This window comes from Thermobia domestica, unplaced genomic scaffold, assembly GCF_964235325.1.
Source record: "Thermobia domestica unplaced genomic scaffold, izTheDome1.hap1.1 HAP1_SCAFFOLD_808, whole genome shotgun sequence".
Taxonomy (NCBI): domain Eukaryota; kingdom Metazoa; phylum Arthropoda; class Insecta; order Zygentoma; family Lepismatidae; genus Thermobia; species Thermobia domestica.
In genome coordinates, this window is record NW_027656518.1 from 6,068 (window position 1) to 78,156 (window position 72,089).

A 72,089-nucleotide genomic window follows, 5' to 3' on the forward strand; every position below is an offset into this window, starting at 1 on the left:
TATCACGATATTTTAATGATGTATTGTAAATATGTCGGGGTCCTAGAGTTTGATATTTTTGCGTCGTTTGGTGTTGTTGGCCGTTCTAGTTTCCGTGGTGGCCAAGTTTTTATCATATTTTTAATAGTTTTTCGTGATAAAGATATATTAAATATCACGATATTTTAATGATTTTTTGTAAATATGTCGGGGTTCTGGAGGTTGATATTTGTGTGGAGTTTGGTGTCGGTGGCCATTATAGTTTCCGTGGTGGCCAAATTTATATCATATTTTTAATAGTTTTTCGTGATAAAGATATATTAAATATCACGATATTTTAATGATTTTTTGTAAATGTATCGGGGTCCTGGACCTTGATATTTGTGTTGAGTTTGGTGTCGGTGGCCATTATAGTTTCTGTGGTGGCCAAGTTTTTATCATATTTTTAATAGTTTTTCGTGATAAAGATATATTAAATATAACGATATTTTAATGATTTTTTGCAAATATGTCGGGGTCCTGGAGCTTGATATTTGTGTGGAGTTTGGTGTCGGTGGCCATTATAGTTTCCGTGGTGGCCAAGTTTATATCATATTTTTAATAGTTTTTCGTGATAAAGATATATTAAATATCACGATATTTTAATGATTTTTTGTAAATATGTCGGGGTCCTGGAGTTTGATATTTGTGCGTCGTTTGGTGTTGTTGGCCGTTCTAGTTTCCGTGGTGGCCAAGTTTTTATCATATTTTTAATAGTTTTTCGTGATAAAGATATATTAAATATCACGATATTTTAATGATTTTTTGTAAATATGTCGGGGTTCTGGAGCTTGATATTTGTGTGGAGTTTGGTGTCGGTGGCCATTATAGTTTCCGTGGTGGCCAAATTTATATCATATTTTTAATAGTTTTTCGTGATAAAGATATATTAAATATCACGATATTTTAATGATTTTTTGTAAATATATCGGGGTCCTGGACCTTGATATTTGTGTTGAGTTTTGTGTCGGTGGCCATTATAGTTTCTGTGGTGGCCAAGTTTTTGTCATATTTTTAATAGTTTTTCGTGATAAAGATATATTAAATATCACGATATTTTAATGATTTTTTGTAAATATGTCGGGGTCCTGGAGCTTGATATTTGTGTGGAGTTTGGTGTCGGTGGCCATTATAGTTTCCGTGGTGGCCAAGTTTATATCATATTTTTAATAGTTTTTCGTGATAAAGATATATTAAATATCACGATATTTTATTGATTTTTTGCAAATGTTTCGGGGTCCTGGAGCTTGACATTTGTGTGGAGTTTGGTGTCGGTGGCCGGTATAGTTTCCGTGATGGCCAAGTTTTTATCAAATTTTTAATAGTTTTTCGTGATAAAGATATATTAAATATCACGATATTTTAATGATTTTTTGTAAATATGTCGGGGTCCTGGAGGTTGATGTTTGTGTGGAGTTTGGTGTCGGTGGCCATTACAGTTTCCGTGGTGGCCAAGTTTTTATCATATTTTTAATAGTTTTTCGTGATAAAGATATATTAAATATCACGATATTTTAATTATTCTTTGTAAATATGTCGGGGTCCTAAAGTTTAATATTTGTGTGGAGTTTGGTGTCGGTGGCCATTATAGTTTCCGTGGTGGCCAAGTTTTTATCATATTTTTAATAGTTTTTCGTGATAAAGATATATTAAATATCATGATATTTTAATGATGTTTTGTAAATATGTCGGGGTCCTGGAGTTTGATATTTGTGCGTCGTTTGTTGTTGTTGGCCGTTATAGTTTCCGTGGTGGCCAAGTTTTTATCATATTTTTAATAGTTTTTCGTGATAAAGATATATTAAATATCACGATATTTTAATGATTTTTTGTAAATATGTCGGGGTCCTGGAGCTTGATATTTGTGTGGAGTTTGGTGTCGGTGGCCATTATAGTTTCCGTGGTGGCCAATTTTTTATCATATTTTTAATAGTTTTTCGTGATAAAGATATATTAAATATCACGATATTTTAATGATTTTTTGTAAATATGTCGGCGTCCTGGAGGTTGATATTTGTGTGGAGTTTGGTGTCTGTGGTCATTATAGTTTCCGTGGTGGCCAAGTTTTTATCATATTTTCAATAGTTTTTCGTGATAAAGATATATTAAATATCACGATATTTTAATGATTTTTTGTAATTATGTCGGGGTGCTGGAGGTTGATATTTGTGTGGAGTTTGGTGTCGTTGGCCATTATAGGTTCCGTGGTGGCCAAGTTTTTATCATATTTTTAATAGTTTTTCGTGATAAAGATATATTAAATATCACGATATTTTAATGATTTTTTGTAAATATGTCGGCGTCCTGGAGGTTGATATTTGTGTGGAGTTTGGTGTCGGTGGTCATTATAGTTTCCGTGGTGGCCAAGTTTTTATCATATTTTCAATAGTTTTTCGTGATAAAGATATATTAAATATCACGATATTTTAATGATTTTTTGTAATTGTGTCGGGGTGCTGGAGGTTGATATTTGTGTGGAGTTTGGTGTCGATAGCTGTTGTAGTTTTGCCGGTGGCCTGAGAAATGTGTTGGTCAGTAAATTAGACACACCCAAAAACTTCTGTTGACTTTTAGGATGCTACTCCTTTCTTAACACCTAGCGGGAACTCATGTAGTTCGGATTCCACGTTAAGCAGTAGGTCGACGTCTCGCTGTTGAACGTGATGCTAACTAAACCCCAACAACTCGACTGAATTAATTCTTTTTTAACTGTTATTCCATCTACAAGATAAGCTGCCGATGTGGATCTGATTGAAAGAGTGGATTTGATTTTCGTGGATTCGACGGTTCTAGTGTGAGGGATCCGTCATTCGGCTCCAGGTCAAGTGAATTTATGATAGACAATATGGTGTCCGGTGAAGATTTTCTCGGGATTCTCCCTTTCCTTCCACATTCTCATTCTACTTTTTTTTCACAATCACTCACTTTCATTAATTATCCGCCTCTTTCAGCTTACACGGTATTATAAGACCTTAAAATGAAGGATTTTATTTCATATTATATTTTTTTACAGTATTCTCATCAACTTATTTTTCTCTCTCTATTTTTCCTACGTACCGTACTTCTCTTTTCCTTACTACCATACGTAATACTTCTTATTTATTTTCTTTTTCATCCAAGACCCAGGTTCGATTCCCGGTGGGAGCTCATGAGGTTCGAATCTCACGTTAAATTTTAGGTCCACGTCTCATATGTCCTCGCTGCTGAACGGGACGCTAAACTTAAAATCAAATCAAATCTTTTTCGTCCAGCTAAGCTTTCCATTCTTCTTCACATCCAGAATTCAAAAGGTCGCAGTCATTTTTCGTCGCTTAATAATGGGTTTGAATGTATACAAACAATTACTCAAATAATGTGTAATTTTCGTAACACTAACCTTAATTAATAAAATACCTGGGAAATTTTGTTTGTGCACAATATGTTAGGGGCAGGGATAAAAGTGCGGGGGAACGCGGGGAACGTCGTCCCCCACTTCCAGAAAATATCTGTGGCGTCCCCTCATATTCTAAAAAAAAATACAATGATCAAAGATAGGTACGGGGGACGACGTGACGTTATGCATCCCCCTACCTTTACAGATCCACTTTTACCCTTGGTTTTAGGGGGGCAGTAAACACTAATGAACAATCTTATTCCTTTTGCAGTATAGATGGGCACGAGCGAGTTCGAACGAGTTTTCATTGAAACTCGACTCGAAAGAGGCATCTTTGAACTCAACTCGGCTCGAAAAATTTCCTCCAACTCGACTCCGGATTCGAGTCGAGTTGAGCCAAATGCTGTGTGTAGTTTCAAGTACTTTCTTCAAGTATCCTACATAGGCAATATAATTATTATCAATGATACTACTACTACATTATTATTATTATTATTATTATTATTATTATAACACCGTGTATAAACATGAAAGATAGGTAGTTCGTATCTGAATACTAAAAACTAGTTGACTGCTGACCCCGGTAGTCGTGAAGTCTAGGAGGCAAGGACATCGCTCACGAGGTTCTGGGTTTGAGTTCCGTAGGCACAAGTATCCGGGATCGAACCAAAAATCGTTCGTTAGACGTGATACTTATCTAAGAACGTCTTCGAAATAAAACCTTTTGGAAAGAAGTTACATTTTTATTCTCTTGTGAATTTGTTCCTATGTCATGTCATATTGTGGTCATAGTATTCGATACTAAGATACTTCATGTGTACACTGCACTATCCGTCTCACTTGCATTATTTCTATTGTAGAGGCCTGTGAAGTTTAGATGTTTGTGATATTGTGGTCTCTTTAAATTACAACATTGAATAATAAATATGGCATTGTAACTTTTTGTTTAATATGTAGATTTGAAATTATGATTATTTGACATAGTACATTTAAAAAAAATAACAGACTTTATCAAAAGCGCTAAAAAGTAGAAAATAATAAAAGCTTTAAAATACAAAAATAATAACGTGTTTAAAAGCAGAAAATAATTTTTTACTACTATTTATAAAAAAATAAGTCTGTGCCAATACAAATAAATTAATACCTAATATAAAATTAATGTCCATAATAAGTTTATAAGTTATTAATTTGTTTGGCTTAGCACAGACTTCAATTTATTTTATAGATAATAGTGAGGAATTATTTTCTGCTTTTTAGAGCTACTATTTTCTACAATTCAGCTCCTTGATTGAAGTCAGTATTTTTTAAAAATTTATTTTCTAGCTTTTAGTGTGTTTTTGTAGTCAATTATTTTTTTTCTATTTTTCCACTTTTCCGTTACCCTAGTTTAGTTAGATACCTAAATTAAAGGCAGGACTCACTTCCTATATATATATATATATATATATATATATATATATATATATATATATATATATATATATATATATATATATACATGGTGTCCATAAACTCTTGGTTCAAATTTATACAGCGTGATAGAGGGGTCCAATATACGTAATTTGAGATGGAAAACAGAAGGTCAAAAACGGCTAGTTCAAGCGCCACGCCATCTTTAAGTTGCAGCAATCTGTGGAAATAAGTATGATGCTTCAATAACATATGTGTTTATGTAGTCGATGTAACCTGCTTTATGTGCATAACAGTACATCTGAGTATGTAAGGTTTAGTATAAGCAAATTACTGCTGCACTCTACGTAAGCAAAAACTCACAGTAACTACACAAAAAGACGGCCGTCAACCTCGATGCACATAGAACAACACCTAAGGAAATTTAAACTCAATCGTTCAAATATCCCCGGCAACTCTTGCAAGCAAGTCCTCCTCGGATTCTACTGGCGATTCATACACCAATGACCTCTACATGTTCGCGTAGAAACGTGGGTGCAACTGACAGCGCACCTAGCCACTTCGATGTGAATGTTCATAATTTGGTTACAGCCTTTCTTAATCGTTGGATTGGAACAGGTGATCTCATGTGGTGGCCAGCGCGCTCCACGGATCTCAAGCCGTTCGACATTTTCCTTTGGGAACACAAGTCTTTGGTGTATAAACCGCCAGTAGAATCCGAGGACGAATTGTTTGCAAGAGTGCTAGCTGCCTGCTTGATTGTGCAAGAGATGTCGGGAGTACTTGAGGGAGTGAGGCAAAATTTCCTTAGGCATTGTCCTGACGGCAATTGCAGTCCTCTACGTCAACCCATCTGGTGCCTAGAGCAACTTAAATATGGCACATGAATTACAACATTACTCCAAGGAGCAGGTGCACGGTGTTGGACCAAGGGACAGAAACTGTCTTATATTAATTGAATGGAGAGAGTGTTATGTCGCAGAAACAAGTGTGTGTGTGTGATGCGACGCACTCACAATTGGTAGAACTGTGACATGATGAAAAAAGTGGCAGACCAGCAACGTCCATCACCAACAGGAATGTGTGTGACGTCGATGCGATGATTGGTGAAGAGAGAATAATTTCATGGCGTTCCAGATGTAATACAATTCTCGTATGATTCAGTGAAGAGTATTATGCATGATCAACTTGACTTCAGGAAAGTGTGCATGCCAGCTACCAAAATATCTGAGTGAGGACCAAAAATGCCTTCGAATGGACATTTCCCTTACCAACATCACACGATATATGCCCACGAAGGAAATGAATTATTTGACATCATAACAGGCCATGAAACTTCAATACCCCTATGGATACCTGAATCAAAACACCAGAGCATAACATGGAAAAATCCGTCGTCACGACCGGGAAAAAAAATTCAAGACCCTAACATCTACCAAAAAAGAATGGCAACAATGGAATGAATCAATCAATAAAGAATATGCTCTTACTGCTCTTACTTTTTTTTTAGGTAATTTGTATATTGAGTAAACATTTAGATCACAGTATGTAAATAACAACTTAATAGTTATGACATGCAATGATTTTATATTGGAAAATAATATTTATTATAATGTTGAATTTCTCGCAAAGAATACGATCATTACTGCGGACACGTACTGCCAAACGATGAACAGGCTGAAAGCAGCCATACGACAGAAACGAAAAGGAGTACTGCGAGACGGGGTGTAGTCACTGCACGACAACGTACAAACATGCAAACCAATAGATCCGTACCCAAGTCATGAGTTTCAACTGGAAAATTCTTGGCCATTCTACGTATAGCCCTGATTTAGCCCCTTCCGACTACCATATGTTTGGGCCCCTAAAATTACACCTACGTGGGCGGCGTTTTGATACACTGGAAGGTACATAACAGGCTACGGTTACCTTGTTAGAGAACCGTGGAGCAACTTTCTTTGCCAAGGACATGGACGATTTGGTATCACACGCTGGAATGCATATTTTGACCTCAGTGGTTCCTACGTCGAATGTTATTGTGATAACATATGTCAAACATGATACAGTTTCAGATATTACCTGCACATTTTTCACTAAATCGAAAATTCACCGTAGTTTTTGATACAACTTTCTACATTGAAATTTAGCTGTATTGAAGCAATGTTATTAATATGATGTTAAACTTACTTCTATGTGTTGGACACTTGAACATCCGACAGTACACATAATCATCGTCGCTTCTTGCAAACCCTTCAAGAAATGTTTTACTGTTTTTAATGTTATGTTTTGCAACCCCGGGGAGAAAGCGGATAAACTTGTATATTGAAACCAACTTCTCTAAAAGTGCAGATGACAGTTCTGCTTATTAAATTTTAAGTCTGTTGTCGACGAGTGAATGAAGATATGTCTATCCATTAATATTATTTCTACATTGCAAGAATAGGTAGTCTAGTTTATGCGGATCTATTGAGCTAAGTATGTCTTTTGCTTTCGTCATGTGTTAAAAGCTTTCAGCATCTAGGGAACTTGTAGAAGAAAGAAAAAAAATGAAACCATAAGTCCTTGCTGATCAACACTCAGTAACAAGGAGGAGATTATAGTTGTAAACTCACAACTAAGAGACCGCTATTGATGCTATTTCGAGTATTTCCTTTAACTGACGATCTTATCTGCATCTACCATCATAGGCGGAAGAAATAAAACTATCAGTAAAGAATGTACTTTTGTTCTTTTCTAGGTATGAGTGTATTGAAATTATATTTAGATTACAAAATGTGAATAATAACTTAATAGCTATGACAGGCAATGTTTTTATAATGGAAAATAATATTTATTATATATTGGTTATAAAATACAAACTAACACGAAGGTAATAGTTACTTACTGTGTTACAAATGCGCAGATTGCAAGCTATGGTATTTTTACCTCAAAATACACTTATTTTACGTAAGTTGGCCATTTCTCTATGGTTACTATCTTGTATTAAATCATTCCTGCAATGGTTCCTCTTTCATAATACGAAAAAATTTTTTTGACATCTGTTGAAATTATTGTCCTAAGTTTCACTGAATAGTGTACAAATACACCATAGTAAGTTATAATATGCGCTATTTAATCCGGCAATCTATGGTTTGAAACATTCTATAATCCGGCACCAGTCCAGCCGCAAGAATATTCAATTAAATACATATTCAGTGTTTGAATTTAATTTTGTACTTTATTCAAAATGGTTGCTAGGATGACGAAATACTTTGTACAGTAGGATATCTATATCGTCTTCACAGGTTCAGAATGTACTTAAATACATAAAAATATGTTTTAATTGTTCGAATTTTTTTTATCTACAGTAATTTATCTTTGATTTTCCCGTTAAAACTATGTTGGTGTTTGATAATCTACCAAAACCGTTAATCCGGCACGTCCGTGGTTCCAAATGTGCTGAATTAAAGAATGCTTGCTGTTCTATGTTTCCGTACCTTGAAACCTTGTGGAATTAAAATATAAAACGAGTGATGCTTCTTTTTAACTTATTTAATAGTTAAACTACAACATTACTGTCATCGTACTACATAATGGAATACAATATCTTTCCCATCTAAGGAGCTGTGATAATACTAGAGAACAGATTAATTCCACTCTCTTTCTCCACGATGAAGTTGACGAATGGACGATCTGCAGTAAAAGATGGAGGAGTTAGTTCTATCAGCGCACTTACTACAACAGCACCTATTACTGGAAGAAAGAAGAGAAACCAATTTAATTAGTATCATCACTTGTCTGGTTATGCCCAAGATGTGCATGTTCATGAATAACGCGAACCTACTTGATCATAAGAAGGATCTTATGATAAGCAACACTTATAAAACAACTTCATTACAGTTAGGAGCCCAAAGTTACACTAATTTGTCGGCAATAAGTTTTTTTTTTTTATTTTTTTAAATGTTACATTATTTAAAACCCATCAACACCATATAATTTTTGAACCAAGGAGACTAAGAGAACCATTCACTTTAAGAACAATGCATTCCAAAGGATCTAAAAATAAAGTGAACAACGAAAAAATGTAATTTGTATTCCTGAAAAAAACGTAGCGTCTCATGTATCTGTTATTTCAGAAAACAAATAAGATTTTCCCATTAGTTTAATTACTTGTGCACTTAAAAATAAAGCGTTTCTCCATATTAAAATACAAAAATATGAAACAAAATAACTAAATTAAAACTAAGGAATTTTATTTTAATTTCTGTAATTAAACTAGAAATTAATATTTCAATAGAACTGAGGTAAAGAACACTCACACTGCGAGAATATTCTAGTTCGTTCTCATATTATTAGAACATGAATGCAATATACGTTCTGAAGAAGTAGATTTTTTTTTCTATATCGGAACCAATGCGTAACTTTGTCTAAACTCAGTTACAATTTATAAATATTATTCACAAGAACAAAAGAGAAAATACGATAAAAATTTCCTTATATAAGATAACAAAAGTGAAGTGTATGTACACTAGAAGTTTGTACAAAAACGTAAAAATATATGATTAAAAAATAATATGAACACAACAAAAGTATAATTTTATTACAGGATATATTACATATTTTAGTGTAATGTTAATTTATTAGTAATTGACTATCTTCACGAAGCTGAAATATGAGCTGTCTTTGTGTTTAAGTCTAGTGGACAAGTTAAGTCCCTCAAGTACCATGGAATCTTGTTTCAAGCTTAAACTGAATAGAAAATGTAAATTTGAAGAAAATATGAGTGCGTTAGATTAGTTTCAGATTCTCTGAAACTTCTTAATTAAAATAATAAAGAGACAATTACTGTTGATATAGTTTCTTTAGAGTAGTGTTTTTCTTATAATAGCAGTGTTATACTTTTACCTCATCGTTGAACTTACAATAATCTACAAGTGAAATGTACCAACATTGAAGTCAAATTAATAAGCGGATTTCATGTGGCCGAGTCTTGAGTTCAAGTTTAAGCCATATGGATAGGTTTAGTTTTCTCTTTCATCTTGAAATGTTTTATCATTCCTTCACCATTTGATTCAATCTGTTCTCTCATTATTTATTTGTGCTTACAAGAATTTGCCTTAAGCAAAAGGTTATCATGAAAGGACATATTCGCTTGCAATGATGTGAACAAACTTTGGGGGAGATGGCTGAAATTCAGCTTGAATGTAGAAGAGACAATATAGATTCTATATTCCAAAAGCAAATTGTCCTAAAATGGATGGAACATAGTTTATTTAAAAAAAAAACATTAACATTAATGTCAATGGAAAACAAATCTACTTATCTCAAAAACCTAAAGAAAAGAGATGGCTGAAAATCAGCTTAAATATAGAACAGGCTATGTAGATTCTACATTTAAAAAATGTCCGGAAATGGGAGGAGCATTTAAAAAAAAATCATGAATCATGAACATTAAAGTCAATAGAAAATCAGTGAAAAAAATGAAGTCGTCCACATATCTCAAAAATTATAATAAGGCGATGGCTAATTGAAGCTTATTGCAAAGACATAATAAAGAGCTTAAAAACGATTTATATTGCGTAAGGTAAATATGGATAGAACGTTGTCAAAAGTCAGGTTGTTTGAGAAAAATCAATAATAATGATAAAGTATATGCATCTTCTTTGAATTACTGATGGCGCCCCACGCGGAGGTCGCATGCTGAAAATATTTCACATCTTGATTTGGAATCTCCAGACTCTATTTAGCACACAACGTGACTTTTGACTGATCACGTGACAGTCTGGTGCTTATGGCAAACCGGAGAGGCCCTTATACTTTCATATAAATATGACTTTCTAAGCTTAAAATTATAGAATAGAAACACACCTTGGAAAATGTAATACTGTATGTATGGCGAAATGGAGATGAATTTCGATATTATACATGTACTCTCTTGAAATATATTTCTTCATCCACCTTACTTGTTGAAAAGGCTAGAGTAATCCGATCGACTTTATCTCTCTCTTTCATTTTTTTTTTTTTCAAATTGCTTTCTGACGGTTGTACGTTTAAAAGATAGAATTTCATTTTTAATATGAATACACCAAGGAGATAATACTACTGATACTGAAAAATGATAGATAGTAATCTTAGATTTTTTTTCAATATTTACATGAAATAATTTCGTTTTTTTTCTGCTGTAAATGAACTGAAAACCGATAGTAAAAAGGAACTATTTGGAACTGACTAAATTTTTCTCATAGAATTTTTAGTACTATATCTAAACAAGGAGGGAATGAAGTCATAAAAATAATTAGCCTCTCTTCATGCAGTTATTATTTATAATCGTGACTTCTGTCGTCAGTAACCAATGATTAAATGAACATTAACGAAGTAGCTCAAGTGGTTGAGCATTACTTTCGCATTCGGAAGGTCGTGAGTTCGGTTCCCGCTGTCGACCACCCCGACTGAAGTTTTCCTCAGTCCTACCATGCAAATGCCGGAATGAAACCTACTAAACAGGCCTTGGCCGATATCTTCCCAAATCCTTTCCATTGCTGTTGTTATTACATATCCCATATAAAATGGCCTCTGAGCTCTATCTGGTGATTGTTAAATAAATATTAAAATATAAAATGCTCAGGCTTTCTAAAAAAAATTATCATGCTGATATTTCTCGCATTTTGTACATTGTTTTTGTTTCATGTATAAACAAATCATTTAAAATACTTTAATTTCTTGTTTTAATAAGGTACAATTAATCAAAGTTAACTGCCTCACAGTGTATACTTAAGTAAAACAAACATTTATAAAATAAAATTTATTGTTTTATTTATTTCACACAAGAAAATAAATGTAAAATGACTAGGAATTACTTACTAATAACAATATTTTCGTACAAAATTACTAAAGCATATCAGGATACTCTTTTCAAATCACAACTAGAAATTCATTATTACAATGAGAGTGAAAAAAAAATGATTATTTTCTTTAGCAAATATGTTATTTTGTTAGGTTTGGATTTTTGTCCAACTGCATATTGACAAACTATCATTATAAAGGTAATTTAAGTAATGTAAAATATAATACTGTATACAAATGCAGGTAATGTTTTGAATGCTGCAAAAGAGAACAATTTCGATAGAGAACACATGCTAAACATATGTATGTACTTGACGAATATTTGAATTTCATTGAATGTAACTATTCACAATGTTGCATACAGATAGAATAACAATAATTAACCAATAATTAACACTTAATGATTGTTATTGGTCATTTCAACTACATTTTCTACGGAGTTTTCATTAATTGTGTTAATACATTAAATATTTAGTAACAAATTGTGGAAAGAATATCCATCCATCCACTATTTATGTTTTAAAATATAGACATCAGGATAAGTTGTTTATGTAGGGGTGAGGTTAAATTTACATTGAAGTTGCATCACCTGATCGTGACGTAATGTCACGTAGTATTAGTTCACTTTCCAATTCCATATTCCTTGTTTAAAAAAAACTGCGTAAAGCGAAACGTACTAGTCTGTGTATGTATCTTGTTATCTGTAAATATCAGCCTGAAAAGGTAAAATAAAACGTGCCCTGCGGGGCTTGTAACCTCTTTTGCTCGCTGACGCTTGCTCAGCTATGTTTCAAAGCGTAAGTAAATCACTTTTTTTTTAGCAGTAAACTTGTGTATGTAACTGAACACGGAATGGGAAAGTGGACTAGTACCATGTGACAGTACGTCATGATCTGATGATGGAACTCCAATATAAATTTAACTTCACCCGTTCATGTAGTTGGTTATTTTCAGTTGTTAGTACAGACTCTTTCATAAGAGAGAGTTGATTATTATATGAAAATTATGAAAACTCAAATTGTTCTTAGTTCGACGAAATTGTTCAAATTATTTAAAATATATGCTTTGAAAAACACATAGAAAATCAAATCGCTTCTTTATAACTGCTGATTTTAATTTATATATATTCGTATAAAATATACTAATAAAAATGCAACTGAAATTCCAAAAAAGTATTAAAACACTAAATTCCTTACAAATCAATGGAAACTAAGATCTTTGTACAGTTGTAATAATGATTACTTTTAACATTCAATCTCATGATAATTTCTACCAAAGAATATGATGGCTTATAAATATCAGACAATATCTTATTAACATGTACAGTATAATTTTGATGTAATATGAAATGTATAAAATCAAAACAAGAAAAGCAAACTTCCCGAAGAAAGGAAATTATTCCACTAAGTCTCTACGCTTCCAAAGGGTTGGCAACCTTCGTTGCAAACAGCACCACATCACTCGATGAATCCACGATGAAGGTTAAGAAAGGTTTGTCCGTTATAAATGTCGCTGGGATTTCGAAAGATAGTAGCACTGCAAAGACATCTGTAAAGTACAGGAGGACAACACAAATGATAATAAGCAGGAGGCAGAATTATAAACATAGAAAGAATAGACTGGAGTGATGGCAAGGTAAATAAAACAAAATATAGCATCTTCACATGATATAAAGTAAATTCTCGCGAATCCAGGATTCTAATATTTAAAGCAGCAAATCATGTTGGTCTAAGAATAATTAAAGGCAGACCTGTTAGACATGATCATGCTTATTGAAGTTATGAAATATATTTTAGCTTTATATATGTCTAAATCTTACACAAAAATGAATAAGTTTATTAATGTAAGCAACGTATTATGATAAGTGCACCTGCTGCTGAATGCACATGTTGCTTAGCTTCTACTTTGCGTGAGTTGTGAGAATGGCAGATACAGCTATTGACATTTTATTTGAGGGGTTATTTCAAGCTGGGTCTCAAAGCTACGGAAGAATCTGGCAAAATTAGTGAAATAAAAAGATAGGAAGCTATATCAGACCGCACAACCTAGAACTGGTTCAAACACTTCGAAGCTGGTAATTTGCCTCTTAAAACTAAAAGAGGTAGGGTATAAATTGTTGATTTTAGTGGTTTAAAAACATGAAGTAGGATGGAGTCAGGATTCGAAAACTTACAGGTAATCTTGCACCATCTAAGAAAACATGACCAGCATTACACAAGCCTAACTAAACATATAGAAGTTCTAGACATGTCAGTTTTATTCTTAACGCAGAACAAGAAAAGCGGCTGATAGAAATTTATGTAACTTTCCTTTAAAATTCTCTAGATTTGTAGATTTTCAAGCGTATATTAATTATGAGAATTGAGTTACTGTCTAAATCCAGACAAACAAACAAAAAGATAAATAAATTATCGTAAAAAATTCCCAGCAACTGTTGAAAACCAGGGATGATTCGAAGAGATGTTTCTAATTAGTATTTGATGAATTGAAATCCACACTATTATAGCGTCAGATGATCGAACCAACACTAGTCTTTATTGATAGCTGAAAGTAGTACGTGACTGCGTGAGAAACATTACACTGTAGTACAATAAATAGACGAAAAGTTTCCAAACATAAGAACATTCGCCGTCACACTTCAGAAGAACTGTGCAACAAATAAAAGATGATTTGGAAGAAATTGCAATTCTGCTCATCCGCAATGTAGTCCAGGTCTTAGTCCTTTGGGCTGTTACATACACTGACTTTCACATCATTTATTCGGAACCAGGATTTTCTGTTAATGGTCTGGAACAGCATCCTATGATACGTTATACTGCCTCGTGGTAAAAAGCGTTTATTTTATTTTATTTATTTATACGTACTTTTGGGTATTACCGGCATCTATGACCTTAAGCTCGTCACGCATTGGAGATGACGTCCTTCACTGAGCACACAATCCGAGGAAGAGAATATCCTTAAATTTTAGTAGGTACCATCCCTGCGTTTGGCTGGTATGAATGAGGAAAGCCCAGAAGAAACGTCATTTAGGAAGGCTGGCCTCAAGAAGCTGTTATATCTTTTCTACAGTGTGTCTCCACCGTGAATCAAACCCGGGACGGTTCACACCATACGTGGAAGTAGAAGTGTAATTATAAATAGTTGTAGAACTAAAATACTTCTTGAAGTACCACAATAAGTTGGATGAAACTCCTTGGCGTGTAGAAACAATTAAAAAATCATTTTTTCTTGTTTATTTCTTAATATTGGTTTAATCAACAAATAAAACACAGTTCTGACCAGAGCAGAATGAAATATATTAAAAACTATACTTACAATGTGTTACAGTTTCAAGGACCTATCGTCCTCTTCATCAGACACAAACGCAGAGTGTTTGTGTCTGATGAAGAGGACGATAGGTCCTTGAAACTGTAACACATTGTAAGTATAGTTTTTAATATATTTCATTCTGCTCTGGTCAGAACTGTGTTTTATTTGTTACTCTACTTATCCAGAGCCATGGAATTTGTTCATTATGGTTTAATCAATTATTATTTACAGTCGACAGGCTATTCCAATCCAATTTATGTTAATATTCTTCCATATTCATTCATTATACACGCAAACTAAACAAGAATCATGTTTACAAAATACGTTTCGCAACCAGGCTATATCTTCTTACAAGTGATAATTAACAACCTAAATTATGATCATATCAGTATTTAAACTTTCTTTTTTCAATTATTAAATTATTGCTTCAAATCTCATAACCTAAACTTCTTCCTCACTACTGCTTATCTTATATTTATTGTAAAACTTTATATTCTGTGCGTCCATCATAATTTAATCCACAACTCTGTCGTACAATGCATTTTCTTTTATTTCTTTCAAGAAATATTGGGAAAAAAATGAAATCTTTAGTTTTACGTCCCACAGTTATGCCAGTTAGGCTAAAGGAGACGGTGATAATGAGAAATGAGTGAAACGGTGGAATGATGAAAGTGGGAGGAAACGGGAGAACCCTGAGAAAACCCACGAGCACGGTGTTTGTCCACCACAAAGTCCACACGGCGCGAGCTGGGATCGAACCAGGGACCCCAAGCACCGGAAGTGAACGCTCTACCACTGAGCCACCGCGCCCCCCTCTCAAGAAATATTGGATGGGAAGAGAACATTTATTTATTTTAAAACAGTGGTATTAAATATTTCACGTCACCCAAAAATTGTTCGTAATTTGTCACAGTCCGTGCTCAAACTTTAGTTTGACGACATTTTTGATATTATATCTTATGGTAAATATGATCATGTCTAATAGGTCTGATAGAACTCTAATTAAAAAATTGCAGAATAACAGTTAATCACACTTAACATCCAAAGAGTGAAAAAGCGACTGCCTAGATCGGGACTCGAAGTTCAATCCCGGGTTCGAGTTTCGGTCCAGGCAGTCGCTTTTTCAGTCTTTGTGTGTTATAGAATTCACATCTACAGAAGATCTGATGTATTAAAAAAATCGCTTGTTTCCTCTTTCATTGGTATATATTAACCACACTTGTTTATAAAGATAGATTGGTGATTATCTAATACACGATAGATTGTTGAAATAAAAAACAGTTGTTTTAAAAATTAATCTCTTACTGTAATACTACAACAAAAGGCATCTGTCATTTCTTAGAAAGACTCATTCAAGCAACCGACAGTTTTCTATCCCCCTTTGTTTACTGTTGCCACACTTTTAGTTTTCGAAAGTTTTCAATAGAATCTACATTGGGAATTGGAATATTGATGGTCTATTCTTTATACGTTTGAGATACAGAACCAAACACCAGCAAATAAAAGCATGAAAAATGTTTTGAAAATGCACACAGAGAAAGAAAATTTATACACAGCATGTGGCAATAAAACTGGCTTTTTCAGTGCAAGAAAATGATACTTCTTTTTATTTGGATTTTCATCATTGACCTGCCAATAATGGCAGAATACCTTATGATGATGATTAATTATAAGAATATCCTCAACACATCCACTACACTCTTTTACAATGTCATTTGGAAAGAATACACAGACATGTTCATTTTCTAAATATTTTGTCATTCAGTCAAAATATTTCAATATTCACACTCAGTCAATATTCAATATGGGACGGAGTCTTACAATGTTCCAATATTGCTAGGAAATGATAATTTCCATAATGAAGTGTTTTTGAGGTCAGAGATGGTATACACATACCATTCTTGACAGAAGTAATCAAACTTACAAGTTCGATGACTGGGAGACAATGGAACTGTGTAACTATTCTTGGAAATGATTTCATTACCAAAATATCGGTCCAATCTCATTTAAATTCTCCCAGATGAGAAGTAGCGCAAACTTGCTCGAACAAAGATTTTTGAAGAAACTTTATAAGTTCAAGTTCTAGGTGTGTGTCTTATTTTGGCATACTTGTGAGATATTAACCATGCTTCTTCGTTTTCGTTTCTTCTTGGAAAAGTAAGAGTTATTATTATTATTATTTTTCCATAGCAGAGGCTGCATACTATATTATGACTGGTCGTGTAACTTATGATCACTAATGGCAGTTTTGCTTATTAACAGAACTATTAGGATAACTTTGTACCACTCTCTCACCTACAATAAACATTCACATAACGAATCTTCATTCTCTAAAGATCAACATATTCATTTCTTATTCATAATCATTTCTATTTTAACAGCTTTGAATATTGTGTAGTTGTAACATTAAATCTTCCATAAAACTATGTACACGATGACTAGAGATTCTCACTGCTGAAGAAATTAATCTGACAATGTTTTGATTTTGTACTATAATATTCTACACTCCCTCTTTTATCTCTTCTGTTTGAATATTTCTAGATATATCTGTAGGTTTTTACTTCAAAATACTTCCAGCAACTTTAAGATTCTTCCGCTAAATCTGATTGCATGTTCAGATGGAATAGGTTCATAATGCTAATATTTATCCAGCAGCAACGGAACAGTTATATTTTTATTAGAAGTCTCAACAGTTACGACAGGACTTTGAGCGTCGCTCCATCGATACATTTTTCTTCAAGTTATGTAATTTGCTGGAGAAAATGAGAATAAATATTGCCAACATTATTACGAAACTTTCCCAACGAAATTACCAACACTATTTTATTGAAAATGAAATGAAATTTTTGAGTTTTAATTCCCACGATTATGCCGGTTAGGCTAAAGGAGACGATGATGATGAAAAATGAGTGAAATGGTGTAATGAAGAAAGTGGGAGGAAACGGGAGAACCCCGAGGAAACCCACGCACACGGTGTTTGTTCACCACAAAGTTCACTTGGCGCGAACTGGGATTGAACCAGGGGCTCCAAACACCAGAGGTGAACGCTCTACCACTGAGCCACTGCCGCCCCAACACTATTTTATTACCACACACTGTATATAGAAAGCTATAAATGCTAAAAACAATAAATTCTGACTTGTTGTTAGTCCACACTATTACACTAACCTAAAAGAACAAGACAAGATAATGCTAGTAATGTTTACAGCGAATATATTAGTATTTCGCAATCGCAGCGATTATTAGAAGTTATGAATAACTTTTCTAAATTTTAGATCAAACATTTACGAATAATTATGAATTATTTCCAATAGATTTGATATATTTAACATAACATAAAAGGTGAGAGCCACTGTGAATTTCTGACAAATTTAGGGGTTTTATTTTTCAATTTATGTGAAAAAGAAAACTAATTTTGTGAGAATTGTAAAAATAAATACACATAGGTATGAGGGGGAAAACATGTGGTACACAAGCTTTTCTCTTATATCTATTCCGTCTATCAATACAAAACTTGGTACACACATTTCTTATCCCCTATAGTATTTTTCGAAATACATTTGGATTATGTGCTTTTATACGGGGCCACTCCAGAGGTATCCAAAACTGATGGGAGAGATTTCTGGAGGGAATTTTCCCGACATACTCCCTATTTTCCCTGTTTAAGTACGTTATGGGCCCTAATAATAACACCTCTGGAAACCTTGTTTCATCCTGAAGAGAATGAACTATAAACCATGACTTTCCAATGAACAGTATTGATGCAATAGCTATTTCACTGTGAGTCTACGATTTTCTTTATACTAACACGGTTAATGGGCCCCAGGGACTTACTCGGCTGTCCATGGCACCTAATATTTTGTGCGTGAACATATCTTTATTATGTCTATCGAATGGACTAGGTTTAATTCGGATGTCCAGATGACAGGTTCATGCTCGTTCTTTGTTAGAAAAATATCACATATAATCATGTACAGGTAGATGGTTTTTCAAGAGACGTAAAATCATAATGCCGTTTATAAACAATTGATATCTCAAACCGTTCCGAAGATATGAAAAAACATCGAAAGATATTGCAACGCTTCTTAAAATTAAGTATTTGAGGAAACGTTATGCATTGAATCTTGTTTTCGTCTATTTCTACATTACAGCAACAGTTTTTGGTAGACGGAATTATAAGTTCTCGCAATCACAAGACTTAGCCAATGTTTATCAATATCTCCGGAAAGGTTTGACATATCAAATTGCTGAAAACGGCATCCACACTAAGGTACTTCGGATGTGTATTGCCCAGTCCGTCTTGCTTGCATTATTACTGTTGTAGAGGCTTCAGAATTGTGTATTTTTGTGACTGTTCTGATACTGTAGCGTCCTTAGATTGTAAAGCTAAATAAAAAATGTCTTATAAGTTTCAGATAGTTATAGGTATTCTGTCATTATTGTTAAGTCACTAGCCGCAACTGAGAATTTCTCGTGCACCACGATCTTTGTTTTTTTCATAAATTAGTTTAAAAGTAACAATATCAAAAGTAAAAGTATCAATACCAAATGGTCCACCATGTACATATGGCTGCGAGGGGGGCCATGTGGCTCGGTGGCAGAGCGCTTACCTCTGGTGCGTGAGGTCCCTGGTTCGGTCCTTGGTTTGTTGTGGACAACATCGTGCTCGGGGGTTTTCTCGGAGCACTCCCGTTTCCTTCCACTATCTCATTCTCCCTTCATCATTCACTTGCTTTAATCATAGTCTCTCTCAGCCTAACAGCATAATCGTGGGACATTAAACTGAAATTTTTTTGCATGCATATATCAACCAAGGTTCGTTGGTGAGCAGGGTTTTTTTTTTTTTTTTTTTTTTTTTACTAGAAACTTGAAAAGTTACCTATTTTTGTAAAAATGTATGGTTTGTTCTTCACTAGAAAGTAGACAAATTTTATCACCATCGTCTAGAAACAGAAATAAAGTTCAATCTGTTTTAATCTGGTTGACTCAAGAGAATAAGTCTCTTTGCTCATGAAGTTGGTATTTGTTCACTCACCGTATTAGCTGGTGTGCGTTTGAGTGTGATGAGTGAGTGTTTCTGGTATTCCTTTATCTATATCTATTGATTCATTTTTAACAAATTGCACTAAGATGTCTGAAAAATACATTAACTTCCAGTTTTATCGTTAAATAATGAAAGCTAGCCCATGCAAAATGGGATATAGAGAAGCTAAAGGAGTACTATAATTTTTGATGTGTATAAAAATTAATCAAAAAATTATAGTACTCCTAGTACTACTAAAGATTTTAAAATGAACACCTTTAGAAACTGAAGGAAAATTATTTCGGCAAGTGTAACTAAAAGCAATTATGCTTACAAGTGTTAATAAGAATAAAAAATTTTGCGTGACAGCCATATTACTATATTCGTAAATTTTGATCTTTATCTTGGCGAACACTTTGGCTCAGTGGGAGTGTGCTTATCTCTGGTGAATAGGGTCCGTGGTTCGATTCTCGGCCAAGTAAGTTTGTGGTGGACAGCATCGTGTCCGTGAGTTTTCCCGGGGTACTCCCATATCCTCCCACTTTCTCATTCCACCAATTCTTCCATCATTCACTTGGTCTTCATCTTGTGCTCAGCATAGATTCTCCTCAATAGAAATACTCGAAATTACGTCTTATAATAGAAAATTTAAATCTTGAAGTGTAAGGGTTTTCGTATTGAATAAATGCTCTAAGTATGGATTTTATGGGATTGTAATACATGTTTTATTTCTTTTTTTAAAAAAAATATAATACATGGCACTTTATCAGTCATTTTCTTCTCACATTTGGTAAAATACAATCACAGTCAATTTATGTGGCTATACAAAAGGAACATCAATATTTAGGTACAACAAATGTACTGGCAAATAGAATTAGGTCCGATTCCTTTTCTGCTATGTAGGTTACAAATGGACGATCAAATTTTAAGCTCTGGTTTCGAATAAGGCTTACTTTTAGTACTACATTTGCAACTGCAAAAGAAAACATAAGAAAAAATAGAATTTTAGTAAAGAGTATTATTTATTACATACCTACTTAATTTTTAAATAATTCTAATCAAAAACTACGTTTACACTGAGATTTTACTTTCATCTAAACAGCTTCTTGTTATAGATCTGATATATATAATAGCCACTCACACACCAGTCCACGTATCGCAATGTAATGGGCGAAAGAAAGAACATATAAATACATTTAAAGCTATTTTGCCATGCTGCAAGAATCTTCTAGCTGTCATTAAAAAAAAATCTTGCAACCCTGTAATATTTCTTCATGTAAACAGTCTTGAAAGGGACATAAAACATTTTTTTTTTATTTAAATCTTGCAATGAGTCAAACCATGTTCAACTTTCTGGGTCGTCTTGCTTGCTAATGCAAGTTGCTATCGTCCTCCCACCACCATAAAGATAAAAACAGTTTTGGCGCTTCCAAAACGACAGATTCTTTTGGACGAGGAGGGGAAGCACGCAAAATACAAGTTTTTAAAGAGGAGGTGCACTATTTGTCCACTAGAGTGCAGAGCTGCAATGGGTGGAGATTTCTTTCTTGCTTTCAGAAAGTTGTAATGTGTAAATAGTAAATAGAAAGATGGGCTTGCAAGATTTTTTAATGACAGCTACAAGATTCTTGCAGTATGGCAACCTAGTGTTGGGCAGAAAATGTAACAAAAGTTTGCACATGCCGATGTGCCTAAGGTTAATGTCAAATAGTCGAAAGTTGTTAAGATAAACAAGATGAGCAAGAAACAAGATGTATGAAGATATATGTAGTAAGGACATAGAGTATGAAGATTATATAAGTATTGGAATCAGTTGGATTCAAAAGATATTCATGTGAAAAGATTTAATAGCAAGGTTACGATTAAAAGGTACAATAAAGAGTTCTGGTTATACATAAGAGTGAACACATTAGTTTGATGTATAGTACAATTCCAGATAGTTTAAGATAATTATTATTTTATGTACCAACACTAGCCCAATATCCTTAAAGAAAGTAGTATCATTTCATTTTTGAAAGCTAACAAATGGCGCAGTCGATAACAACGAATTCTAGGCTCTCGATTTGGTGGGAACAGATAGAGAAGATGGTTGACATAAAAGTTAAAAGATGGATTGCACAGGAATTACAACGCCGAGATCAGGAGATAACTTTCTTAAAAGAAGAAATAAGTTTGTTGAAACGTGAACTGAAGTTCAAGCAGGGAAATACGATTGAACACAAACACAATGACCATCTAACTACATTGTCAAGCACTAGTGAAGTGTGTAAGTCGTGCTCAAGATGTAATCGAATGCACAAAAATAAGTATTGTCCAGCTAAATCTAAACGATGTTTTAGATGTCTTTTTGTTGGTCACTACGCAAGGGCATGTTACGCAAAGAGATTGAACCCTAAGTTTGAGAGGAAACATACAAACAAAAACACAGAAGTTGCCCAGGAAAAACCTCATGTTAATGTAATCGAGTTACCGGCAAAAATTACAAGGTTAGATCAAATCAGCTATCAGGTGGTGCAGCCAGAAGCCAAAGTACACTTTAGACAAAAATCTTCGAATGTCAATGGTATGTTGCCATCCGTAAATTTTGGAAACGACAAAATGGCAGAAACGGAGAAGAAAATGGAGGAGAAACCACAGGAAGTTGAGCAGAGGTGTGAAAAACTTGAAGCGAAGATTGCTAGGGGGAAGATTAGATTAGGCAAGTCAAGTGGGGATAATAACTTTAACTGGACAAGAGTACAGGAGAAGGAGAATATGGAAGGCATAGTTTCCAGGGTTGCCAGTGAAGGCGGAGTTTCCAGTGTTGCAAGTAGAAGAACTACGAAAAACAATATCGAGGAGAATGATGAATGCGTAGTTTCCAGGATTGCCAGTGATACACATACCAGGCTTGCCAGTGGTAAACCTTCGAAGAACAAGATTTCATTAATGCTTAAAGTGAGGAAATGTTTGGGAAAGTGGTGCTCAGAAGATAGACCTAAGAGAAAGGATTAGAATCAAAGGGATTCTTATCTAAATGTTGAACTTTAAAAAAAATGTAAAGGGGGGAGAGTGTTGGGCAGAAAATGTAACAAAAGTTTGCACATGCCGATGTGCCTAAGGTTAATGTCAAATAGTCGAAAGTTGTTAAGATAAACAAGATGAGCAAGAAACAAGATGTATGAAGATATATGTAGTAAGGACATAGAGTATGAAGATTATATAAGTATTGGAATCAGTTGGATTCAAAAGATATTCATGTGAAAAGATTTAATAGCAAGGTTACGATTAAAAGGTACAATAAAGAGTTCTGGTTATACATAAGAGTGAACACATTAGTTTGATGTATAGTACAATTCCAGATAGTTTAAGATAATTATTATTTTATGTACCAACACTAGCCCAATATCCTTAAAGAAAGTAGTATCATTTCATTTTTGAAAGCTAACACCTAGCTTAAGACAACTTTTCATTAATGATCTACGATTCCTCTGTTGCATTGCTATAGTAACTGAATTATTGCCTTTAGAACACGTTTTATTACTGTTCACAAAGGAGTCCAAAATATCAGGACTGTGCCAATAAATGTTTACAGAATAGCAAATATAAAGCTTTATCAATGGAACACACATCACTTCAATACAATATAGAATACATAGATGTATATACAAACTTAAAAGTTAGAAAGTTGATAAGATGAAAAAAATCATGCGAGTACCATGCCGTTATTTAAGCCAATTTAGTAGATTTGCCATATAGAAGATGCACAACGAATACAGACCCCCAAATTACCACCTTTAATAAGAATGTAGAAAAATATTTAACATTTAGCTGAAGATCAGAAGAGAATCAGCCGAATGAAGAAAGAAAAAACAAAAGAAAAAAGTCAGATACCATTCATGCTCGTAGCATAATATGAAGAGAGACAAAAATATACATACGTTATTTGAATATTTTAAATAAAACTGGAAAATAGTGTTATTAAGGATTTTCGATAATGCTGTAAAACAGTGGTATATTTGTGGAATTCTCTATAATAATGATGATAAAAGGTTTATCAACTCTGAAATATTCCGGTCTGATATAACTGAAGAATACCACTTCTATTCCTGCAAAGAAAATTTTTCAGAATTAAATTATCATTAGCTATTAACAATTCAAGCTTTTGATGTTTAATAAAAATTTATTCGTTTTCATTAATGTTTCTGATGTTAAATCATCTCAGTTTATCTGAATATCTAAACGTTTCTAATTTGGAACTATGCTCTGAACTTCTTTGTTACAAATGCCACGAAGATAACTTATGAGAAATAGAACTCACAATATAAACTTTGAGCTCTTTCGTCAAAAGTCGTCATCAGATAGCGTGGGGTCGAAGCACTGGGGGGAGAGAGAGAGAGAGAGAGAGAGGAAAAAAAAAAACAAATTGAAAGAGGAGTAAAAAATGGAAGTGTCCAGATAGGCACCATGCTGGAAACTAGACTCACGTAATAGAATTACCAGACTAAGTAGATGTCGTTATCGAGTGAAGATTTATCTTGATAGCCCCTTGTTCAGATTTCCGAAGTTAGTGAAAAATAGAAAGGTTAGTATGCATATCTTTCTGATGACCCACTGTAGTATGAAGAAAAAGGAAACTATTGTAAAGAAATAATTTATTTAACAATTCTTATGTTAAAATCAACAAAAAAACAGTAATGCCTCATGTAGGCTGATACAGTTTAGGAAATTCACAATAATAAAAGCATTTGTTTCAAGGATTAACAGCAATGGTATAGAATAGTCCCAGATTGGTAGATTTCTGTGCCACTATATTGATGAATGGTTTGTCAGTTCTGAAAATTTTTGGAAACTCATAGCTGATCAACATCGGTTGTAGTCCTGTAAGAACAGCGCCATATATAAATTCTATGCAGAATGCTTTATGCAGTCATGTCAGTAATTTACAAAATTACACATATTCTATTTATAATTTGGATTATTTGATAAGATTATGTATGTTAAGAAAGCATCCTAATAGCATAATTATGTTACAGACACCTTGTTTTGTGTGGACGTTATACTCGTAGTACGAAGAAACATAGAAGGAAACCAAGGAAGTTCTTTCCGTTTTTGACGCCCCATTAATGATGTGCTCAGTGACGAATGAAATAACACACGTTCCTGTCTAGTCTGACCATCAACTTTCAGTAATACAGGCAGGTTGCGTATGCTGTAGTCATAGCTCGTTCAGCGTCGAAGAGAAGGAGGTATCGAAGCAGCTTATTTGCGTTTGTTTGTGGTATGACTTTAAAATGGGCCTGTCAGCTGCCACCTCAAGTGCTCGCATATGCCAGGTATTTTGGGAGAGTACCGTGAACGCCAGGCATTGGTTCCAGAAATTTCGTTCGGGAAATGTAAGCCTTTCGGATAAACTTCGCAGTGAAAGACCACACGTGTTGGATGACGAGGCTCTGAAAGCAGCTGTCGAGAAGAACAGTGGTCTAACGTGGGATGAACTTGCAGAAAGCTTCCAAGATTTCCGCTGAAACAGTCAGACTGCACCTGCATAGGATGTAAAGTTAACCAAGTGGGTATCCCACACATTGTCGGCAGCAAATAAGGAACAAGTGACAGCTTGTTTATCGTTGGTCACTCGGCACCTGAACACACCCATTTTTGATCACTTGCTCACTGATGGCGAAAAATGGATCCTCTATGACATTCCCATGTGAACCAAACATTAGTTGTCTCCACATGACCGTGTTTCTCACACCTCAAGATCACCTCTGCACACTCGAAACGTTACGCTCTCTGTATCGTGGAATTGTCAGAAGTTGTGCATTACAAGCTCCTTCCACCTGGTCAGACCTTCACCACTGACCTCTACTCTCAGCTGTTGCAAAAGGTGCACCACCATGCATTGTAGGATAGTACATTAAAGGATATACTGAGAAAGTAGAGAAACTTGTAAGAACATGTACTTGAAGAAAATTATGAAGATGTGAAGAAAGAATAAAGGGCAAGGAAATATATGTTTTGGTAGATGACATTAAAGGGGACAATATTTGTGACAATACAAAGAGGTTGAGACGATCGATTTGGAAAATGAAATGAAATCTTTAAGTTTTACGTCCCACAGTTATGCCGGTTAGGCTAAAGGAGACGGTGATGATGAGAGATGAGTGAAATGGTGGAATGAAGAAAGTGGGAGGAAACGGGAGAACCCCGAGAAAACCCACGAGCACGGTGTTTGTCCACCACAAAGTCCACACGGCGCGAGCTGGGATCGAACCAGGGACCCCAAGCACCGGAGGTGAACGCTCTACCACTGAGCCACCGCGCCCCCCCGATCGATTTGGAATTCAAGTGTTTCGTCAATAATGGCAAAATACTGATGAATGTGATAAATATAACCTAAACATAAATAAGAGTATTGTATTTAAAGACACAGAAATCAGACGTTTGCTGATAAAAATAAACAATTCACAAAATTGAGGTTAGAACTTTATAACTCTTGCGTAAATTTATCCTTTCCTTCCTCACGAAAACATACTTTTCTCAAGGACGTGAGAGAGAAACAAAAAGGTTGTTCTGCATTCGGTAAGATGCAAATTTAAGCCGATCAACATCACAAAATAAGCGAAGACTAGAATTTTTCTACTTTTTTCTCCTATAGTTATTTTAACTAACTATGACCTATAGAACCAGGAGGTTCCGTGCCGCATTCACAAGAGTTCTCCATTGACTTTCTGTCCTCAGCCAATGGACCCAGTTTATTTTGTGTTCCTTCCTATTTCTGCGAGATCCATCTTAATATTGTCCCCTCATCTGCGCCTAGGTCGTCTTACCCGATTGAGTTTCTAGTCAATATTTTCAAAGCGTTCCCACTTTCTTCCATTCTGGACATGACCTGCCCACTTAAGCCTCCTAAACTTAACGACCCTAACAATGTTAAGTGAATTGTGTAAATTGTGCAGTTCCTCGGTGTGAAGTTTCCGCCATTCCCCCATTCCCGTCCCTCTTAGGTCCGCATATTCAAATCAGGATATTTCCAAATACTTTCATAATCAGTTCTCCCCTCCGAGTAAGCAACCATTTTTTCGCAACGTCCTATATCTATTTTAACTTATGAAAATCCCTTTCTGAGTTTTCCCACTTGAAATTGTAAGAACCAGTATATGTTGTGAAGCAAATATCTTCCAATACATGGTCACAAAAGCATAACATTTCTAAAATACCTTAAGATTGCAGTTATAGAAATAAAACTTAAGACAAGATTGTTTAAAGTAGGAGTTACGCGAATTAATTTCTTCAGGGATAATATAATATAATAGTGTATATAGAATATACACTACATAAAATTTAAAATAATATTCGTCGGAAACTCAAGATTTACTTATCTAATGGTTGTCTAGCTTTATCCGATTAGGATTAGAAATTAGATTTCTGGGCTTTCCGCATCGATGACTATGTTAGCCCGTCACATATGAGGGGTGACGTTCCTCGGCGATCACATTATCCGAGGAAAGGGAAGGAAGGAAATGGCCTGGGACTTGTATGCTAAATACCATCCCGGCATTTTCTTAGTGTGAATGAGGAAAACTCCAGGAAAAACTCACTCAGGAGGCTGGCCTGAAAAAGCTGTCCACACCGGGAATCGGAACCGCTGGCACCAAAGGCAAGATAGCTCTATCCAAATACGTTACCGAGTCAACCTCATATTGCCTCCGGATAATTGATTTTAGTCAGATTGATGCAGTGTAAACTCTCCACAGATCGATCGTAAACTGTTGTTGATATTCATCAATTCCGTTTTACCTTCCCCTTTCTTGAAAGAGGGTCATCCGTCCAACCTAATGTGTCATTCCGAATCATCTACACTCTTATTAGAAGGGAAAGGTTGTGATTAGCAAGAAAATTTATGACATTCATTAATAAAATTTCTTTTGAACTTCTCACTACTTCCTCAGTTATTATTAAAATATGGACCTTATTACATCTTCTGAACTCTTAATTGCTGAAATTTATCAAATTGAAGCCCTATCTTTTGAAAGTAAACTGAGTACTCCGAAAATATTTTTTCTGACTACTCTGTTCCTAAGTTTGTTGGCTCTAAACAGAGAACTTTTCACATACAAAGACGTCAAAACAAGATAAACCTAATAAATTATGTTTATGCAATAGGCACCAGAGTATGCGAAATGTAATTAATTCCCCCATGATGCATACACCGAATTCATAGTTCATGCATCAGAGTATAAGAAATTTAAATTATTATGGTTCAGACATCAGAGTATGAGAAATCTGAATTATGATCTATTCCTACATGGTGTAGACATCACAATATAAGTCTCATGTACCAATCAGATGGCTTGTTAAGTCATTTAATCAAACAACTTCCCAATTGCTTTACAATAATAGCTAAAAATCTCAATCGTTATCGAACCCAGAGCCACGTACACCATAACCACGCGCGAAAACGTTGCTACGCAGGAAGGACTTATTACCAGAAAGATACTGCGAAAACTACAAAGTGCACATACTGTTGCAAACATGTCTTGTATTCTGAAGTAAAAATATTACTTCCTCTCCAGTAATCCAAGAGCATCTCGCATTGTGTAAGTTCTGGCGAAAACTATGTGTTCATATATTTTTAAATGTGTGTGAATTCTTATATTTTTCAACTATTAATTTAATCACCAGATAATATGTAGGAAATACCGGAAGACACAAAAATCAATTATCAACATTACAACAACGATTACTGGCAATACATGTCTACTTTTCATCTTTTGCATCTTTACAAGTTGAACACCTTGACAAGCTCCTACCCAGCGGGATTCCTGGTGTAATGCTTGTCTTTAATACAAAACCAAAGAGTGGTTGGGATACCAGCTTAACTAATAGATTTAATCTAACATTTTCTCGGTCCTGAAATGGGATGTTATGCTACAATCAATTAAAAACCCTATTTATTTTCTTTGTTTCTTTTCTTCATTGATGCTCATTTATCGAAAGTCTTGAGGACTAAATATTTTCATGTAGTTATCAAGATAAAGAATGTATATAGTTTATGCTTTAGATTCAAAACTCACGTCCAATAATTGCAACATTGATCAAAAGGTGTTTCTAACAAAACACGATAGTAAAGATAATTTTATTTGCTATCTGAAAAGTATAACATAGGATGCTTTCAGAAAACTACTGAAGTGGATTTTAAAATTTATTATTAACTAAATGTGCAAATATAAGACTCCTAAAGTTTTGTCTCTTAACCGTTTAACTTACTTTGAATTAAGTTAAAATTGAAATATTTTTCAAATTCAAGCCATTTATTGTTTCTGCTACTCCAAGTATAAAGAACTTGATACACTGACTTCTGATGATGATATATATATAATCAATATCAATGTTTGTGTGTGTTTGACCTAGCAAAGTTGTTGAATTAAATCACCAAATTCTATATCAAGATCATGATTTTTTTTTTTTTTTTTTAATCTGCTATTTTGATTAGTTTACATATGGTTAGTTTACAATATTTATTAGTGATTAATTAGAAAAATCAATTTTAATTATATGTATATTATTATTGAGTGGAATTTGTAGCTAATGATTTAGTATTTAGTATCTAGAAAGCAGATTTTTGCTCGATAAACTGAAAAACTTTTATATTTAATTTCTCTAGAAATTACTTCAAATGAGTTTCCACACGTCGAGTTTTCTCAATCATTTTCTCGCACTTGAAAACAGTAAATGCACCAGTTAAGATTATTTGCAAACTAAAATTTAAAACCAGCTAACCAAACTTTGAATCAAACATCCAAGAAAGATTCGTTTACTTTAAGGGTATAGGATACTCTGTATACTACAAGAGAAAGAAAAAAGGGCACCTCCCATTTGACACAGGAGGTCCAGAGCTGGACTCTGAACTTGTTAGATTTCGACACATACGGGAAGTCATTTACCATATTACCATAACGCTCCAGCCGTATAACACCTCAGATTTTCCAATGTCCCCATTTAACAGAAGTTGAATGAACACCTAAGCTGCATTGGAATGAGAGTAGAAAGAGAATACTTCCCGCCCCCAACGGAGATCGAACTCAAACTGCCGAGTTGGTTCAAGCTAACTGCATGACTACGCCACCGTGAATATAAAGACACAACAGCAATTGGAAATAAATGCTAGGGCAAGAAAAGTAGGGAAAACAAAACACTTCCTGAAAATCCTACGTCGCTATTTTCCATCGTGACCAGGCACGGAACTTCATATCTAGTATCTAGTGATGTGTGCGGGTTTCAGCGATCCAACGCTGAATAAATATTCATATTACAGTAAGAAACAATAAATGTACGTATTAGAGAGAGAATATATACACTCATGTCCAAAATTATTGTCGCATGTCTGTAAATATGTTGTTGTAAGAATATAATTCGATAACGAACTCGCCCGATATTTCTTATAATGTTAGTATGTGTATAATCGGCAAAGACATATATGTGGCAAATTTCATGTCAAAAGAGCTGTAAATAAGAACAAAACGAAAATAAAACTTTCTTCTCCATTTGGCAACATTTTGTTTTACTCATTCTAATTTTCGTATTTATAATTCTTTAACTATGAAATTTATCACAAATATACATTTCCCGATTATACACATAGTATCAGTATTAAAAGACCCTCCAAAATCATTACCAAATTATATTCTTACAAGAAGACAGTTATAGATGTGCGACAATCATTTTGGACATGGGTGTACCTTCATTTTTTAAAAAAAAAATAATATTCCATATTTCTGTTGAATCATCTATTGGTAGATTCATTACCGAAAAAGAGTTTTTTAGGTTCTTCAGCCTTTGGTAGGCATATTTATCTAAATCATCTTGCATTTCAATTACCTAGTTAGACATTGTAGTTGAATTTGTTGTTTAAAAAAATCCTTCACCTTCTATTATTTCAAGTTGAAATGAAACACCAACCTGTAATAGCAGCAGCTTCTGTTCCTTCCTCGTTGACATCGATCACTGCCTTCTGAATGACGTCAGACACCTTTAAATTAGGTGTTCCGGAAATTCCACTTAAGTCAGCAGCACCAGTAAACACATTTCGGACACCAAGCTGGAGCAGAAAGCATAAATTATTATTAGTGTTAAGCAAATACAATATAACTCTTAGTTTAAAATCCGCGTTAATGTCCTGTAGATTAAAGAAACTAATTATAAAAGCAACTGAAAGATTAGGAAAAAATTAACGAAATGAAGATATGAAAGGGTACGTAGTAAACCGTTAAAACTGCACATATAAAACTCCACCACAAGCTCACATGCACTGTGGTCCCCAGCATTGTTCCACTTAAACTTATTCCCAGTGGCAATTCCTAATGAAATCTCATTGTTAAAAATTAAACTTATTGTTTCAATATAAGGGAAGAAAATTTACCTCATATAACACATAATAATTGTATGCAAGAACTAGATTTGGTAAGTTTTCTTTGCTTAGTTTGAAGTTATAAAAGTTTATTTTACTTTTCTCAAAAGCCGCCACTGTGTATCCCACTATAAAAACTAGATGACTGGGATTTGCTGTAATAAATTTTGCACATAAATCTTAACTGTTTATAAAATAATACCTCTTGACATGTATGAATTTGGATTCTTCAATTATTTGTTAATTTCTTTGAACAGATTTGTATATACACACCGTATTTCAACAAGAATGATCTGATCTTGGACGGTAATAATTACGGAACATGGGATGTGCCAGCAAGGAAATTATTATGTTTGAATGGGCGTGGCCAAAAGTTTCAGAAAATCGCCGTTAGATGTCAGTCAGTGCATCTCAGTTTGCATTCAGTCAGAAGTAAGATGGTGTTCGCTCAAGAGAAGGCGTTGTGTGTGGTGCAGTTATCAAAGACTGAGTCAGTGATTTCGGTTCAGCATGCTTTTCATCGGCGTTTTGGCATTGATTCGCCTGCACCCAAAAACATTCGTCGTTGTATCGCCAATTGGAAGAGAGGATGCTTGTGCAAAGGTTAAGAGTCCATGTCGGCCTCGCACCACTATGAAATGGTGGAAACGGTGGAAATTGTGGTGCTGCTGCTGGTGGACGCTTGTAATAGCATAGCTAAAATTTGAAGATTTTGTGAGTATTTTGCAATTTATCCCATTTTTCTAGTGTATTTATCAATACATTTGTACTTTTAAAATTAGGTCATTTTCTTTTAAACACCCTGTATTAAATAAATCACGCTTGTAGACCAATGCAGTGGAATATTCTTATCCAGCACTAATTTGCATTGCCTCAGTTTCATCCTTGTTTCTAATATTTCTAGGTAATTCATGTTTTTTAAAACCTATCTCTGATCCGCCTATGCCATACTTCGATTCTAGATAACATTCCATCTAGAGAAAAAAATAAGGAAATATTATATTCATATTACCTAGAAGTAAAACTTTAGTGTTTAAGATTACTTCCCAAATGCATTCTATTATAGAAGTTAGTATTGGTTAATTTTGTTATTCAAATTTTAGCCTGTCATTATCTTGCGTCATGTACATTTAACACTTTCAAGTAAATAAATATTTAAATTAAAAATATAATGTACTGTTAGTCTCCCAATCTCTTACAAGTGCTTTCTATATATGGTAAAATGTAAGTATTGGATTCTTACAAACTGCAACGTGACTGCTTACAAATCTGTCAACTTACCTCTTGAAGTGGCTCTACGAGATCCCATTTGCTTTCAATTTTAAAGCGAGGTAAAGAAACTCTTACATTCCTTTCGTGCATATTCTTCAAGATGTTGTCGATAGTTGTAAATTTGGAGACCACATTCTGAACAGTAGAATTTTCGTAAGGAAGCAACACCAACATGTAGAATTTGTCATTCTAAAACAGCAAAAGAATTAAAGTAATAAATACATTTTATATTTCAAATTGGTTTCTTGATATAATCACAAAATCTTGCTTACACCGAGATATGCGTTTCCAAAATTAAAGAGCTCAATCTTTTATTTTACCGAAACTTCTGAAGTTTTTAATAAAGAAAAAAATATACATAATAATTATATTTTTATACATAGTTATTTTGCTTTCATTAAAAATAGAATATTTAGATTCTTTTTTTTAAATTTGAAATTAAAAACTTCATGCACTTTTTTAGTAATACTGATAAAGAAAGATCTTCAAATATTACTTCATTTTGAAATCAGCTGTATATAAAAGTAAAACTATATATCATGTAATAAATCATATCTGTATTTGATAGTATGGTTAGCGTTCTTGTATTTGTAGCGATTTTTATAAACCTATTTTGTTTGAAAAAGGTTATATGGGAGAGTAGATCAGGGCTGCGTGTAGTTTGTTGAATAAAATTAAAATCTCATTGTCTCTAATAACAAGAATTTTAGGAAACCTAAAAATGGATCAAAAGATTGCGATCTTGGACAAGAATTAGTTTTTAGATCAGGGGCCACAAAATTTTTGAACGGACCTTAAGGTTTTTTTTTTTTTTTTTTTTTCGGAATAAGGACATCATACTGAGTTAACTGATAGTTTGAGTTTGGCTGGACTATATGTAGTTCTGCAGATATAAGACGTACAAGAAAATTTTTGATTAAAATATATTGGATCTTTTCATTCAAAAAGAATTACGAGAAATATATAAAATACAGTAACAAGACTAATAATTTCTTTTAAAAAAAGAATTAAAAAAGAAAGATTTCATTGGAAACTGAAAAAGTTATTATTCCCAAAGTTATTCCTGATATGTCATTTTAGATAGATTTTTAATGGCGAATAATGTTCTATAGAAACCTTGTGCTTTTATCACTATCAAGCAATAATTAATAAATTCTTAATGTTCTAACATTTGTAACATAGATTAGTAATTGATTTTCTTCTTATTTCTGTATACGGCTGCAGAAAATGCCTCGTCCACAATCAGATTACTATACAAGTTAATTATAATTACTCCAAATTTTAATTTCATTGCACAAGGGACCAAAGTCTGTAGTACATTTGTAAGGATATGAGGAGGCATAAGTAACAACTCAGTTCTGTAAGTACATGAATTTCCAAGTATTCACAAGAAAAAAACAATCAGGCACCTCAAAAGTTTTGAACGGCCCAAAATCGAGATTCCGTTTTTACGGAATAAGCATCATACTAAGTTAAGTGATAGTTTGGGTTTGGCTACACTATATGCAGTTCTCCAGATATAAGGCATACAAGAAAATTTTTGATTGAAATATATTGGATTTTTGATCCAAAAAGAAGAAACGGGAACGCTTAGCAACCGGAATCTATTATGACTGACAGACATGAGGATTACTCAATTAAAAATTTCTATGAAAGTTCCATTAATTCCAAGGAAATTTTTCCACAGATTCTAAAGGAATGATATTTGAGTTCTATGACAATCTTTTATGTATAATCATGAGGATAATAGCATTAAATAATGCAATAAAGGAATACAGTTCTTTGGGGAAGCTTGAAAAGAAAAATACACTTACATTGTAAGGAAGCATCAGAGCTTGACATTCCATTTCAGGAATATCTGCATATTTCAATTTACGTTCTTGCTTCATCATTTTAACTTTGACTGGCTCTCCTTGATAGCCATTTGGATAGAAATTTTCTTCAGTTGTAAGGTTAGAATTAAATGGATGACTCCACTGACCCTTAAAGTACACAGCATTGGTCAATACTAGTGCAGTGTTTGGAGACAGTGAATCTGAAAATAAGGATTTCTTTTGTTAGCACATTTTATTTTGGAACACACACACACATATATATATATATATACACTACATCAATCCGTAACAAAATTAACTCTTCGCAGGTTTCTGTATTTTAACTGCTATTAAAAAAAAAAGCACAGTTGCATAAATACAAACAATGTATGTAGATTTCCACTGTCTCTAATAATAGTCAAAAATGTGTATTTGCTAACAACATGAACATGGCAATAAAGGGCCTGTCCGATTGCAATGATGTGAACAGCCTTTGGGGAAGATGGCTGAAATTCAGCTCAATTGTAGAAGAGATTATGTAGATTTTATATTACAAAAGCAAATTGTCTTAAAATGGATGGAGCATAACATTAATGTCAATGGAAAATCAATGAAAAGGAAGTAATTCCTCCACTTATCTGAAAAACTATAATAAGGCGATGGCTAATTGAAAGCTTATTGCAAAGATATAATGAAGAGCTTAAAAACAATGTATAACAGATAAGACAAATATGAATAGAACATTGTCAAAAGTCAAGTTTTTTTTTTTTAGTAAAATAAATAATAATAATAATAATAATAATAATAATAATAATTATAATAATAATAATAATAATAACAATAATAATAATAATAATAATAACAACAACAACAATAATAATAATAACAATAACAACAACAATAATAATAACAATAATAATAATAATAATAATAATAATAATAATAATAATAATAATAATAATAATAATAATAATAATAATAATAATAATAATAATAATAATAATTAATAATAAAATATATGCGTCTTCTTCGAATTACCCAGTGCGCCCCACGCGGAGGTTACGTCCTTGAAATATCTCAACATCTTGATTTGAAATCTCCATATTTGATTTAACACGCAACGTGACTTTTGACCTGATTACCTGACACAGTCTAGTCCTTATCGCAAACCGAATAGGCCTTTATAGTAAAATGGAAATCTTAAAACTAGAGCAAAATATATATATGTTAGAAAAACTAAAATAATGGCTATTTAGGTGAACAGGACAACATTTTTATTTATTTTTATTTTATTTTATACTTGATGTCCTGAAGAAATAATATTCACAGCTATCACACCAAACTAACATATACGAGGAAAGTGAATGATTGAATGAGAGAAATACAGAGACAAATAACTTACCTGCGGAAACTACTTCCTTGATGAGACCTTTCGTATTTTCTTCTCCCCAATGATTTATTGTGCTTGCTGCTTGGTTAGGCTTTTCGTAATTAACCTCTTGCACTGTACCGTTGTATGTCCTTGTAATTACATTAACATATTCTTGCAAAGGCTGAAAGTCATCATCAGGAAACAAAGCATTTGCAATGTCCAAAACATTTGTAGAGTTATTATTCTGGAATTAAAAAAGAAGTTTTTGATTATGAATATTGTTATTGAAACCAAAATGAGAAATTTATTCTCGGAGAAAGTCACTAACTCGAGAATTTATTACGTAAGAAAATGAGTAATACTTTGAAAACGTGTTTAATCTGATAAAGAGAATACTGTATATTGAATTTATGTTTAAGCATCTAAGTTTGCAACATATGTTAAGTAATATTAGAAAATATGAAGGTACTTACCAAAATATCAGAGAGAACCTTGGTGTAGCCTAGTCTTGTTGCTTGGATGTTATTTGAAAGTGAAAGACTTTTCTCTAATTCAGTTCTAGAACTTCCTCTAGCACCTTCATTCAACATCAACAAAGCAGTTGTCAAACTCCACGGAGAGACTACCATATTTCCCTGTTCCTTTGAGGACAGTTCCTACAATCAACAATTAAGTAATTATTTCATTAACATGATTTAGTATTCTTTAAAACACGAAATGTAATTGCTGCAGATAAGACGTTGGAACCAAACCAAGTTAAACTCTTTGTTGATGCTTAAAGTTAATAGTTTCTTCCACTAATAAATAAATAAATAAATACACGTACAGCCTGCACATGTATTAAAAGCGATCCAAAGAATTAAATCTAAAGCCACTGGTACAGATGATATTTCAATAACCATGATCAGGAAAATCCTACCGCATGTACTTAATCCACTGACATTTTTAATTACTCTCTTGCCACAGGTACTTTTCCCACAGTATGGAAACTCGCTAAGGTCCGCCCACTTCCAAAATAGAACAACGCTGATAATACTGCAGACTATCGTCCTATCAGTGTCCTTCCCGTGCTTTCAAAAGTTTTTGAATATATTGTAAATGATCAAATTCGGGAATACTTAACAACGAATAATTTATTGGATACATTTCAATCTGGTTTTCGAAGTAATCATAGCACATGTACTGCACTAGTAAACGTAACTGAGAATATAAGATGGGCTATTGATAATAGAAAACTGACGCTCCTTACTCTACTTGACTATAGTAAGGCATTTCAAACAATTGATTTTGACATAGTACTTCAGAAATTATCATTATTGTTTAATTTTTCTGAATCAGTGGTTAAATGGTTTCATTATTACCTTCACGAACGTAAAAAAAGAGTAGTGATCAATTAGGATCACATATCGAAATGGCATTGTATCAACAGTGGAGTGCCGCAGGGTAGCGTACTAGGTCCCCTTCTCTTTGCCCTTTACATTAATGATCTCCCTAAAATTCTCACATATTGTAAATACCATATTTACGCTGATGATTTTCAGTTATATGCTTCTTTTCCCCAACAAGATAATAATGCGATTAAGAAAATAAATACTGAGTTAAACAAAATCAGCGACTGGTCTACGGCTCATGGGTTAAAATTAAATGCAACAAAATCGCAGTGCATCTTAATTGGCTCCCCAAGAATTCTTTCTTCTATTAATATCTATCAGCTTCCAAATATAAAATTGTCCAATACTGTTATTCCATTCTCTACAACTGTCAAAAATTTAAGAGTCATAATAAATCAAAATCTTTCTGGTCAGATCAAATAAATGGAGTTTGTAAGAGAGCATTTGGTGCCCTACATACGTTAAATCGACTAAGAAATTTCTTACCAATATCTTTGAAGATCAAATTTGTCAAGGTACTGGTGTTCCCACATCTTGACTATTGCGACTCAGTATATTCTGATCTAACAGAAAAACAATCAAAGCGCTTGCAAAGAGTACAAAATGCCTGCATTAGATTTATTTTTAATATAACTTACAGGGAACATCTCACATCTTTTTATAAAAAACTGTCATGGCTGACGTTACTTGGAAGAAGAAATTTACATAATCTTACCCTATTGTACAAAATACTTACTACGTCAGAACCATCGTATCTAGTCCGTAGATTTTTATATTTATCAGACTTTCATTCTAGAAGCACAAGACCGCAAGATAATTTCTTGCTCTCCATACCCAGTCACAATTCTGATTCATACTCAAGATCCTTCACAGTAAGTACTACACGCCTCTGGAACAGTTTACCTCAATTAATACACAACGTTTCCACAATTGTCAAATTTAAAAAATCTGTAAATTCCCTTCTCTTAAGTAAAGATAAGGATACTGGTAGCACATGAGGCATCTTCGTTTTACCAGATTATTAAAAACGCACATATGAACACACAATCAATAGGTAACCTATGTTAATTTGTACATCTTATATATATTTATACTTCTAGTACCGCTATATGCAATATGCAATTTTAGGTTTCTCCATGTTATTTTTGATTCCTCTATTGTATATTATTTTTCAATTTTTGTTTTTGAAGTGCTTAACCATTCTTTTTACTTAAGTAGAATATTCTTCTTTTTATGTGGTTCAATACTCTTCTTTTGTAATTGTTAATATTTTCTATATATATTGGTGTTTTTTTTAAATATATCTAATGTATGCACGTGGTTAAGTGCTCGGAGAAGGCTGCAGAGCCTTAACTTCGCCACGTAAAAGAAGTCATAAATAAATAAAATAAATAAATAAATAACCATTTATTACGCAGCTGTAACTGCATTCCGTCTTCATTTCTTGTAAGTGAAATCTATAATGTTTCATGGTATATCCTTTAGTCTAAAGGAGATGGGTGGTTAAGGAAACAACGTTTGTGAAAGAATTGGTAGAATAAGGAAATTGGAGGCAACAGAAGAACTTCGAGAAAATCACAGATACTATGTTGTTCTCCACAAACCCTCATGACCAGGATTACACGAAAGAGCTCTTGCACTAAAGGTGAGTTCTTCACAGAGCCCGCTTAATTACTTTTAAAATGCATATGAATAATCTCCATTGAGTCCATAATATTTTCCATTATTTATATTCACTCATTTATTAATAGTTAGAAGTGAGTAAAAGAAATATAGTTAAAACAATAGGAAATGAAATTATAATAAAAATGATGTATACAATATAATAAGATTATAAATAAATGGAAAATACAGGTAAATTTAAAATGATGGTACAAATATAGTCAGGTAACGGTAGATGAATAATTTGAGAATTATGGAATATCGGATTGCATGAAGAGATGGGAAAGCTGAAGATCTGTTGAGCAAAGTTTAAAAACCTTTTGGTAAAATATTGTGTGACGAGGTTTTTAAATTTTAATATCAACACCTTTTTTTAAAATTAATTAATTACTTACGGTGATTTTTTTAGAAAGAGCATCCTGTACAAACTTAATCAAATCAAATCTTCCAATTTCTACCAACAACATTATTTACTATTCGGAAATTTGCAGATATTCATTGAATAGAATCTGGCTGGCTAAACTGGAGAAGAATGAATAGGATGGTGTGTGACAAGAAAGTAAATTGTAGGTTGAAAGGACGTATACATAGAACGATATTAAGAAAAGCCATAATGTACAGAAGTGAAACGTGAGCAACCACAAGAGTCCAGGGAAAGAAGATGGAAATGGCGGAGATTTGAATGTTAAGATGGATGTGTGTTGTCAGGAAGGACAGCATAAGGAACAATTATATAAGAGGCACTGTTAAAGTAGGGTCCTTAGCTTTCAAGAATGGAGGCTGGGATGGCTAGGACATGTAGAACGAACAAACGAATACTATAAGGGAAAGAATTGGAAAGCGGAGTTAACAGATAAAAGGAAAAGATGATGATCCAAGATGAGATGAAAGAAGATATATACTGAAAATTTCTTCTATATTATATAAAAACAACCTAAGCTGTACGATTAATTAATGATATGATTCAGTTGTATACATCAGAGCACAACATTTCAGGAGCAATTTGGTCAACATTTTTTCTTTGCAATAGAAAGTCAAACAAAGTAAACACCACATGCCTAAAGAAAATTTCGCTCACTGGTATACATACCCTGCTTTATTAAATATTATATATACCAACAACATCTCAAAGGGTATATTCTCGGAACTATGCATAGGAAATTTCAATACTTTGACTTGAAATGAGTAAGACGAGTTTTCAAAGAGAGGTAGTTGTGTTGACTGAACAAAGACAGTTTATTCCAAGCTTAAATTGACAGAATTACGTTAACTTTTACTACTTCATATTCCTGAGGAAATTAATATATTTCACCAAGAGCGAAACGAAACAAAATTAAAATAACTTAAGAGTGAATATACTCCAAAGGAAGTCATTCATTTTTGCCTTCCTGTATCCTGTTACGGACTTATTCAAAAACGAATTATATCAGAAACGTCAAACTTTTGCTTACTGCTCTAAGCATTGCCAAGACATACGCAAGAAAATAAAAGGTTTAATATAGGGAGGATGGATGGGAATTCATTACAAGTACACTAGTAAACGAACAACTTGAAATTCCCAGTACTGTGAGAACTAGCATTCAAAGCCTCAAGATGTTTACTATTATAGATGTTTACTGTTGTTGTGTTTGGTTATTATCCGCGTAATTAATTTCCAATATTCCGGTCCCACTCAACTCCTTTTCTGCTTACCTGTCTTGCCAACGGTAACAGCAGTCAGCGAATGTTATGGATTTATTCAGGAGAAAAAAAGTAACAGGATAGACAAGAGCAAGAAGATTATCTTCAGTTTATCTTAGTTCTTCAAGCTGCTAAAATTAACATTATTGCAGAATGAGTTAACTGAAACAGAATCTAATTGTTCCTTAATACGAAGCACATCAACTATCAAATCACGCTAATCTCCTTATAGATATAGAACTACATTGAACTATACTAGTCACACTGTAGCCGAGCTATGAGGAAAATCCTGAAGGTAAGTTTTGGCTTTCCAAAAGATTTTAAGAAAAGTATTAAAGAAAATATCTTTTTCAATTCTTCTTTTTTTTAATAGCAAATAAACGCAATATTCTATGTTCGTAATTTAAGCACAGAAAAGCAAATTACATATCGAAAACGAAAATTTGATAATTATAACCTCTACTGCTTTCCAATTAAGCAGTTTAGTCGATATATTTAAAAATTAGGCAATAAGTTACAGTATAATGGAAGATACAACTCAGACACACAAAATCAAAATAAATTATACTGGTCACACAAGAACTTGGAAAACTGCTCTGCCATATTGAAAAATTCAGTTATAAAAAAGATTAATTTATGTGAATCTTGTGATGTCAAAAAGTCCAACTGTGCAGAATATAGGTCAAGTTTTATATCTAGCCGAAGCTTACTAACTATATGTCAATATGGCAGACCAGTGTGGGTGATATAAACATGTGCGCCGACTATGTGGGTGCTCCGAGGCTCCAGCACCCATACAAACAATCTTGTGGGCAAGGGCGCCGATCCTGGTGGGGACGAGGGGGACCGGGCTCCCCAAAGCTCATGTGAGCCCCCCATTGTATTTATGAATATACCATATTTGGCATAATTTGAATGCAATTTGTCTTAAAATCCTCATATTTATGCCTTCTGCATCTGAATGCCCCCCCCCCAAATTTACAGAGAAATCGGCGCCCTTGCTTGTGGGTGCGGCACACCCACAGATTTTTAGTTTGATAGAAACAAATTAAAATAAATATTTCTCACTTACCATTATCAAAAGAAATAAGCAATTAAAACATTGAGATGAAGTTAAAATTTCTAACTTCTAAAACATAATTATTTGTTTCAGATGTGTTTGTGCAAAGGTAACAAGAAACACAATTCCCCCTCCCCCCTTCTTTGCCTGGCTCTGGCCTAGTCAAAGGTAGTCTCCACAATAATAAAATAGAACCATATTGTGAATAGAATCGAGCACAGCCCTTTATGACAGTGTTCATAAAAGATTTTAACTATAAGGAAATTAATCAAAAAATACCTAAAGACATAACACGTCCCGCCACTGATATACACCCACATACATTTTGGAAAGTCGGCGCCGTTGGATATAAATATACACACAATATATATCGTGTGTGTATATAGCACCTCTTTCGTTTTTGTCGTCATGACTGCAGCTGTGTGCACGAAATGCTTTGTAAATTGACGAAGTAAGTTGTGACTGGAAATCAGTAAAAATATATATATATATATATATTATCCTAACATCAACGATGTTCTAATTCGATCATTTCAATAGAGGAATATCAAGTATCTACCTATCTAATAGCTGGATGATTATAGTAAAATATGTTTGAAATTTTTTTACTCACCTTTAGCAAGCGAATAGCGAAAGAGTTAGCACCGTCACGTAACTGTCTTGCAGCCACTTCTTCTGGAGCAATTGGTATACATTCAACTGTTGTCTGTGCTATGAGTACAGAGAGCGCTGAAAGAAATTTAATATTAGTAATTAAAATATTATACAAAGAAATCAAGATGCACATTTAGAATGACAAGATATTACCTTTGAAACCCATGTTCCAAGTATCAGAATGTGTCATTAAGATTTTACAAATATTAAGAACAATATGATACCTGCTTCATTTTAATGTTAATTTTCTACTGTCTTATGCCAGGTATAGTTTGAGACCCATACACTAGACACTAAATATGTTAATGTAATTTTTTTAGCACCAGTTCTATGTTCTAGAGCAGTGGTTCTCAACCTACTTCCTATCACGATCCCCATTTTATCACCTTCTCTTGTCAGTGATTCTCTTATAATTTCTAGTTTCTAGTACGCTTGATTTAAAATACTTAATTGATGAGATCACGATATCCATCTGTTTCTATATTAGTAGAATCCATTTCTTGTATATAGTGGATACAGTAACTTCCCTTAAAGCAAACGGATTGAAACAATATTTGGTCAGTTCATTCACATTACAAATGTCAAATCCGATCCGTCATATTGTTTCAAAATGGAGGTCCTTTGAAAATTTTAAGACTTCGTAACTTGCTTAATTTTGGGTCATATGATTAAAAAAATAGGGTTTTCTAATTTTGGTTTTAAAAAAGTTAGAGAGTTGTTAAAAAGTTTTTGAGTATTTTAAGAGGATTTTGAATAATATTTGGTATTAGATTCTAATTATATTTATCTCTTCCGCTTGTCTTCGCGACCCCCGGCTTGAGAAACCCTGTTCTAGAGAAACAATTATCTCTCAGATAAATAATTTTAAAACATCACAATTAATACCTCCTTGTTCATACCTTGTTAAAGGCCATTTCATTCCAAAACCATTCCCAAGTTAGATCTTCCATTAAATCTTACTTTGCATGTTAAAAATGAACTTAATTTAAAAAAAAAAAAAAAAAGAATTGAAGTAGCTTACCTAGAAACAAAATACGCATCATCTTGCTATTGACTTCAGATAAGTAATTCTAGAAGTAATTTATTTAAAAAGAAGAAAATCCTGAAAATAAAGTAGAAAATTATGAGTAATTATCTACTGAAAAAGAATTGATTACGTACATATGCATTCTCTTTTAAATCAACACTTTTAGGCACAGAAATGCCTTAAATAAGTTGGGAAAAGTAACGGGCAGAAAAATGCATTATTATTTTTTTAAAGAAAATGATCATAATCAGTGAATTAGTTTTTTATTGAAAAAGGAAAAAAATTATCCTGTACAAGTGAACCAACTGATTATTTTCAATAGCAAAGTAATGAAATAACTTGAACATAAAATAATAATAATAATAATAATAATAATAATAATAATAATAATAATAATAATAATAATAATAATAATAATAATAATAATAAGAAGAAGAAGAAGAAGAAGAAGAAGAAGAAGAAGTAATAGTAGTCTTGGAACCAAATAGGTATAACTATTGACAAGCTCCCCAAATTAAAATAGATTTCGCGAAACAATTTTTGTTTTCAACTAAAGCACTGACTATAGTTTTAAGAAAATACACTAGACTTTCTCTAATCCGGCCATTTCTGGCACATATGGGTGCTGGGTTAGCGGAAGTGCCGGATTATTGAGTGTCTGGCATACAGTATATAAAGCATACGTACAGCATACGTAAAGAATACCTACAGTATATAAAGCATTGCTTAACTAAGCATTGTTGCGTATGTGCACAATAATTCATTGTGTACGTGTTATTGTTTGGATGTGCGCCGGATTAGCGAGAGTTTAGTGTACACATCAATCCAGAAAATTATCCCATCTTCCCTTCCCCCAAAAAGAAGCTTTGCCACACAAAAAGTGAACAGAAAATAAGTGTGCTGTAAAAAAAAAAAAGAAAGAAAAAAGAAAAAATCGCCTCTATGCAAGATCCATATCGCCATGACAATCCAGAAAATGTATATTAAGCATTCAACAGTTCTAAGCAGTGGCGTAAGCAAGGAGCTTTTAGGAGTTCCCCTTCTCTTTGAGCAAGATATTACGCAAAAATAAAAATATATATGATTAACATGTGTATTCAAACATTTTAAATTATATGAGCTTGAACCTCCCCCACTAACTTACTTCTGCGTACGCCACTGGTTCCAAATATTGAAAAGTTAAATGAAATCCTTAATTAAACCTTCGCAATGTTGTGTTCTGAAGGCTGAGGAAGACGAATAATTACTAATAAAAGGGAATGCTTATAAAATAATGGATGGAATCTAATGAATTGATGAATTGTGAGAGGAAAAGGGAAAACCGTAAGATAACTATTTTCTCCATAGCAAGCTCATATTGTTTGAGATCGAAATAAGGATCTCTCGCACAAGAAATGAGCGCGTTTTTTTTTTTTTTTTTTTTTTTTTTTAAGTTGACTGATTAACCGAATGTTCCTCAGTAACATAATTTTCCTAATTCCCAGTATTTACTTCATTTCACTTTGTTCCATTAACTTAAGGACAGAGATACAAACAGCCAGAACAGTTAGAATTCCAAATATTTCAGTTTAACGTAACACAATTATGCTCGTTATTCTAAGGGAGATATGTGATTTGGGCAAATGAATGATGACAGAATTGGTGGAATGGGAATTGGGAGGAAACAGGACTACCCCGAGAAAACCCATCTACATGGACACGATGTTGTCCACCACAAACTTGGCCGGGGATCGAACCAGAGATTGTTAAAATTCCAAAGATTTTTCCATAGGGAAGCGAACCCTGGACCACGTATACCAAAGGCACACGTGCTAACCACTAGACCAACAGGGAGGGTTAGAGCAACTATCAGCACCCACGTCAGCTCCAGAGTAGCTTCATTACTATTTAAAATATAAACATTTATTTTTAAAAATAGAATGCCTCAGAGTGCTATAAGTTAGTTATAGTAAAGTAGATGTATGGTATTATTAATTTTAAAAGAATGATAAGATTGATAGGTGGGGCCTTAACGTGTGCGGCCCTAGACAATTTAGAAATAAATCTTAAAAGGCACGATTTTAAATCTAATACCCTATCATGAACAACAAAGGCGAGGGAAAGGACACTCAGAAAGGCCTAAACACTGCCAATACAATTTCGTTGTGCTTTTTTTTCTTTAAATAATGATATATTTTGTTAGTGAAAGATTAAAAAAAGTACAACTACAGAGGAAAGATGGCAATCCTTTTCATAGAATTCAATATCGAGCTTTAATCTCAATAAATTATTTTGCAATTCCAGTGCAACTAGCTCTTTTATCTTTGTGTCTTGATTTTCCTTCTGCATTTGTTGAATTAAAAAAAATAAACTTCTTTCCACCTTTAATGATAAGGAACTCGTTTGTGATAAAGGCAAGAACTATCATATCCAAACTGTGATAACTAACTAAATGAAACAAGTGTTCGCTACTGTTCGAGAATTGAGTTCTTGTATTTGACAACAATCAAGCAACTCATGCTGGGATATGTTTGACCATTTGCTTTAGCACTGTCCATGTGACAAACTAATACGACCTAAACATGATTTATGGATGTAGTATTGAAATAGGTCAACTTAATAAATTTAACTACCATCATCATGAAGTCTGTTTCCAACAATATATATATATATATATATATATATATATATATATATATACTAAATAATATAGTTATGAGAGATTTTGCCGCTCCGTAATCGAAGACCCTCCTAGTAATCGTAGGAAAGTGAATACTGGTGAGAAACATTTCCGATATATGTCCTTTTTTAAAACCACTAGATCACTATGAATGGATATTTTGTATAATTCTTACTTCTCTTTTGTATAATTCTTATTCTTACTTCTCACTATTATGCTCATGCTAATCGATTCCTTGAAACATTATTTAATCAGTCTATACCGTAGTATTTATGTTGTGTCTGCGAGACATGAATCAAATGTAACTTCACTTTCACCACAGTTATTTTAAAATGATGATGTATTCCTTACAAACACAGAAGCGACACGTGTCAAATTTCCGGTAGAAGACCTTCAATAACAAATTCTCTCATATGTTCAGGAAATAACTCCTCTTATAAAAAAGAAAATTTATTGTCACTTCCTGCACTTATATTAAGAGTGCGGAAACACTTGTCTTGAGAGAATTCAGAGTTATTTTTACCTACCTTCATTGTTTAAAGTTTTGACTTTTGGACATCATGTTAATATAGGAAAATACATCAAGATGTCAAATCAGGTTTCTGTCAAGCAACCGAAAGTTCCAGATTCAATCGTATTCTAATAATAAATATTGTAGCTAAAGTCAAAACAATGCCTTAAATTCTTTCAACACGCACTTTATTATTGCAGATTGAACAAACAGAACAAAGGAAATAATTTTGTTCTCTAGCAGTAGTGATTATTTCAGGGATGAACGCAAGGAGAAGTTTTCCCTACGGAACCGTATCTCCTATTGTCCTCAATATAAATTATCGTTAATTTCGTACTTGTTACTTGCAGTGTCTTGAAATTCTCCTACCGCCTTTCGTATGCGTGGTCCCGGGTTCGATTCCCGGTGGGGGTACAGTTAAACAAAAAGAGTGGTTCGGATTCCTCTATAATCTGTAAGTCCCGTCTCCCTTAGCCGCCCAGGCATAATCGCGGACGTTAAACTCAAACAAACAATTCTCCCAGCCACGGGAGAAATTTGAAATCACTACGGTCTAGGAAAGCCGTCGATTTTTTTTTTTTTTTTTTTTTTTTTTTTTTTTTGTGGCTCCAGTCTAACTTTCGGGAGGACCTTTAAACTTGAGAAAAATACAATGGATTGAAGAAAACTTTAAAAAAAAAATCATAAAGACCCAGGTCTCCCGTCATTTGTTGGACTTCTTCCACCCCACCCTCTTATGGACAGCTCGGTTCTAGAACAGTGTTTCCCAATCTTTTTCAGTTATTGGCGCATTAATAATGTAATTTAAATCCTATGACAGACCTATGAAAATTTAACTATTTTCTATTTATTTATTTATTTATTTATTATTAGCAAATGCCAAGTTACTTTGTATTTTTTTAGTTATGAAGACTGGTTAGATTAAAGTTTAGCGTCAATTTCAACACCGTGGCTATATAAAAAGTGGATTTAAAGTTTAAGATTGAACCCGAACCATCATAACGCATTGAAATTTCAAAGCTCTCTTACCGGGAATCAAACGTGCACCAAAGATGTGCGGGCTAGTAACTAGACTAGAAATAAGTTGTACAGCTTGTCAAGAGAAATAAGTTCACTAATGTGTCCGTGAAATTTCCAATGTATTAGTTGCATATTCAAGAGATTCGACTGCAAAACCCTGTACCGGTCACCCAGTAGTGAAATTTCAGATTTTGCTAGAGGAGGGCAAAGTTCTGCACTTGCATAAGAATTTAAAGTTTTTTTTTTTTTTTTTAATAGATATATTACTTATACTTTACAATTAATTATACGATATTTATTTCTCAAACTCACGGGGGCAATTTTCCCCTCCTGTCCTCCCAAATGCTCCTGGGGTTAACCCAACAAGGTTAAACCAATATCCTCCTACATCACTATTCTTGTTCTGTACGATACGCATTAAGCTAAATAAAGAATTGTTCAATCAAATATCAGGACTGTACTGTGGCATCCTCGACCACTCTCCATTTTCCATCCACTTTTGTAAACCTATATTACAATTTTCTACTAAACTAAGCGTTCTTCACAACTCAATAACTCTTTATAAATAACTTATTTAAGGCGCCCTAATTTATAATCTAAGATATAAACCAATTTTATCTAATGTTTATAACAAACTAATACTCAAAGATACCCGTCCCTCAAGAGTTTGGGCATACATTCGCAAATGATTTCATGGGCAAGACATGCGCCCTAATAGTCACCCGTGGGCACTCTTGCTAGAACTAATTATTTATAGTGCTAGTAAGTGTTCTTAACTGTAGTGAAGGCAGTGTACGCAAGGGAATTTCTACCTATCCCTTGTGGAATGTACGTTTAAAAAAATTACTATATTAAGATGCATATATGAACTTCAGACCTTGAATCCCCCTTGACGAACTTCTGTGTACACCACTGAGTGAAGAAGATCGATTGGCAATGAGATTCTACACTACGTTGGTTTATGTCTCATAGCTTCAATGCTAAACTCAAACAAATAAAACAATCACGTTAAATTAATGCAAAGATCGATTCATCTAATTAGTTGTTTTGTTGAAGGAAATCATGTAGTTTAACGTTAAACGATTATGCCCTTTGGACTAAGCGGATGGATGATTAAGGCAAGTGTATGACAATATGCAAGAATTGGTGGAATGAGAATATGGGAGAAAACGGGAGAACCCCGAGAAAATCAATGCACACGATGTTGTCCACCAAAGTTTACTTACCCAGGGATCGAACCACGTACCAGGGGTAAGCGCTGCACTATTAAGCCACCGTGCTTCCTAGTTGTTTTGTTTTGTTGAATGTTACCAGAGCTCGTGTTCCAGTGAAAACCTACTCTTTACTAGATTACAAGCCATAATTCTCCAGTTTTGAAATGCAGTTTTACGTCCCACGTACATGCCGACTAGGCTAAAGGAGACGGTGATGATGAGAAATGAATGAAATGAAGAAAGTGGGAGGAAATGGGTGAACCCCGAGAAAACCTAGGAGCACGGTGCTTGTCTACCTCAAAGTTCATTTGGTGTGAGCTTGGATCGAAGCACGGACCCCACGCACCAGAGGTGAACGCTCTACCACTGAGCTACCGAGGTCCTATGCAAGCCATAATCCTATTAAATGTAATTAAGGGAGAATTCTCCTTTTCGTCTCTTGCTCCTCCCTCCCTCCCTACAAAAGAGTTAAGGTCAATCTACACCATAAAAGATCTTGTACAAGATCTTGTAGCTGTCATAAAAAAAATCTTGAAACCCTACCATATTTCCCCCGTGTAAACATAGTCTTGATAGGGTCATAAAACATTTTTTCCATCTTGCAAGAAGTTCAACAGTGTCCAACTTTTTGGGCCGTCTTGCTTGCTACCTGCTATCGCCCTCCTGCTGACATAAAAGAAAATCCAGTTGCGCCGCTTCCGAAACAACGGTTTCTTTTGGGCTGGAGGGGGAAGAGCCAAAATACACATTTTTACGACTGCCAGGGAAAACAAGTGTCTCTTCTTTTGTTAACAGCTCGGTTCCATGAATGTAGGCATCGAAATAATTTAGCTTCCTCACAGATATGAAAATAGCATTCTGAATTCAGTATGGTGCTGCAAGCTAAATTCTGTAATCACAGCAGCTTTAATCGAAGTTATTATCTTTCAGAATTACTAATTTTCATAATAATAATAATAATAATAATAATAATAATAATAATAATAATAATAATAATAATAATAATAATAATAATAATAATATGATGATGATGATGATGATGATGAGTCATTTACTGAACGAGGTTTGTTTACAACTAAAAAGAACAAAGGAAGGAAACAAAAGCCTGAGTAAGTACAAGTTATTATAACATCAATTAAATATTCCTTTAATTACCGATTACTTTAGTATAACTCGCTTTAAGTTTAATATATTAGTAACATGTTAACGTGACTTATGGTTGATGATGAGATAGGTGATAGTGGTTGAATAAAGTTGGATGCAACAGGAGAATCCCAAGCACACAGTGTTTGTCCACCAAAAGCTCACTTGACAGTGGCTGAAATTGACCTATGGACCAAACGCGTAAGAGTTGAGCGCTCTATTGGGTCCAAGTGCTTTTTGTGAAACACTGTGAAGGGAGGGAATCAATTTTGTGAAGATAGGCGAATAGCACAGAGAGTTGAGGCACCAAATGTGATGGAGGGGGAGTTACTATCAGTCAACTTCACTAATTTTTACTATGCATGCAGATTCACTAGCTTATCTGACCTACTTTTAAGCGCGTAACGTTCCAGTTTTGGATGTTCGAAATCTGAAAATATCGTGTTGATAGGTTTTCGCCATAAATACTTTCAATATAGAAAAGTAATTCACGTGAAATATATTTACGACGTTAGAAGGTCCGTGGCATTATTTACATCTCATAGTTTATAAAAGGTATAAATAATACAATGTATATATGTACTGTATGCTGTAGACTTATAACATGAATAAAGGTTTGCAATTTTATTAATAGAGGCCGCGATGGCTCAGTGGTAGAACATTTACCTCTGGTGCATGGGGTTCTTGGTTCGATCCCAACTCGCGCCACGTGAGCTTTCTGGAGGACAAATATCGTGTGCATGTTTTTTCTCGGGATTCTCTCGTTTCCTCACACTTTCTTCATTTCACCATTTCATTCATTTCTCTTCATCACTGCCTCTTTTAGCCTAGCCAGCATAACCGTGGGATGTAAAACTTAGAGATTTCATTTCATTTTTGGAGTAGTGACTTCGACTTTATTCAGCGGAAAGTCAAAGTTTGGTTTGGAAAAAATCATCGAAATTAATTTTATTTCTTCGGAAAATTCGATTACGCCGTTTTAGTGTTTTAAGTTCTTCTAATGTCCTTTTAACACGCAACCACCTAGTTATGTTACTGCATGTAAAGTATTGCTTAAATTGGAGCTTTTGTACAGGGCAACTGTAGTTGCTTCCTCTAAAACTGTAGTTGCTTCCTCTATTATTAAATAATGAGTTACATAGCCCTATTTTAGATATCGTATTTGAGACAAGAGATTAAATTTCCAGTAATTCTTTCACAGAAATATTATCATATAGGAAATTTTGTCACGGTTATTTTTCACCTTTGTTGAACTAAAAAGAGGCAAAGCATAAGCGTCTTTAAATATAGCCTTATGGAGCTATTGAGAAGTGAAACATGGATGGTGGACGGCATTTTTTCAATGGTTCCTAAAAAAAAGAATCACGTATATGTTATTTGAGGTAAGACTTCCTTCACTAGGTGTAGGCCTACGCCTTAATGCACTGCAACACACAAAATTCATATGAAGAACTGTTTCGTGTGGTGGTGCATCAGTGCAATGAATTTAGTAAATATCCAGACCTGTAACTGTGGTTATGGATTTCAAGATAGAGGAAATGCGGCTGTAAAAGCAACTTTTGGAAATTCAAGTCGTATACACCGTTGGGTTTTTCATCTGACTCAGTCAACATGAAGGAAGGTCCAAGAGCTTGGACTCACAGAACGGTACAAGAGCAATGAAAATATTCGTCTATTTTGCGATAAAACGAATGGATTGGCATTTCTTCTCATAGCAGATGTGCATCAATTAATACAAGATAATTCAGAGGAGGAGCTGGAACTTCTGGACTATTTTGATAGTACTACGTGTCCGGCGCGTATTGCCGTGTTAAAGCTTGGTCTGGGAATATTCGCTTACGTAATGTGCCCCTTCTATATTCCCCAGACATTTGGAATGTTCACCAAGCCACCCTGAACAGCAATATGTGTGTCAAAAGAATATAATTTCTGCTGTCATCGAAATAGCATATTGAATTCATCACGGTACTTCAAGCTAAATTCTGTAATCACAATAAATTTTAATCGAAGTTATCATTTCTCATAAGTCATTGTTCAACATTCATCAAAATAGGAAATAAGTAGCAAATAGGAAGTTCAGCTGTTAGTATTTCAAAACTAATAATAATAATAATAATAATAATAATAATAATAATAATAATAATAATAATAATAATAATAATAATAATGGGCTTCTAAGAATGGAGTCAACAGATTTTGGTGAATTGGCCTCCAAACCTATGTGGTCAATAATAATAGTAATAATATAATAGTTGTAGTAGTAGTAGTTCATATTTCTAAAGCTTATATTTCATCTACAAGTGTTTTTCTTATTAGGTATAGTGTACGTATAACGAATAACCTATCTCCTTTTGCTTTCCTGGTGGAAATTGACCCCTTTTCATTTTCTGTTGCGAATTATCCGTGACCCGGTTATATATATATATTGCCCACTAGCCCGGTCAATGAAGGGAAAATGTCAGAACAAATTTGTAGCAAGATGAATTATCTACCAATCGTTAGCACACATGTAAAGGTATAATTTCTCAAAATTCTCCTAAATTCTCCCCGATGCTTATCCCGCTATTCCCCTAAACCCCCCTGTGAAGCGTTTATGGCATCACTCATATCTTCGTTACTATATACCCTAGCGCATTCACTCTTTTTTCCCCCCTAAGATTACGTAGTACAAATACGATTCAGTACAATTTATAGCTGGAAGTAACTGGTTAGGGGATATTTGTAAAAATCGAGACCCCCTCCCTCTGGAAGCGTTTACGGTATCACTCATATCTTCGTTATCGTACAGTCTGGCTTGTTTGTTCGTTTTTCATTTTATTTCTAAGACTACTTCTACAAAGAAGGTTCACTAAGATTTTTAACAGGGAGTAACGGTTTGGGAGATATTTGTAAGATGAATCGTGAAAACACCTGCTCGCATCGTGAAACACGGGCCAACAGAGCTGGCATGGCGTAACAACTGACTCGTTATTCCATCCCCCTTCTCTGATATTACACTTGTCTCACTTTTCGATGTGATTTAATTAATGGATAGAATAGAAACGTTCGTAATATAATATCATCTTTTGATGTTAAAATATACTTTCAAAAATAATCAAACACAAGCAGGTTTCTAATCCTGAGAGAAATCCATATTCCATGAGGAGTAAAATATATAAATTAGTCCCTAACGGAGCGCTTGTTTAAAGGCTGTAGGAAAAAAATATATATAAAACTTCTTTCAAAAGGAAGATTCTGGGTGCGTTCGCCACTCCTCAGTGCCGCCTCTAGAAGGGTGGAGATAAATACGAATTATGAAGCACTGCAGTTCATACTTTTAGTTAGCGAACCAAATATCGAAAAATGTTTCAAGTTTATTTTTCAAACCTGCCCGCCCCCTCAATAATTCTTGGATCCGCCTCCGGTATCGGCTGTTGCCAATTAATTGCTAATAGTCATAGCGTACCTTTTGAAATGATTTCAAACGTTCTTTGCATAAAGTCCGTTCGCACATGCACCCTTTTACTGTGCGCCCTGGAGCAACTGTTCCACTCGCTCCATTGTAGTTACACCACTGGCCCAGGTCATACTAATATACTAAAAAATGTGATATTTGGAAGAAAAATCATTTTAATATGATAGCAAGGAATCAGAAAGGATTTTAAATTAAAATACGAACTCAAATGGGGAAGCGGTAATGGGTGTTCAAATGTTTTACCGAGAGTATTTTAGAAATCCCTTAAGTAAGGGACGTGAAACTCGGCATATCAACTCCTTGTTATAAATAACTGAACACATGCTGCAGCGTTGTCAAAAATTTCGATGTTGAAGAGGGAATGAAGGCCAATTTCTTTAATATTTCAAATTTTGCGATTCTTTGTTTAGAAAAAGGTCAAATGTAAGGATTTTTTTTTAAATTGGAGGTGTGTAATTCTGTATTTGAACTCTTAATTAAAAATAGTGAATATCTGAAAGCCACATAAATGTGAAGAAAAATACAATATATAGATAGACTTCATTCAGGTGATTCAGGTAAACCCATTTGTCATCCAGGCAGAACCCTGTAATGAGAAGGTTCACTATTTGCCCACTAGAGCGCAGTGCTGCATGGGTGGAAATGTCTTTCTTGCTTTCAAGAAGTTGATATGTGTAGACAGTAAATAGAAAGATTGGGTTTCAAGATTTTTTTTATGACAGCTACAAGATCTTGTACAAGATCTTTTATGGTGTAGATTGGCCTTAAAACACGGTGAAGTGTCCGTAAAGCGTCACGTGTAAGGTCTAAAACACCCATATTAAGAACAGACTGGCGGCGCCACTAAAATGGGAAAATTACTTGAAAACACTAATTTGCTTTTCTTTTAAAAAAAAAAAGAAAAGAAAAGAAAGGCATTAAGACGACTTGAAATCTTTGCTTAAATGTACCCATTATAAATAAACAAGTTAAAATTTATATTTCTAATTAGAAATGCAGAAAAAGCAGCATGGAGCTGAATAATAATTTACTTCCAGTAGCCTGTCAACTAACACAAATACAATACTGAGATGCTTACCTGTTCCGTTCTCCACTCCAGGCTGGAATGAACAAATGGTTCAGCGAAGGCTTCTTTTATGACCTTGACGGACGCAAATAGTATGCGTCACTCCACCAACAGAGTGTCATCGGTGGTATTTCCTCGTGACGTCTTGAGGCAAGGCCATGGTTGATCAGCCATTTACTAGTAATAAAGAGAAAACCAATGATCATTAACGCTTATCATAAATAGGGAAATCCCTACGGTGTCTTATGATTGACAGTTGCATTGTCAAAAGAAGAAAACTAAATATGTTACATCACCCTCTACTCCGTCCTCTGCAGTGATTTTGAGGAAAATTTGTAGAACATTTTCCCAAAGAATTTACTCGTGCGTAAATTGTATGGTATGTTATGGATGCATTTCACTGCAGCTACAAATTTCTCATAAACACTGTGAACCCGGAAATAACTAATCATTGTATTAACAAATCATTTTTCCTTACACAATTACGAATTGGAATTTGTTAAATTTTCTTGCGTCAAAGTAAGGAGCCAAGGTGCCTCGGTGGTAGAGCGCTTCTCTGGTGCCTCGGATCTCTGGTTCGATCCCCAGTCAAGTAAGGTTGTAGTGGACAATATTGTATCCCTGGATTTTCTCGGGCAACTTGCGTTTCCTCCCACTTTCTCATTCCACCAATTTTACCATCATCATTCACTTGTCTTAATCATCGTCTCCTTTAGTCTAAAAGGTCATAATCGTGGGACATTAAAAGAAAGATTTCATTTCATTTCAAAGATTTCTTGCTTCAAAGCCAAAGTACGTAAACCACCTCCGGGTTAAAATCGAAAGTAAATCATTTATACAAAAGCCAAGAACAGTAAAACCGTTTATGCATTATTTGTCGTATGTAACTACGTATATTTATTCCTTTCTAATATGTAAATCTGAGTTTAAAACAAGTCTGTAGTCGGAGGAAAAGCAGGAGAGTTTTTTTTTTTTTTTTTTTTTTTTTGGAGCTTTTACATTTTGAAAGGCAAAACTCCTTAAAATATTCCATTCATTAGCGTCGTTGTATTTTATTATCTCTTTTCAACACCTTGTAAGATATGGACCTACATCTTTCAGTGGAAAACGAAGATAATGGGCCTTATGCAGAGTCATTCTGACGAGTGATTATAGCCATACTAAAGATTTCGACTTACATATGTTTCCTGCAGTAGTCAGGCCTTTAGTATGACGCTAATCATACGTCAAAACGATTCTGCATAAGGCGGAATATGTCTCGATCAGAAGTTTAAATTCAGGAACACTTCTGTAGGTCCTCTTAGCTAACATACAATGTTTGAATTAATTAAAGACTACAAATAGATAATTCTGTGTCTATACACTCATGATTGTCGTAGAAATTGCTGATTATCCTAGATTAAGCCTATGTTACAGAATTATGATAAAATACTGTCAAAATTACTGTTTTTAATTACCACATCAAGATCTTAATTTTAAAATCCGCATATTTTACGCCCTCATATTGGACAATAGTACTTCTAAATTCCGATATAAGTACACGCAGCTTTTAATATCATCCATAAATTTTAATATTTCCTCCCCTCTCTTCATTTTCGGGGAGGACACGGTTGTTCAGTGGTTGAGCGCTTACCTCTGATGCATGGGGTCTCTGGTTCGAAAATTGTATTCGTGGGTTTTCTCGGGGTACTCCCGTTTTCTCCTACATTCGCATGCCATCATTTCTTCCATCAACATTAACTTGCCTTAATCATTCATCTCCCTTAGACTTACGGGCATATGCGAGGGACGTTAAACTGACAGATTTCATTTCTCCTCTCTCTGTTTCGTGTTTCACCATAGCTTACGTGTCACGTCTGTTAGAACTGAATTTGACCACAATACGACACGAGACAGAAATGCTGTGACTGGATACGAGATGAGACAGAATTCTTCCAACATAAAAAAGGTACACTTTCTGAGACGAGACAGAATTCTTTCAATATAAAAAGACGCGCTTCTCGAGACGAGACAAAATTCTTCCAATATAAAAAGATACATTTTCCGAGACGAGACAAAATTCTTCCAATCTAAAATGTCACTTTCCGAGACGAAACAGAATTTTTCCATTATAAAATGACACTTTCCGAGACGAAACAGAATTCTTCCAATATAAAAAGATACAATTTCCGAGACGAGACAGAATTCTTCCAGTATAAAATATACACTTTTCGAGACGAAGCAAAATTATTCCAAAATAAAAGGCACATTTTCCGCAACGAGACAGAATTATTCCAATATAAAATAACACTTTCCGAGACGAAACAGAGTTCTTCCAATATAAAAAAGACACACTCGCCGAGACGGGATAGCTTAAACTCTCCACATAGAAAACCCTAGTTAGAACATATTTTTCTAAAATAATGTCCTAATTAGTTTCTGTCTAATTACATAAAATGTTGTTTGTTTCTCCCGTTACAGTACTATCACTTCCTTGTATTGCTCTCCGTTTTATCTATCATTCTTCTCCATACCCAAATTTCGAAAGTACTCCGCATTTCATATTTTCATTGATAATCCTACGCCACTTGTTCTACTTTCTCCCTCACTCCCTTGCACAATTGATACCGACTAATGCTGTTAAAATTCGAATAATTGACTAACGGGTTCATAGAATATTCGTTAGGTAAATATTCGAACAAAACTCATTATTGGAATAATGATCGAATAATGATTCAGATAACGAATAATTGTTATTTGAACAGGTTTTTTAGGAAACAGATAATAAAATTCGATCAATTGTTATGATAAGGAATAATTACTGAAGCAGTCGTTCAAAAATGAATAATATTCAAATAACTGTCGAAATATTTAAAAATCAGTATTGGAATAACGAATTTTCAAATAATTTTAACAGCTACAGACTGCTTCATTCCCATCATTTTTTTCAGTGTTGTTTCTATCCCACATACGTATTAGATCAGGCAACACAGGAATGGTTAATCAAAAATTTCTGCTGACTTAGAATTCGACTTGTTCCTTAACCCCCGGCGGGAGCTTATGTGGTTCGGATTCCACAATAAGCAGTAGATCTACGTCTCGCTGTTGAACGTGGGAATACGGTGCTCAGTGGTAGAACACTTATCTCTGGTGCGTGGACCCCTGGTTCGGTTCCCTGCCAAGTAAGTTTGCTCCCACTTTCTCATTCCACCAACTGTTTCGTTCTCGTTCACTTGCTTTAATCTTCGTTTCCCTTAGCCTACAGGGCACAATCGTGGGATGTTAAACTCATAGATTTCATTTTTTTCTTTCGCTGTTGAACGTAGCGCTAACCCCAACAACTCAACTTACGTAACACTTATTTCATTTATTTATTTATTTGCACCTATTACAAGGCTTAAGCCTCAATTACAATAGGCTTGCATACTGTAAAGTATAAAGATGATTTCATAAATGGAGAGCAAAATCTGCTGATGTTGATCTGATTGAGGCTCAGTGGTAGAGCGTTCACCTCTGGTGCTTGGGGTCCTGTGTTCGATCCCGGTCCCCGCCAAGTGAACTTTGTGGTGGACAAACACCGTGTGCGTGGGTTCTCCCGTTTCCTCCCACTTTCTTCATTCCACCATTTCATTCATTACTCATCATCACCGTCTCCTTTAGCCTAGCTGGCATAACCGTGGAACGTAAAACTCAAAGATTTCATTTTATTTATTTATTCATTTATTTTTATTTTTATTTTTATTTTTATTTTTATTTTTATTTTTATTTTTATTTTTATTTTATTTTATTTATTTATTTATTTATTTATTTATTTTTTTGTGGATCTGATTGAAACAGTGGATTTGATTTTGGTGGAGACGGTAATGCAGTGGTAAAACGTTTATCTCTGGTGTGAGAGATTTCTCATTCAATCCCAGGCCAAGTGAGTTTGTCATAGACAACATCGTGTCTATAGTAGGTTTTCTCGGGATTCTCCCGTTTTCTCCCGTATTCGCAATCTAGCAATCCTCCATTTTCATTACCGTTTTATCTTACACGATATTATGAGGAGACGTTAAAATGAAAGATTTGATTTCATATTATAGATGTGACAGGGTGTCTATTGGTCACGAAAGTCACGAAAGTCATTAAAAAAAGTCACGAGATCAGAAAACGCTCATGAAAGTCAAGAAAAAGTCACGAGATTAGAAAACGGTCATGAAAGTCAAGAAAAAGTCACGAAATTTAGCTTTTGGGTCACGATTTTTTTTTCATCTGTACAAATATAAGTATAGACTGGAAAATTTTGTTTTATAAAATGTCAAAATTCACCACGAAAAATGTACTGTATATGGTCGGCTTTAGAAGCTACCAAATCGCAAGCAAAGCACGCTTCTATCACATGCATGAAAATTCGGCCTAATTCGCAGCCAAATTTGTTCTTGAAAATGTTACTAAATTTTATGGTTTGGGAAAGAAAAGGTCACGAAAAAGTCACGAAATTTCATTTTGGAATTTTAGTAGACACCCTGAGTGATTTTCTTCACAAACAGTGCCCTCAGCAATTTATCTTTCTCCTTTTAATCAGAAGGTAAAAGTGCGGGGGAACGCGGGGAGACATCCCTCCACATCCAAAAACATGTACGGCGTCCCCCCAGTTCCTAAAAAAATATAATGGGCAAAAATAGGCAAGGGGACGGCGTGACGTCATGCCACTACCTACCGTCCCCCTACCTTTTCAGATACACTTTTACCCCTGCTTATAATTATCCTTCCTACTTCTCTTTTCCTCATTACCATACATAATACTTCTTATTCATTCTCTTTTTCATGCAGCTAAGTTTTCCATTCTTCTTCACACTCACAATTCAAGAAGTCGTAGTCGCTTTTCGACGATTAATAATGGGATTGAATGTATACGAAGAATCATTCAAATAGTCCGTTAATTTTTACAACATTAATCCTAATTAAATACAACTCATGGGGAACTTTGTTCGTTCACAAGATGTTAAGGGCCTAAAAAACAGCAATGAACAATTTCATTGATTTTGCAGTCATCATGTCCTCATGGTTTCACTACGTGGTAGTGAGGGCCAGCGAAGGTGAAGGCATCACTATTATTTTAAGGTAAGGGAGTTGAATGAGCGTAAGGGTGAGTATATCAATATTATTTGAGGATGAGGGAGAAATAGTTGATTGTCGGTTAGAAATAGTGCTCATCTCTGTACAAAAAGCAATTTCCTTCTTTCTAAATACGTACCTTCTTCTCCATTATTATCCTTTCTCCTGTGTCTTTTCTGGCAAGTTCGATTAACATTGCATAGATTCGGTCGAAAAGGTGTTAGCGTTTCCACAGGGCTGGATTAACCCATCTGAAGGCCCGGGGCAAGAAAAACTATGTGACCCCTGCTGACTTCAATTAATACATTTCTGTGAAAGCACAGGAGGAAAGTTAAGGGAATATGTTTAATATTTTTGGTCATATTTTATTTTATGATGATTGTATCTTCATGATTCTTTTCAGATAGCCGGTTGAAGTTTTGATAGGAGTGGAGGCCCCTGTCTACCTTAATCCGCTTTTCCATGCCAGCCATGCTGAATGAGTTTTTTCCTGGGTTTTCCTTATTCTCACCACGTAAATGCCGGGATGGTACCTAGCCTCTTCCTTCTCCCTTCCCCGAAGAGTGTGCTCCCCGAGGTACGTCCTTCGGTGAGGACGAAAACACAAAAACAAACATGATTATTGGAACGAAGGATTGGATTTATTTGAGTTTAGTGTCTCTTTCAGCAGTGAGGCTATATAAGACGTGGACGTACTGTTTAACGTAGGATCCGCTCGCCGGGTTTCCCACGCCAAAGATCCCACATAGCCATAAGGAAGCTCTAGATTAGAACGAAGGAAGTTCTATCATTTATAGAAGTCAGGGAAGGAAAAAGTGGAACTAAACACTAGCTTCCTGTACCTAGATAAAGCCTTAAGCCAATAATGCTTCGCTGTAGAGTGTAATCTACTCTCCGTCTCTCGTGACCCAGCTTAGCGTAATCACTAATCTCTTTCCCGATGGAGACACTTTGGTCGAGAAAGTGTAACAACTTTTGCAGATTTTCCTTTTTTTTTTTGTTTTTTTTTTTCCATTCAAATGCCGAAATGTTACCTAATATAATAGTGTCAGGCCGCAACCTTCCTTCTCCATTCGATTCTTTCTCCCCAATTCCCCCGATTGTATGTTAGACGAAGACCGTCATCCCTCATTGCCATGTGGAACGGTCTAACATGGTCATTATGCCGAAAGCCTAGAAGTCTAGTTCCTAATTCTTACTTTTGACCTGCGAAAATACACAGAAAACCACATTCCAACATACGATTTTCTTAAAAATCTCAGTGACTATGATATCTAGAGAAAGAAGTTTCTCTAAGTTAAAACTGATCAAGAGTTATTTGAGATCACCAATTCACCAAGAACGTTTGTCCGTTGAATTTGAAATTTCCAAGAGTTTTGAACTTTGATAAAATTCAACTTTCCTGGAAAAGCAACGAAAATAACTTTCTGATAATAAAACAAAACAATAATATGATTCATTATAGTTTATGTATATTAAGTGAATGTTAGTATTTCAAAATATATTATTTGTTTTCAACAGTACACAAAATAAACATTTACACATCGTTTTTTCAATTAAATTGTTTCAAATTCACTAAAACAAGTGTTGTTATAACTGTACTTTTCAGAGGTGTTGTATATACAAATACTGTAGACTATTATTTATGCAATTGTAAATTAAAATGCAGATTAAATATGCTTGGCCTATTAACTCGTATGCCCTTTCTAAGCGTCCATTTTAATTGTTTTCGATTTTACCACAGATATATAATTGACTTTTTAAAAATATATGAAAGGCTCGGGGGAAGACAATGACAAATCACATTTTTTATGACTTTGTAGTAAACTAGAAAAGAAACTTCAATATTCCCATGCAATCCAATGCAATGATACATACCAAACAAGCTTCCCCTGCGATCTACAGGCACATTTCTGAAATGCAATTACCTACATACCGTTCTGTGGTCCGATCCAACCCATTTCACCTAATTACTCTATTTCAGAGGAATTGGCGCTTACCATTATCTTCTCCCGAGCCGCTCATATATTTTCATAACCCTATAGCTAGACCTTTGTGAAGTTGACTGGGAATCTGGGCCGATTACTTTGATCCCATTTGGGCACTGCAACTCCTAAAGCCCGACCTGCTAGGTAGCATTATAAATGATGGTGTGAAGCGTGAGCTCTACCGAAATGTAAATGTGAGGAAGAAAAAATAAATTAGCTAGGTAGAACAGAAACAATACTAGGAAGTAGTAATAATTCTATTATGTGAAAAAAAATAATGGAGATAATTAAAAAGGACAAAAGAATCTCATTAAAACAGGAATTGCATGGTACCGTACTGTATTGTATTGTATTTTTGTCCGTTTTTCATATATTTAGTACTGTATTACAATTCATTACGTCATTTAGATATAAACACAAAAGTAAAAGAAACCATAATAATAGGGCGTTGTGGTTCAGTGATGCTCTCCTCGCTGGGCTAGTGGCTAGCACGTGCGCCTTTGGTGTACGGAATCCAGGGTTCGGTTCCTGGTGGAAGAGTATTTTGAATTTTAACTGTTCTCGATGTTTCTGTGTTCGTCTCCCTGTCGTCCTAAGTTACTGGTAAAGCGAGTTAAACAAGTAAAAGGCGAGTAAAATTAAGTAGAAACTAGTAATAAGTAGATAAGAAAGTTAATGAGACACATTCGGTGAATAGTTAACTTTTTTTAAATTAAAAAAGTGGTAGAGCGTTCATCCCTAGCGCATGGGTCCTTGGTTCGATCCCAGTTTCGTGCCAAGTGGGTTTTTGTTATTACAAATCCTGTGCGCGTGAGTTTTCTCGGAGTTCTCCCGTTTCCTTCCATCTTCGTTCCACCATTTTCATTCGTTTCTCATCATCACTGTCTCCTTTAGCATAGCTGGCACAACCGTGGGACATGAAACTCAATTTCAAACAATAATAATGTAAATAACACAAACTAGGTTAGTAATTATGCTTTACATTTTGCATGATATCATTATTAACAAGTTGACTACCAAGCATAATTTCGGATTCTGGGTGATTTCGCTTTGTGTTTTTCGCCAAATGTTTTTCAGCTTTGTATACTTTAATGTACACTTAACCTGGGAAGGTCTATAGTTCTTCCCAAGTCACGTGTATACTAAAGTATACACGCACAATATATTAATTTCGTTCACTGATAATCTACGTTTTTTATTTTATTCTTCTGTTTCAGTGGGCATAATTTAGCAGGAACAATGCATAATATAATTTTCATGTGTTTCGTGTTACAAAAATGGGCGATGCATTTCGTGTTACAAAAAGTATGAAAAAGTGGTCAGCTTATAAATGACAAACTGAAGTGTGCAGGTGCACCTCAAGTTGTGACCTACTCTGACACCTGCCTTAAAAATCCATAATTGTATAGAGGCTGTTTCAATCAGCTCCATTAAACTTGTCATATTCTTTCGAATAAGATTGTGTATTGCAATTCAGGAAAGCTTTTCTTGCTTGAGCTTTGTCAGCTTTTGTACAGAATAAATATTTATACATTTTTCGTTCTTCTTTTCTTTCATTATTTTTATTATTAGTCCGTTTTTCTTTTCAACGTCTTGAAACCAGCACATACAGGGTGATCCAAAGTAACCCATTGAAAAACTCGGCAGCTCCAACTCCATGTAGCATGGAATGCTACACTTTATATGTGCTTTCTTTGTGTATTTCAATTGAGGATATAAGTTAATGTTTTATTTACTGTGGTAAAAGAAAACATTATATTTTATATATCTTTCAAAGTAAATCTTAAGAAACATTCCCATATGTCTGTATTGTTAGTTCTGCATTCTACTTCCTGTTTTATTATTTTTAAAAAAATTTTAGTTCTACGTATACATGCAGGGTGGCCCAAAATAGCTTTACAGACCAGCATGCATCAAGTATGATATTTTAATTGATTAAGATAATGAATTTATTTGCTACGGTTTGTTCCGAGCTTAAGGTAAAAGTGAAAATAAATTAAAACTAGATAAGGAAGAAACTAAGTTACTACCTGTATGAATAATAATAAGTAAGTGATATAAAATGTCATGACCGATCAGTATGGGACTATATACCTACTTTTAGGCCACTCTGTATTGTACAGTACCAACAAGCAGGTTTCAAAAAATAAAAGCACAATAAAAGAAAATTATGTAACTGGATTCAAAACTTCATCCGCCTTCCCCAATAAATAAATTCTGTAAACTGATAGCAAAATGAAAGACACCGAGGCCACATGTGATATCTCTCCTAAGAACAAAGTTATAATGTGCAATGGCTAAAAACACACATGACCAAGAAGTTAATCTAGCGCATGTTTTCCTAAGTATACACCAAGCCTATGAACACCAGATGTTTTGAAAGAAGATATGATGGGAGGTAAACTTGCATATCAGAGGGAATTATTTTAATAAAAATTAGAGTATTCTTTTCGTTTTCTTTCTCTTGTCATGATTGCACACAGACAATTTGAGAAAACCAAATTGTTTATTAACAAATGAAAGTCATTCGGATTTGCACAATATCCTTCTCTGCTCATTTTAAAATATACAAATAAAAATAATATGTTTTCCCACGAGAATTAAGCTACTTTCACTATCACTTTCTCTATTTCATTCTAAAAATAAAACTTTATAGCTAACAATCTTGAATATGAAATTAGGTGGCAGTTACAAGTCTACTGCAGCTAGATATTTTCCTCGGATTGTTGTACGAAGATTCAAAATACTAAATCTACGAGAGTGTTACTGTATTGTGACTAAACAAATGTCCAAAGATGAGACATTTTAATGTGTAAACCTTATCAAGCTGAATAAATTGGAATACTTGTAAATTAATCTTCATGTTGCTACTCCATATTTGGTATTTATAAAAGAAATATAATCTGCCTAAATATGAGAATTTGTTATTATTGAGGGAGGTCTTTTTATAACCGGCAGAATGTCGGTGATGTACTATAGTATAAGGTATGTGTGTTAAGTAAGACAATTTGAACCAAGTTTTAATTATTGTTTTTTTAATGTAATTTAATACATTTGGTGGTGTTTGTGTGAGAGAGTTGTTACAGTATAGGGTGATTTAAGTGGACAAAGTGTAACACTGACTTGCTCACACAATCAGAGCAGTGTTTGTATGGTTGATAGGTTAAGTCCTCATCTTGAGTTTTGATAAAGTTGATTGGTAGATATTTTCTTTTCTTTTATCGGCTTGTTATCTTATAGCGCTAAAAGGCTAACAAAGGCCGTGATAGTTAACATAATAAATTAGTTGGGAGCGAGACTCAAGTCAAAGGTCGACTTGTGGCTCTTTAATATCAGCGATATCGATGTCGTTCACTTGTTAACTTTTTGTTCACTTTTGAATATTAATATTTTTTATTTCAAAGTAAAATCTGAGATATTTTACCTCATTTAACAATAACTAGTACGTAGACACGTTTGCATGTGTGACTTGAAACTTTTAGAATTTAGTGTTACTGAATTTAGCCTATGGAGACTAAAATATCTACATAGACATTTACATAAAGAGAGAATTTTTCTTAGAAAAATGTGTGAGTTTTAGTGTTTAAAAATAATTTGTACACATATGTCACAAAATAACATACTAAAGATTTTAGGACAATTTTTTTTAGTCAGACAAACATTTGCTTTCTTGTTTATAATGGCAGAAGTGAAAATAATGGCAAACAAGTGTACATTGTTTGAAGGAGTTATTTATTGTTTGGCCTGATATTTCCTCGATTAATATTGAAACCGGAAATGGTGGTACTTGAGATGAAAACGGAGATGGAATATATTCTTGGTAGTATACTTAATTAATTCAGAAAACCGCTTCTCGCTATCTATTATCGCTTGTACTTTATAGTGGTCAACGTTAAAACCGGAAGTGGTTGATTTCTGCCACTTCTGGCTTGAATAGAGATAAGATGGTATCTATTTTTACAATGCTAAATAGATCTCGCTATCTAGTATAGCTTTTACCGCACAGCGGTCAACGTTAAAACCTGAAGTGGTTGTTTTCCGCCTCTTCCGACTTGAATACAGATAAGATGGTATCTATCCTTACAATTCTAAATCGATTTTAAAAATCCGCTTTTCGCTATTTGTGATCGCTTTTACTCTATTGCGAGCAACGTTAAACCAGAAGTGGCTGATTTCTTCAACTTCCGGCTTGAATAGAGGGCTAAGAGACAATGTGCTGCCTATTCTGGTTTTAACGTTTCACGTCCACTCGAGACGAGCGGGACACATCATATGCAGGATTACTAAACGCGAAGTGGAATCCTAATTTTGAAGCGTCGGGGAAGGAGATATCGTTTATCAAGAAGAAGGTAGCTAGATTAAGGTTTAACACAGGTCAGTAGAATTCAATGGTAATGGTTTGTTTCTGCATCACTGAACTTCCGGTTCCTTAAGCGATGCGATTACCGGATAGACACATTCGGATAAACACATTTAAACACACACATACATGTGATGTAGAGTCTCCGCACTGGTCTAGTGAGTGGTTAGCGCACGCATCTTTGGTGCTCGGGGTGCTCGGAGTCCTCGGTTCGATTTTCCATGAAGGAGCCTTGAAATTTGAACGAATTACGGTGGTTAGGGTTCCATCTTAAACTGTCGGTTTACGTCTTATGTAGCCATGGTGCTGAAAGGGACACAACCCCAATCCAACCAAAAAACAAACAAACAAACATATCCTGTAGAATAGCAAAAATTTGCTTACGATTTTGTCAATAAAGATTTCGCTTGATTCTGCACAATAATGCGTATTCAAGCTTACTTCTCATTAAGCAGATTTTTATTATTATTATTATTATTATTATTATTATTATTATTATTATTATTATTATTATTATTATTATTATTATTATTATTATTATTATTAAAGTGCTCTGCCTTTTGGCAAGTCCTAGGACTAACGTTTTTATTTTTAAGGTTTGGATTTAGAAATGTTTCTTCTACGTTTTTTCGATCTTCAGTTTCCCCTTTTAACTCACAATATTTTCTTGTAAGGGATATGTGCCCGTTACTGAGTTGCATTAGTGAAATATCGTCAGAAGTTCATTCAATTCCTGAACAATTGCGAACTGATTATGAACCATAAATAAGTATCCATTGATATAGTATATGTCAAAGTTTGTTTTAGTTTTCTAAGAATAAAAAATATTATCTTTTGTATTTTTGCAGTATTTTTCAACAACTTTCCCTCCACGAGCTATCCTTTTCTTTGCTGATAAAAGTTTTTTTTTCTTTTTTTTTTTAAATGGTACTTTCACTTCCGCGCAACAAAAATTGATTTCAGCTGCCATAACATAACGATAACACATATGTATGTATTCAGATAGACTTTTCTAAAAAATGTAATTGATAACAACATGCATATAAGCTTCAATTTTTAACATGTAACAGCTAATTTCGGAGAAGTAAAGGTGTGTTCTTTACCGTTAAAACTTTGTCAAATGACAATTGCAGTGAACTGAATGTAGCTCTTATTTTCAAGTAATATATTGGTTTGAAAGAACTCGTGAGGGAAAAGTTTAAACGCTTCAATTACTAGGTACGTTTCCTTGTTTATGTTTGAAATAAGTTAAGTTGTTCCTATGTATTTCTAAGTTTTCTTATTCTTACATTTTCCGCAGACAGTGTATTTTTTTTTTAATATTCAGTATTTTGCAATATAGGTATTTATATTTATTTTGTTGGGAAACAGAGTTTGAAAATTATTTTAATAGTAGTGGACAACAAAATGATATACCTAGGTATAAGGAAAGTAACGCAAAGAATTAAAATTGTAAGGAAAATATTAGGAAATTGCGAAAACAGTTTACAAGGGACATTGAAATAAGGAATCTACTTATCTTTTCAACGAACTTAATAAGTTCGATATTGAATTCTCAATACTTGCGTGTGCGTGGGGGGTCTGTCTGTCTGTTATTTGCGATATTTTCAGTTTTGAACCCTCCATTCGATAGACCATCAAAAACTATCGGAAAAAGTGATGGCATTTTTCGCAACCACTCTTACCGTTTCCGAGATACTGGCCAAAAACTAGTTCCGATTTCGGGAGATTTAAGGAGCCATATCTCGGAAACCGTAAGTCTTACACGTGTTAGTGAGATTATATTGGTTTTAATCAATACCTAAGAGGATGGTGAATATTTTGGTACCAAATAGTAACCGGTGGCAACTGGCGACCGTTCCCCAGATATTGGTAAAAAAATTTCGGATTTCGCAAGATTTAAGGAGCCATATCGCGGGAACCATGTGTCATAGAGAGACGATATTTTGCGATTTTTTCAATTTTTAGCCCTCCATTTTGATCATGTGTCTTCGTAAAACAACATATAATAAAACGTTTTAACAGAACTCTTAAACAAAACATGTTGATAAAATTTAGTACTAAAGGAAATTATCAATGGATAATTATATTACAAGAATTGTTTAATGAGTATAATAATAAAGTACATAGAACAGTTGGTATAAAGCGGTATATATATACAGTGGAACCTGGATAATTCGAACCTCAAGGGACCAGTAGAAAAATCGAAAATGAAATGAAATCTTTGAGTTTTACGTCCCACGTTTATGCCGGTTAGGCTAAAGGAGGCGGTGATGATGAGTAATGAATGAAATGGTGGAATGAAGAAAGTGGGAACGAAATGGGAGAACTTCGAGAAAACCCACGCACACGCTGTTTGTCTACCACAAACCTCACTTGGCGCGAGCTGGCATCGAACCAAGGGCCCCATGCATCATAGATGAACGCTCTACCAATGAGCCACCGCGGCCTCAATAGGCTACAATGTTAGTTGGTTATAAGAGTTCGTAAAATCAACTATGCTTAATGAATTCTGTATACTTATATCGTTTGTAAAATTAACAAAAATACGGTATCATAAAATAAATGTATATATTTTATTGTTATAGCATTTATAAAATTATGACAAAGCGTGACTATGTTTTCTATATGTATTCTTATCCAGAATTTTTTCTCTTTATCCAGATGTTATTTTGTGTTACTTTGAAAAAGAAGGTAGATAGGAGGTCTAGAAGGTGGTTGACTCCTCAAACATGTGAAGAATACATCACTTAAAAAAAAAATAAATAAATAAAAAATAACCCTTAGAGCGGTTGACAGAAAATTATATTGTTAAAAATATGTTATGCCTCAGTTCCTGCCGTGTTACAAGTCCTGCGCTAGTACAAAACTTTTCAACGTAGTTTTTTTTTTTTTTTTTTTTTTTTTTTTAATATATAATAATAATCAGAAGCAGTTTGTCGCTTCACTCTTTTAATTTTATTTTTGCAATTCTAACAAGGAAAGTTCGGGAGAAAACGATCGCCTGCAGAAAAACTAAGCATGCTATTTGAAAAACAATGTATGCTGATTACAACAAGCTAATAAAATTCCTGTACGGTTGAGAACTGTTCGAGAGATTCGACGTTAAATGCACGTTTTCTATATACAACAATTTGATATGTTTGGGTTCCGACCAATCAAAGATTATGGCAAGAGATTATTTGTACATACAGTAATATGAAACTTCTTCATCCGGACGTTATGATGTACCAACAAAATAATAATTAAATAAAGTTCATGTCCTTGTAAATGAATAAGTTCCGATCACCGAGATACATTGGATTGTTTCAGTTTGCGTTCCACAAGGCAGGTTACCGAACAAATTATATACCTTTTGTATCACCTGTCGAATTTGCTTTTCGCTTTGGTTATGCGAACTGTTCCCTTGACGGATGCAACGCAATTGCACATATAAAATGTTCATGGTGCAAGGAAGTCTTTTGCCTGCGTCATTTCTTCATAGAACAGAAGTTCAACAGTGATCAATTTGCACATCTAACCTATCATTATTTTGAACAGTATAATGACTAATTTTAACTAACAAACCCGTTAGTTACTGCAAAACAGTTTTTTTCTGTTAGGGACCGTCCAGATATTACGTAACAATATTTTTGACCCATTTTACCCCCTCCCTCCCCCTTGTCACACTTCGTAACGCAAAGCCGAAGCCCTCCCCCCTTTGTTACATAACATTTTTTGATATTTTTTTTTACCAATTCTGCTTATTTTGGGGATTACAATAAAAATTTATTTATAATGGGAGAATTTTTTTAAAATTTAAAATGCTTGTATTCTGAGTATATTTGTAGTATTTTTTGCCAACAAACCAAAGTATTAGAAAATGATGTCGCGGGAGGATGTCGTCCCCCTACTTCCAAAAAATATCTATGGCGTCTCTTCACTTCCTGAAACATTGCAATGGGAAAAGGTAGACACTGGGGACGGCGTGACGTCATGCATTCCCCCAACATTTTCAGATACACTTTTACCCCTACCTACATCCTTCGTTTTCCCAAGGAGATCGGTCCCATCTTTTTAGGTCACCGATGTTTGGCAAGGAGGAAATACTGCCAGAAGATGCAAGTGAAACAGGATCTAAAGAAATGACATCGACCTCTTTTTCCGGGATCCAGGGTGCTTCGTGTATTTGAAGTTCGCCAGTGTTGACGATGCAAAGATCTCTTCCTCGTCTACCACAGATTTGAAGTAGCTGCATACGTGAAGGAGCAGGGACATCTCGTTCATGAACATCCTTTCGAGTATCTTATTTGGACTTTTCACTTCAGTTTAGTCTTTTGCAAATTTTTCTTGTCCTAAATCAGTGCCAGAGTACGAATAAACTCGATTTTTCCAGGAATATTCAAATCCAAAAATAAAAAATGCAGTACGAGACGAATATATGACAAATTAGGTTTTTAATATTTTATTTTGCTTTGCAAATCGTGGATCGTACATCGCGGAAATATTATTTCACGATAAAGAGTTTCTTCTGTTTCACATGCGAAATCTCATAGAAGAATAGATTGAGTTATGATTCAAATCAAATGTTTTAAATAATATTCTCAAAAATAGCGACACGAGTGTGAATGCGAAGGCATTTTCAACCCTGGTTACGATCACTAACAATTAACTCCAGAAAAGCGTGTGATGTAAATGATTTGCTGCGATAGCCACAAAATGGAGTTTTATTGTATTGTAACTAATATACGTAGGTTCGTCACCAGTCATGCTGGTGTCTAGTAGCGTCTTCGGATCCCTTCTGCACGATTCAGTTTATATAGGCTACATGTTACAATTTCCGAAAACATTAGAAATAGTTATATATTTATTTATAAAAAGAAGAGAAGAACTGAATAAAATTATTTGTTTAAAAGATTGCATATAAACCTGACAATAAAAGTAAATATTACAGAAAAAAAACATACGTTACATAACGAAGACCTAAACCTACTCCTTCCACCTTGTCACACTTCGTAACGTAAGGCCGAACCCCCTCCCCTTTTGCCACGTTACCTAATATGTGGACGGCCCCTTACATTCGATAGATTTCAATTCATATGCCTATATTTGCTGCTAATAATGTTGTACATAACGCGTTTACGTTAAGTGCGCAAATACTCATTTTTCCCATACGGGTATAAACTTAAAAGTTGAATCTCTCGAACAGTTCTCAATCTTACAGGAATTTTATTAGCTTGTTGTAATCAGCATGAACTGGTTCTTCAAATGGCATGCTTAGTTTCTCTGCAGGTGAGGGCTTTCTCCCGAACTTCCCTTGTAAGTTCAAGTTAAAAGAAGGGTAAACCATATCGCTTTAAAAAAAAAAAAAAAAAAAAAAAAAAAGCTTTGTAAAGTTCAGGATTTTATTTACAAAGTCAGATTTAACAATAAAAGTAAAATATGTTTGTCCGGCAAATCTGTCGTTATTACTAGGACGGCAGATCCCATAAATTAAGGGGCAAAACCAGGGGCGTAATTTTAGACTTCCCTTGAGGGGGTCAAGAGCACCACTGACATAAGTGGTACTAGTGTATTAGTAGACAATCGATTAAAGTATATGTATTCCTCAAACTCTTTGGGGGGGCAATTGCCCCTCCTGCCCTCCTAAACGACACCCCTGGGTAAAACATCCATAATCGAGCCATTCGAGATGTTCATAATAGGATTTTCGTTCAATATCAAAATATTATAAGGTCGTTTCCCTTCTTTTCTACTACCTCATGTAAGCCGTCATTTAGCCACTTCTGGTTTTAACGTTGATCGCTATAGAGTAATAACGGTAAGATTCAGAAGTGGTTTTCTACAATCAATTAGCCTTCCAAGAATGTATTCTATCTTCACTATAATCTCTCTCTATTAGATCGAAAGTGGTGGAAATCTTTGTCCCACTTGTGGTTTCAATATCAATTGACAAAATATCACGCTACAAACTAAACTTATTGCTACTTGTCACATCCACAGTACTAGAAGCTAAGAACAGTTTGATTGACAGGTCCACACACACACTGATATGCATCTTTCCTCGCTCTCATGTTGGACATTCATCTATTGTAACAAAGCTTGGATTCCTTATGACGTTGAAACATCAATTTGACGTCTACAGACAAAAATTTTTGTCCTTTTTTTCCTGAGTAACGTACCATTGACGTCATTTTCGCTGATCCAAAGATTTTTGGCTGTCAACGTGGGAACCATAGCGGTAGTACACTTTCTCTTCTACAAGGAAATTGCACAAATTTTTCGTTGAAGCATTGCAAGCTTCTAAATTGTTAAAAATAATATTTATCTTTACATTTTC

The 72,089-nt window shown here is 34.3% G+C and overlaps 1 protein-coding gene across 4 annotated transcripts; it reads right to left on the reverse strand.

Annotated features, from left to right (window-relative positions):
* Positions 1–8,317: 8,317 nt before the first annotated feature.
* LOC145677362 (leukocyte elastase inhibitor-like) lies at positions 8,318–54,473 on the reverse strand. 4 transcript variants are annotated; one of them, XM_081747881.1, is made up of 9 exons: positions 54,356–54,473; positions 43,271–43,351; positions 42,209–42,324; positions 36,276–36,458; positions 35,833–36,046; positions 34,431–34,651; positions 32,626–32,805; positions 30,897–31,035; positions 8,318–8,533 (listed from the first exon to the last, which is right to left on the reverse strand). In XM_081747881.1, the coding sequence occupies exons 2-9, from the start codon at positions 43,290–43,292 to the stop codon at positions 8,397–8,399; spliced, it is 1,212 nt and encodes a 403-aa protein (XP_081604007.1). In that variant the 5' UTR covers positions 43,293–43,351; positions 54,356–54,473; the 3' UTR covers positions 8,318–8,396. The 4 variants fall into 4 exon arrangements, with proteins under 4 accessions (XP_081604007.1, XP_081604006.1, XP_081604005.1 ...); XM_081747880.1 differs by lacking the exon at positions 8,318–8,533 and adding an exon at positions 11,568–13,171; XM_081747879.1 differs by lacking the exon at positions 8,318–8,533 and adding an exon at positions 20,657–20,928 and having other exon boundaries at positions 54,356–54,435.
* Between the last annotated feature and the right edge of the window lie 17,616 nt (positions 54,474–72,089).

Bases quoted from the DNA above. Each gene is read 5' to 3' on its own strand.
- LOC145677362 (XM_081747881.1), bottom strand. From the start codon at position 43,292: ATGATGCGTATTTTGTTTCTAG. The intron at 34,652-35,832 runs GTAAGTTATTTG...CCTTATTTTCAG, and splicing joins CAAGGAAGTAGTTTCCGCAG to ATTCACTGTCTCCAAACACT. The intron at 8,534-30,896 runs GTTGGTGTTTCA...TCTTTCTTCCAG, and splicing joins AGAAGCTGCTGCTATTACAG to TAATAGGTGCTGTTGTAGTA.